Below are 64266 nucleotides of genomic sequence, written 5' to 3'. Positions count from 1 at the left end.
TGAGTGGCAGGAGCATGTACCTTCTACCAACTTGCCTGCAACAACTCATCAAGGCTCCTTCAACAGTGCCCTCCAAAATTCTGACCTCCACTGGACAGTCCCTGAGTTATATAAATATGTTCCATTCTTGAGTATGTTCAGAAGTGGTTTTGTACACAAGTTGGAATACAATACAATGCAGTACAATCCTTTATCTGAAATTCTTAAATCAGAAAAGCTCCAAAATTTGTTTGTGGAGTGTGGAGCGTCATCTTGGCGTGCAAACAGGTGACCCAACTCCACACCCACTCGAACCACATCACTCAGATGTGATGTGACGGTGTGGCCCAGCCCTGGCACGCATCAGTTGTGTCTCAGCGGTCGTACTATTCACACGTGAGTCTGCTCTTAGGTTTTTTTTTAAATTTCACTATGAAGATATAATTTATTCAGAAATCTGAAATGAATTTGAAAACAATTGGCCCCAAGGATTTCGGATAAAGGATTGCGTACCTGCACAATATAAAATAGCCACTCTTAAGGACAAGCAAATGTTTGCATGTTAGATTTTTAAAAATATGAATACAGGATCATGTTTATAAGTACAAGTACTCCTAAGTCAGATGCTGTAAATTGGGGATGGCCTACACTACCTGGAAGGTTAAAAGCAGCAAGTGTATGGGTAGAACTTTCCTTCCGAGTCACACACCATCTTGACTTGTAACCACAGTATTGTTCTTTCACTGTCGTTGGGTACTCTCACTGTCATCTTTGTACTCCCTTCATTCAAGAAGGCAGCTCACTATCACTGTTTCAAAGGCCATATGAATTGAACAAGAATTGCTGGCCTAACTGACGATGCACACTTCCCATGAATAACTATTTAAAAATTTCTGTTTTGCTCTAAATTTTGTTTCAAGGAGATTTATAAGGCAGCTTTTCTCAAAGCATTGGATTTGACTGGGAGCCTTTGAGGTAATATTGTGGACAGGAACCATTCCCAGGATCAACCAGAGTGAGTGAAGAAAGGATTTGAATAAACCATAACAGAATCACATTTTGTACTAAGTGAACCATTTATTATTTTACACAAATAAGTTTGAAAAATGGTGACACGGTGGCACAGTGGTCAGCACTGCTGCCTCACAGCACCAGAGACCCGGGTTCAATTCCAACCTCGGGCAACTGTCTGTGTGGAATCTCCCCGTGTCTGCGTGGTTTTCCTCCGGTTTCCTCCCACAGTCCAAAGCTGTGCAGGTTAAATGAATTGGCCATGCTAAATTGCCCGTAGTGTTAGGTGAAGGGGTAAATGTAGGGGAATGGGTCTGGGTGGATTGCTCTTCAGAGGGTCGGTGTGGACTTGTTGGGCTGAAGGGCCCGTTTCCACACTGTAAGAAATCTAATCTAAAAAAAACAATGATTGTAAATACAGTGAAATCAGGATCAGTCAAACTTGGATAACAGAAACTGCAGTTGAAGAATAGGAAATCCATTAGAAAGGTGCCTGTGATAAGCTGAGAGTTCTGGTGTGGAAACTCCGAACAATGGTGCTTTTGCACAGTTGTCATGTGACTACATCACCCAATCGGAGTAGACGTAGACCATTCCAGTGTGTGAAATCACAGGGAAGCTTGCAGCGGTGATGGCTGCAAAATAGTCTCAGTCACATTCTGAACAAGATGCATTGTTAATGCTGATGAAACCAGTGTATTTTGCCATCTTTTACCAGATCATTTGTCAATATTTAAAGATGAAACACATAATGGTGGAAGCAAAGTGAGAATGTGTCAGCACTAATCGCCTGTGCTGGCATGGACGGCTTTGAAAAGCTGCTGTTTCTTGTGGTAGGAGAATCCAAGGTGGCTCATTACTCTGCAAACATCAGAACCATACCCCTACAGTGGGAGGCTAACAAAGCCACCTGACAGACCTCCAACATTTTTGATCTGTGGATCAGGAAAGTAGATCATATCAATGGAAGATTGTCACTCTGAAGACTTTCAAGAGTCCAATGAATGCTGGCCCCCTTACCCGCCAGTTTCTTGAGTTGAGGCCACATAGAATGTACAGATCATTAATGCGAATTCACTATAACGCAATTGACAAATTGGGGACACTGTTTATAAAGTGCGAACTTTTCAAGCATGTATTGGTTACAACGCGATTCGAGCTCCGTTAGTTTAAATGGTGCTGCTATTATGCAATTTTCTAATAACACAGGATTGCATGAGAACGAACTACCACATTATAGCAGAACCAACTGTTCAGATTTTCTGGGACTTCACACATCATCACAGATAACATACAGTGATAACAGGTGGACATATCCAGAGACAACATGTGAAGCAGAAAAAAAGATTATAGAATTTTTCCCAGAGCCAACCCCCAATGTTTTCAATGTCTTTTACTGTGCAAGGTCAGGCCATTGTAAAGTGCGAATAAATTTAAAACTTTACACATTTTTCATATATTTACCTGTATCGCTGTTTCCACTTACTTTTGACATACAGCACTTTTGTAGGCAAATCAGATTACACCGGGGCTTCCTTGGCCACCTCAATGCTCAGCTTAGCAGGAATTTGTGGCCAGGCCCTTGGTGGTTTCACCTGTAGTGATTTTAATGCCTATTGTGTGATTTTGTTATATCTAGAGTCATACAGCATGGAAACAGACCCTGCGGTCCAATCAGTCCACGCCAACCATGTTCCCAAATAAAACTAGTCCCACCTGCCTGTACTTGGCCCATATCCCTGCAGAACTTATCCAAATGTCTTTTAAATGTGGTAACTGTACCTGCATCCACCATTACCTTGAGCAGTTTATTCCACACACAAACCACTCTGTGTAGAAAAAAGGTTGCTGATCATATTCTTTTTAAATCTTTTCCTCTCCCCTTACAAACATTCCCCCTGGCTTTGAGCTCCTCCATCTTAGGGAAAAGACCTTTGTCATTTACCGCATCTATGCCTCTCATGATTTTATAAACCTCAATAAGGTCACCCCTCAACCTCCTATGCTCCAGTGGAAAAACCTTGTCTTTCCAATCGATTTTTATATCTCAAACCCTCTATTCCTGGAAACATCCTGGTAAATCTTTTCCAAAATCTCCCCAGTTTAATAATATCCTTCCTATACAGTGCGACCAGAACTGCACACGCGGTATTCCAGAAGAGGCCTCACCAACGTCCTGTACAACCTTAACGTGACGTCCCAACCCCTATACTCCATGGTCTGAGCACAAAAGGCAAGTGTGCTATGTGCCTTCTTAACCACTCTGTCTCCCTGTGGCACAGATTCCAAGAGCTATGTACCTGAACCCCTAGATCTCACTGTTCTGCAACATTACCCAGGGCCCTACCATTAATTGTATGAGTTCGATCCTTGTTTGTATTAACAAAACGCAATACCTCACGTTTATCCAAACTAAACTCTATCTGCCACTGCTCAGCCCATTGACCCAATTGATCAAGATCTCTTTGTAATCTTGGATTACCTTCTTCACTGTCCCCGTTACCACCAATTTTGGAGTCATCTGCAAACTGCTGAACCGTACCTCCTATATTCTCATCTAAATCAATGTATATAAACAACAAAAAAAAAATGGATCTAGTACTGACCACTGGTCATTGGCCTTCAGTTGGAAAAACAACTCTCCACCACCACCCTCCGTCTCTCACCATAGAGACAATTTTGTATCCAGTTAACAAGCTCAACCTGAATCCCGTGTGATCTAACTTCACTAATTATTCTACCATGCAGAATCTTGTCAAAGGCTTTACTAAAGCCCAAGTCAACAATGTCTACTACTCTGCCCTTATCAATCTTTTTAGTTACTTCATTTAAAAAATTAAATCAAGACAATGCCAAAGTGATCATCCCTTTCTTATTTCAAATTTCAATCTACACATTTTTGCTAAATGATTCCTCAGAAATATCTTCTCTAATTACAGAATGATGTTTTCCTTAATCAAAAATGCCACTGCCCCCATCTCTCTTGCCTCTCTTTCTATTAGCAACTAAAGCCCAGATCATTGAGCTCCCAGTCCTGTCATTCCCTCAGCCAAGTTATTATAATAGCTATGACATCACAGTCCTACATTGCCATACACGCCCTGAGATCATCAACTTACCTGAAAGACTCTTGCATTGAAATTAATGCAGTTTAATTCTTCAGAGTTTGTTCTCTGACTTACTCTTGTCTATCTTTTCTAATTAACTTGCTCTTGTTTCAGAATGATCCTCACTTTTCTTTCTATTTTCACCGTTACTTAGGAAGACACCCAATAAAAGTTTACAGGTTCCCAAAACAGAACTAGCAAATCTCCCTGCCAAGATATTGATCCTTTTTCAGTTCAGGTTAAACCCATCCTTTTTGAACAGATCTTTTCTATCCCAGGAGGGATCCCAATGAACCAAGAAACTGAATCCCTACACACTGCACCACCTCTTCAGCCATTGGCCTATCTCCACTATTCTTTTATTCCATTCCTGATTACAACTTGGCACCAGACATAAACCAGAGACTACACTTTTGATGTTCTGTTTTTTAACCTTCTATCTAACTTATGTTCACTCCACAAAACTTTAATTAACCCTTTCCCCAACTATGAGATTCCTACCAATGGGTACAACTTTTGGTTTCTCACTCTCACGTTTAATAATATGCTTCAAACGTTTTGAGACACTCCTAACCCTGGCACCAAGAAAGCAAAACACTATCTTAGATTTACACTCACTGCTGCAGAATCTCGTGTCTGCGCCTGTTACAGGAGAGTCTCCTATTACAATTATTCTATTAAATCCTGACAAACTCGGTTTAACATAAGATTCATTCTTAGTGCCCAAGATCTGACAACAACTTCTATTTTCCTCAGAGAGATTATCTTTCAACGTGCACAAAAGGGAATATCTATTTGCGATAGGAATAGCCGCAGAAGCCTTCTAAGCTATCTTCCTATTTTTCTTGACACTCAAACATCTACCCAACTGATCCTTCTGTCTCTTGGAGACAGTAAGGACTACAGATGATTGAAGCAGAGTCAGTAAACATGGAGCTGGAGAAGCAGTGCAGGTAGGTCAGCATCTGAAAAGGAAGAAAGGCAACGTTTCGGGCTGAAACCCCTCAATAGCCCTGGCGAGGGGCTTTGGCCCGAAACACTGGCTTCCCTGCTCCTCGGGTGTTGTCTGACATGCTGTGCTTCTCCACATTTACTGACCCTTCTGTGTAACCACCTCTCTTTATTCATCACACCCAGTGTCTCTTGTAAGCCCTCAGTAACAATAAGCCTAAAAAGCTATCAATAGCAACTTATATGTAAAAATAAACTACCTTTCCTTACACACAGATTTAATATTAAGTTTGCAAAACACAGAAAAAAATTATAAATATTAAAAAGAAATCAAACACTTAGTTGAACTAATGAAAGAATGATTGCTCAAATAACCCAACATTCAGCTTTCAATCTCCGGATATAAAAACTCTCTACAGAGCTGTCCATGCGTAGGCCTTTCCACAAGCCCCATATATAAACAATCACTCCCCCTTTGCGTATGTTTTCACATACAAAATGTTTTCGTCCAAAAATTGCTTTGCAGATCAAAACACGACAAACACGAACACCATTGAAAAAATACACAGTTGAAAAATAAGTATCTCCTTCTTTCTGATTGTAAAACAAAATCTCTTTTATTCATTTATCATTTAATAAATCCATTTTACATTAAAAGGTCCCGATGAGCTCCTTTGTGGAATTATCCCACAGTTTTTGAAGATGAACGCAAATCTCACAAAGGTAAAAGATGGAATCGCTGATGGAAAACATAAGTTCATGCAAAGAATTTTACTGAGTCCTCATGGCGAATATAATAGCCTCAAAGAGGATGCAAGTATCTTCGTAAATGCTTGTATCCTATCTTACATGTCACAGTTTAAAAAGAGGACAGGGAATACAAAGCTAGCTTTTTTATTCAAATGATCTATGATTTATGAAAACAAACTCAAAAATCAGAAATGAAAGACACCTCGAATAAAATGGGCAAAATAAAGCTAAAATGGAATGGAGATATATGATGCCAAAAAAGCAGAGAAAGTTATGAAATAAAATGTACCAAACACGACTGAACCTGTAATTCTTCTCAAAGATCCAGAGGAACTACAAGTGTGGAATAAGTAAGCAACAAACCTTAAATAATTTAATTCCATTAAACAAGGTTTCAAATAAAGTGTGAAATGAATCAGTTTATTCCATCAAAATAAATTGGTATATATCCAAGTCAGACCCTATCCACAATCTAAATATGCAAATATACTGCAGGTACAAATCAGTTTAGCAAATGTTTTGTACAGTGTGAGTTGTAGCGGTTTAGAATGCAAGTTTCAGAACAAAAGGCACAAACAATTACAACTACATTAAAGAGGCAACAGAACCACACCTAAACAGCTTTGTGACTCTTTCGCAGGACAGTCCGGGGATGATTGATTCACTTGATTTAAGAAAAAGTTTTGTCTTTAGCTTCTGTCTGAATGGAACTGTATTAATAATTAGTTCTGTTTTTTTTTCCTTAAAGGATGCATAAATCATGCAAAATAGCCTCAAGTCATTGTTGCGGTTTGTGATGTGATGTAGAGGCTGATGATGTAAAGTCAAGGCTGGAATGGAGAGTGACGGTTTGGAAACAAAGTAGTCCAGGTGAAGCTTATGGAGAGAACAGAGGCATTCACAGCACTGGGCACATATGTTGCTTCTTTCGATATAAAGCAGGCTGCATTACCAACATTTACCAGCGTACTGGATTGGAGCAAGTATTTATAAGTCCTTAGTTTACATCAGGGATTGGAGCCATTTCACCTCGACCAGAATATAATTTTCTGTCAGAACAACCATCATTCCAGTAAGTTCAACAACACGTCCTAAATCATGAAGGTATTGTATCAATCTGTCCTTCTATCAGCAGTGTCTCTTCATCCCACTCACTGGAATGAAACTGTGACCATTTGGTTGATTTGGTAACACTCACATCGCACTTGTACGTGATTATCCTAATTCTCCAGTTCTGTACTGAGTTAGGCCAAGATTCTACCATTTAGATGAGATGTTCAATGAAGGAATTCCTAGCTGCCAGTGGTTTGTATATGAGTAAAAGATCTCACAACCCTAACCAAAGCTCCAGGTGTCCACATCAATGTTCCTCCTTCAATCAGCACCAGCAAAGCAGATCAACTGCCTCCATTTTACTTGTTCTTTGTGGGTCCTTGATGTGAGCGAATTGGCTGCTGCATTTGCCGATATTACAATAATCACTGCATTTCAAAATCAAGTAACTAGTTATAAAATGTTTTGGCATGTCCTCAGGAACTGATAAGTAAAAGCCTGTATACCCCTGAAATGACAACTTGCATCTATGTAACACCATCGTCTTACAAGGCCCTCACATGATCAATTGTCAAATAAAGTTTGGCATCGAGCCACAAGATATTTTAATTGTGGCTATGCCTTCAGCTGTGATGGGCCTGGATTCCCTTCCTAAATCTTTCCATCTCTCCTCATTTCTTTCCTCCCTTAAGACACTCTTCAAAATCTCTTGGAGCATCTGTACCAATATTGTCTCATGTGGCCCAAAGTTAAATTTTGCTTTAGGACATTCTTGTTCTGCAGTTTGGGATGTTTTATTACACTAATGGTGCTATTATAAATACAAGTTGTTGATCTTAAATGTAGATAAATACACATGTCTGGACGCATGGTGAAAAAAATTTAATTTTCAGTTGGCAACTAAGATGATGCAGTATGCCCCAATGTCAACACCGTGAAGAGGAATTAGGGAGAAACAAAATAGGCAATAACTTCAAGGTGGGGGGAATACATGAAAGAGATGTGGCAGAGAGTTGAATTCTAAATAAAAACCTAAAGAACTGCAGATACTGTAAATCAAAAACAAAAACAGAAATTGCTGGAAAATCTCAGCAGGTCCAGCAGCAGAACAGTTCTGAGGAAGGGTCACTTGACCCGAAACATTAACTGATTTCTCTCCACAGCTGCTGCCAGACCTGCTGCACTTTTCCAGTATTTTTTGTTTTTGTTTTTGTTTTGGAACAAAATAGGCAAGTTCAGGCGAGCATTGGATGTCACAGCTTTGATAAAATAGAAAGAGTGAAAGAGACAAAAAAGTTGATAATAGATGAAGGGTAGAAGTGTGGGGGAGCCAGATGACAAGATTTACAAATGTACCTTTTAGATTACATATTGTTACTGAAAATATAGATCTCTACCAAAATAAACATGAGGACCAGGTTCAGATCACACATTTCATACAGTATTGTTTGGATCTACATTCTTTATTGAGCAACTCTTTTACTTTTGTGATTGATGCACAATAAGAAAGCAAAGTAGCAGTGATATATATTCAAATGATTCGGTCTCCTTTCTGTTGTCATGTTTCCAAGTGGGGCAGAGCTGTGTCGCTTTCTTGCTCGATTTGTAGATGCCAGCCCTGCAAGGCTCAAATAAGGCTTACCTTTGAACAGAAAAGTTCCTACACTATTCAAGCAATTGGCAACATGTTCACAGGCATTTGTGTACAGTTCAAGAACATGTTTAAACTTTTAAATGTCTGCATCTGTCTGTTCTGGATTAAACAGGAGATTCAGGACATTTCCAAATTGGACTCTTTTGGTAGATTTAGTGTAGACCTGCGTCCACACTGCGTCTTAACACAATCTGATTAAACACCTTATTATTAGGGTTGATATATTCTTGAGGAGCTCCATCCTTTCCAGAATTCATGACCATAGCAGTTCTAGTTCTAAGTCTCAAACAGGCCTCATAAGTTTAAGGACGCAGTGGCAAAAGGTTGCATATTTTATGCCATCCAGCCGCAGTAAAAGTTCAGTCAACTGGTGATGTTGCTCACGCATCAAGGAGAACATGAAGGAACAGCACACCAGCCTGGACCTGGATATGCCCAGGACGGTAAAGAGAGACAGCCACTGTTTTCAGGAAAAGCGAAATATCAGTCAACACAGGGTGTATTTTCAATCTTCAGCTGTGTTTGGGGGTTCGGGGGTGGGGTGCAGAAAGGGTCAATCCTGATGCTTTAATCCATTGCTAAAATGGAGATGCTGCACAGCCATGCACAGGCAACTGGTTAGGGTATAACATGCTGCATCTGTAGCAGACACCAAACCAAAAGCATTGATTTGTCCAAGTGAATCGATATTATCATCCTGCGACTTCGTCCCTGCATCACCTATTGCCATGGGAACACCTTGGTGGACTGTATTTCAGGGTGGATATACCACTTCCTGTAGAGGTGAAATTAGAGTGAGCTACAAACAATCATAAACCTGGCAGGTGAGCACAGCTTGTTATCCCTGTTTTCTTTTATCCAAATTAATATGATCATCGCCTCTCCAAACGCCCTTTATTGTCCTTCCAATTGTAAAAAACCCTTTTGCATACTCTCTCTTCCCTGCCTTCACACCACATCAGAAATAAAATGCATTACACCTCTCCTTTATTGTATCTCATACTATTTAATTCCACATCCCCCTCCCATATCCACCGTTCCTCTGAAATCCCCAGGATTTAAAAACCCAACATGAGTGGTCAAACTAAATGTTTTATGATTTACTCGGATTCATATCCAACTGTTTATTCTCTGTTATTATGGTCATGTATGTGAGGCAACCACTTTTATTTAATAGTTTGCTGTCTCTAGCTGTCAAACAGCTCTATCCTCACTAACTAGGATAAGCCAAATATAGACTCACCGACAGATAAACATCCTGGTTATCTGCTAATGCCTGCTTCGCCAGATACCGTTCCCGTTTCATTTTCACTTCGAGGGATTCTGGAATATCCGGTACCATCCAGTCAATAATACGGAGAATAAAAAACACCACATGCTGCAGAACCAAAGAATAGCAGCTCAGTAGCATGAACTAAACCCATCTGTACTTGAAGCAATAGGGTATAGTGGGACTTTGGAGAGAGTAACTGAGAGGTGATAACAGAAGAATAGTATACTCTGGAGGAACACTCAAGCAGAAACTTCAAGCAAAGAGCATCAGAAGAGTATCCCACAGAGAAGGGCTGTAGCTAATGGAGGTTACCAGAATATGATCCATTCATGTGAGATTTTGTTTACACTAGACAATCATAAGTTTTTTTCAAGTTTGCTAGGAACACGCAGATCCATGTAAAGTTGTTGCATTTCAGAGAAGCAACTGATTTCTAATGAGATGCCTGTACCTTGACTATGACATGCATAAAAGGACCCAACATATCCACTGGGCAATAGGACAGGATTAAGATTACTAATCAAAAATAAATGATTCCTTTACAAAGATTCTTGCCACTGCTTTACCTCAAAGGCAATGATGAATCCAAGACGAACAGCCAGCAGCTTCCAGTAGAACAACGTGAGATTTCCATCTGGATCACGGAATGCTTTGTACCTGTCATGAGATAGAAACCATGAGGCACTGCAAGACAGAAACAAGCTGTCCCTTGTGTTTATGCTCTACATTGTCAGTCATCTTAATCCCACTGTTCTAAATCACATTCAATTCTTTGCCTTCATGAGCCCAAAAGACATAGGAACAAAGGAGTCTATTTGGCCTATCAAGTGTGCATCACCATTTAATGAGATTATGACCAATCTGATCATCTTCAAAAATCCGAGGAAGGGTCACCGGACCCAAAACACTACCTTTCATTTCTCTGCACAGATGCTGCCAGACCTGCTGAGCTTTTCCAGCAACTGCTGTTTTTGTTTCTGAAAATCTTCAACTCCACTTTCCTACCTTTTCTTCACAATCATTCATTGCCTTACTGATTAAAAAGGTCTCATATCTCAGCCTTGAATATACTTATTGACCCAGTCTCTCCAGTAAAGAACTGTACAGGTGCACTATCCTCTGGGAGATGAGAAATTTCTTCTCATCTGAGTCTTTAATGTGTACCCCTAATTCTCAGGTTGTGCCTTCAGGTCTCAACTCCCCTGAGTATCATATAGGTATTTTTAATCAACCTGTTCAGTGACGTTAAAACCACTTCTGGAGCAGATAGTTCTTGAACCAGTCCTAAGTCAGAGATAGGGGCACTACCACTGCACCTCACATGTCCTTCTAAGAATCTTATATCTATCAGTAAGGATAGTCACTTTTTGCACTTTTATTATGATCAGTTATTTCTTTTACAAATCACTTTTACAAATCGTATACTTGACAAGCCACCTTTAAGAAGAGAGAGAAGACAAAGACTAGATACCTAAACACAAACTGAAGGCCTTATTTTACTTTAAAGACTAGAAATATTCCTCAATCTTACTCACCAATCAGCTGCTTTCCCTGCCCTTGTATCATTGTGGTTCACACAATCACTCCGCTGCTCCCATTCCTTCAACCACCCAGCTAACTTATTCTTAACGTGGTCTAAGTAGCACATAGCTGATAGTGGAATGCACAATGTTAATAGGTTTCTCCTGCTCTGTCCTGCTAAAACACTGCATCTGAAGTCCATGTCCCAATGTTCCAGACCTTCAGTCATTGAAACCACCTGTTTGCATCTACTCTCTCTCACCCCTTCAAAGATCTTTATTTAATCTCCTTTGCTTGAAAGAAAAAGCTGATTGGAGGCAGATTTCACAGGTAAAGGGACGGTTGGAAAATGGGAAGCCTTCAGAAATATGGTAACAGAAAGTATATTCCTGTCAGGGTGAAAGGGAAGGCTGGTAGCTATAGGGAATGCTGGATGACTAAAGAAATTGAGGGTTTGGTTAAGAAAAAGAAGGAAGTATATGTCAGGCACAGACAGGATAGATCAAGCGAATTCTTCGAAGAACACAAAGGAAGTAGGAGTATACTTAAGAGGGAAATCAGGAGGGCAAAACGGGGACATGAGATAGCTTTGACAAATAGAATTAAGGAGAATCCAAAGGGATTTTACAAATATATTAAGGACAAAAGGGTAACTAGGGAGAGAATATGGCCCCTCAAAGATCAGCAACGTGGCCTTTGTGTGGAGCCACAGAAAATGGGGGGGATACTAAATGAATATTTTGTATCCGTATTTACTGTGGAAAAGGAAATGGAAGATATAGACTGTAGGGAAATAGATGGTGACATCTTGCAAAATGTCCAGATTACAGAGGAGGAAGTGCTGGATGTCTTGAAACGGTTGAAGGAGGATAAATCCCCAGGACCTGATCAGGTGAATCTGAGAACTCTGTGGGAAGCCAGATAAGTGATTGCTTGGTCTCTTGCTGAGATATTTGTATCATCGATAGTCACAGGTGAGGTGCCGGAAGACTGGAGGTTGGCAAACGTGGTGCCACTGTTTAAGAAGGGTGGTAAGGACAAGCCAGGGAACGATAGACCAGTGAGCCTGACCTCAGTGGTGGGCAAGTTGTCGGAGGGAATCCTGAGGGACAGGATGTACATGTATTTGGAAAGGCAAGGACTGATTAGGGATAGTCAACATGGCTTTGTGCGTGGGAAATCATGTCTCACAAACTTGATTGAGTTTTTTGAAGAAGTAACAAAGAAGATTAATGAGCGCAGAGCAGTAGGTGTGATCTATATGGACTTCAGTAAGGCGTTCGACAAGGCTCCCCATGGGAGACTGATTATCAAGGTTAGATCTCGTGGTATACAGGGAGAACTAGCCATTTGGATACAGAACTGGCTCAAGGGTAGGAGATAAAGGGTGGTGGTGGAGAGTGTTTTTCAGACTGGAGGCCTGTGACCAGTGGAGTGCCACAAGGATCGGTGCTGGGCCCTCTTCGTTTTGTCATTTATATAAATGATTTGGATGCGAGCATAAGAGGTACAGTTAGTAAGTTTGCAGATGACACCAAAATTGGAGGTGTAGTGGACAGCGAAGATTACAACAGGATCTAAGACCAGATGGGCCAATGGGCTCAGAAGTGGCAGATGGAGTTTAATTTAGATAAATGCGAGGTGCTGCATTTTGGGAAAGCAAATCTTAACAGGACTTATACACTTAATGGTAAGGTCCTAGGGAGTGTTGCTGAACAAAGAGACCTTGGAGTGCAAGTTCATAGCTCCTTGAAAGTGAAGTCACAGGTAGATAGGATAGTGAAAAGGGCGTTTGGTATGCTTTCCTTTATTGGTCAGAGTATTGAGTACAGGAGTTGGGAGGTCATGTTGCGGCTGTACAGGACATTGGTTAGGCCATTGTTGGAATATCGCGTGCAATTCTGGTCTCCTTCCTATCGGAAAGATGTTGTGAAACTTGAAAGGGTTCAGAAAAGATTTACAAGGATGTTGCCAGGGTTGGAGGATTTGAGCTATAGGGAGAGGTTGAACAGGCTGGGGCTGTTTTCCCTGGAGCGTCGGAGGCTGAGGGGTGACCTTATAGAGGTTTACAAAATTATGAGGGGCATGGCTAGGATAAATAGACAAAGTCTTTTCCCTGAGGTCAGGGAGTCCAGAACTAGAGGGCATAAGTTTAGGGTGAGAGGGGAAAGATAGAAGAGAGACCTAAGGGGGAGCTTTTTCACGCAGAGGATAGTACGGCTATGGAATGAGCTGCCAGATGATGTGGTGAAGGCTGATACAATTGCAACATTTAAGAGGCATTTGGATGGGTATATGAATAGGAAGGGTTTGGAGGGATATGGGCCGGATGCTGGCAGGTGGGACTAGATTGGGTTGGGATATCTGGTCGGCATGGACGGGTTGGACCAAAGGGTCTGTTTCCGTGCTGTACATCTCTTTGACTCTAATCCTTTTATATTACTTCATCCTGGGAAACATCCTAATGAAACTTTGCTATGCTCTCTAGTGCCTTCAATTTCCTTCCTGTTTATGCAGTCTGTAACTGCATACAGTAGTGTACTCCAATACAGGCATACCAAGAATCATCATAACATTTGACTTGTAATCTCAATATTCTCCTTTAATGTTCTTTTCAACTTGAGTTTTTGCTTTAGTAAACCAGAATTCCATTGACCAATCAAATGACAAAAGTCAATTAAACCAGTTTCTTACTGTAGTCTTTCCCCTGAGAACTGCCTCCATGACAGATTTGGATGTAAGGGCTGGTTGAGTACAGCCAGTACCCTGCCTTTTACAGACAACCAAAGGGATATGCTGTTTGATATGATCCACCAAAGTCTATGACGTATGCCGTAAAAGTCTGATATCACAAAACTACTGAAACTGTGTCCACTTGCCACCCTCTTCCCTGGCTTGATTCCAAAGTGCAGATTGCATCACTCCAGCCATGACATCCCCCAACACGTCACTTCCTATCCCCAGATTCCATCCTCGGAGCACTCCTGTTCCTCCCAGTACCACGAAATACAGGATTTACCTCTCATCCAGGAAAATAGTCTGGTGTCTTGGCAGGATTGGGGCATTGGGCAGAGGTCTCACTCTGACCATCTTGGTGTGGCTTCAGTGTAATTCAATCCCTAGTCCCAAAGACATAGGTCATTTAAAACTGTCAAAGCTCATATTATTGGAGTTTGAAAGAAGCCCACCATCGGTCTGATGGGGAACACTTAGGTACCCTACATTAGTCTTACCTGCATGTGGTATGATTACTTTGCACATAGCTATTGGGAGCATATGCTAATGTAAAGTTTATGTATCCATCCAAGTGAACATTGTGTTCATACTGATAGAGCAGGCGGGGCAAGAATTCAGATGTGAATGCAATCAGGAAGGCCTGGAGAGGAAAGCAGAATGGAACTTAGACAGGAATCAATGGAAGAGGAGGATTATGTCACATACACAAGACGGGTTCAAATACAACTACAAACATAAGCTGGGTATGCAGAGTACAGAAACAGTAAAAGATAGATTTTTTTTTCAAATACCTGAATTGCTCCTTCTTAAGTTGGCAATCTTAGAGATATTTTTATAAACAAGAGAGTGTGAATATTACAGCTCAAGACTGACAAATTCCACTAAACAATTTCCTACATTACTAAAATTACTGAAAAAAAAAGCATGCTATTGAAGCTGGTCTTGTACTCATCTGGACAATATTGCAACAATATCTAATTTCAAAACAAAATACAATTTATATTACTCCAGAGAGGCTGGTATCCTATTACCAAGTCATTCTTTATTTGCACTGATCTAATTCCCTCAGAGCCAGCTCTCAGAGTGAACAGGATGTCTGATACTCCTATTCTTATCTGTCAGCCAGGGCTCCCTGATTCAACCAGGCTAACAGCCCCACTCAGGGAACTCATATTCTATGCTGTCCACCTGGCTGGCCTTGTTACAATCACTATATTCCTAAATGCAAATCTCACAACACTGTGCCCAACATTACCCATGATGCTGTTGTTGGATAACACTTACTAAACAAACTCAATTGTGCTAAGAGGTATACTAACAAGATTAGGAAAAATGTAAAATATATTTGTTATAAATAAACTTAAGATCACGCTACAAACTTGTGTTAAGATTGCCAAGTATCAACAATGTCTACAGTTTCACTCATCATGTTCCTCACAGCTTACTTGTTTTGGCAGTGATCCTTGACCTGTGCTGAATTAACTGATCTCATCCAGGGCAATGGAAAAATTGTTACAATTGGTCTGAATGATCCAAGATCATGAAGGAGGCAGAAACTAACTCTGGTCCCTGTTCCTGATTACAATTCATTGGTGGCACTCCAAGTCAGATGATTGTATTTCAAGTTCCCCTTCAGAAACTGGAGCATAAAGTCTAGGCTGACATTCCACTGCAGTGGTAAAAACAATGACTGCAGATGCTGAAAACCAAATACTGGATTAGTGGTGCTGGAAGAGCACAGCAGTTCAGGCAGCATCCAACGAGCAGCGAAATCGACGTTTCGGGCAAAAGCCCTTCATCGATTCCTGATGAAGGGCTTTTGCCCAAAACGTCGATTTCGCTGCTCATTGGATGCTGCCTAAACTGCTGTGCTCTTCCAGCACCACTAATCCAGTATTCCACTGCAGTACTGAGAGAGCGCTGAACTGGCAGAATTGTAATCCTTTGGATGTTAAACTAAGATCCTGCTTGATCTGTCTGATAGACGGGGAAAGATTCCACAGCACTGTTGCATCCTGGCCAATATTTAGTCCATAACCAACATTACTGAAACTGAGTGTCTGATTAATATTTGTGGGAGCTTGCTATTTGCAAAATGGCTACTGCTCTCCTTACATTACAATATTAACTACATTGCAAAAACATTTAGTAGCTGTAAAATCCTATGGGATGCCTAGAGATCATGAAATGCACTGTAACAATGTAATCTTATGTGGGTACACTGTGGGTGGACAGGATTAGTGAAACCCTTGCTAAAACACTCCAAATTCATTTTAAAAATGTCCAACAGCTGGAGGTATTGGGGTCAGTAAACTGCACGCCAGCAACAATCCTTCCTTCAGAAGAGAACAGAAGAAAATTGACAGAGAAAGGATGCAGATAGGGAATCAATGATATACATTGGAATCCCTATATTGATATTAACTGATATAGTTCTTTATACTCACATTAATAATGACAGAGAGCTGAGCCAGTGCTTCAAGGATATTGAACCATACTCCGATGTCCTGAGCACGCTCAGCCACTGGCCTCCGGTATTCACACACAAACTTCTGAGCATCGAGACGAATCTCCACCCAGTTGTTAAGCAAAGCAAAAAGAGGAGCCAGTGGGAAGGCAGCCACAAAGATGGTGATGAAACCAAACTGTAGGACTGGCAAGAGAGGAGGGACAGTATCAGGAACCTCAGAATCCTATTTGTTAATGCAATCTCCGCTATACCTCCCTGATCTACTGTGCATATCATGGAGATGGTGCACTATGCTGATGTGAATACAAATTTTAACACCACCTTTTTATTTAACTATATGTCATTTATACAGCCAATCTGTCATTATCATTATGACAAAGATATTATTGCCTGTTTACAGTGTATCATACACAGTGACATAATATACTTCAGATCAAGATGATCATTCTCACACAAGATGATAATGTCATCTCTGCCCTGTGCATTACTATATACCACCTAATACCAGGAAAAGCCTGCTTAACATCATGTATTGTCACTGGTTATGATATCAATTGATTTGCTAGCATTCAGATTCATTCTGAAAGGGACATATTCATTCTCTTGGAATCTTTTCATGGGCTGTTGGAATATACAGGCAGCAAATTGCAACACGTGGTATAAATGATACAGAATGTGATTCTGGCAAATTGTTTATTGTATGAATTAACACAGAATATTTTATTAGCCCTATTATTGGATATCATTTGCTTTAATGGTCATCATTATTAGTCTGTCATTGAATGCGTTTGGTATTACTGAGCTAAACTAGTGACCATCAGATATGACTGGAAACCACTAACTATTATTGGTTATCATTGTGACTTTAATTACTGAATATCTTTAATACTAGGAGGAACTGAACATCACTATTGAGAGAGATTGCTGTAGCTTTCACAATTTATCAGCCCCACCTCTGGCTATCAATCCCATGTTGTTCTAAAGGTACTCCTCACTAAATTAAAATCATGGTTGTAATACACAAGGTGAATGAACCTGTGCAATTCTATTTCTATTTATTGCTGTATTTATGAATTTCATTACGATACACATGCTCAGAGGTTAAAAATGCTCCATTCACTCACCCATTTCTAGATACTCATCAAAGAGGCCTTCAGATGGAATGAGTTCATTGTCATCCTCCCATCGCTTGGGCTCTTGACAGATCTGAGAACCCCTGACAAAGGCCAGTTTTCGTTTCTGCCTCCAAGCCTTTAGCTTCCTGATAAATGCACCCAACAGCAAGCAGAAAAAGAACCAAATAATTTCAAAAAGAAATTGCGTGAGCACTTAAAGGAAATGAACTCGCAAAGGAATGGGACTGACTGGGGACTGTGGTATAAATTGCTCTATAAAACAAAATTCATCAACTGTGTTGCAGCTTTTAACTGCATGAAAGCTTTTCAGTGCATGATTGTGGGTTACTCAATGCTCCATCACCAACTGCTTTGGATTGGCTACAAAAGCCACTAAGTCAAGAGTGTGTTGCTGGAAAAGCACAGCAGGTCAGGCAGCATCCAAGGAGCAGGAGAATCGACGTTTCAGGCCAGAGGCCTTCATCAGGAATGAGGCTGGGAGCCTCAGGGGTGGAGAGATAAATGGGAGGGGGGTGGGGCTGGGGATAAGGTAGCTGAGAATGCAGTAGGTGGATGGAGGTGGGGTGAAGGTGATAGGTCGGAGAGGAGGGTGGGAAGGACAATTGACAGGTGGGACAGGTGAGCTGGAAGGTTGGAACTGGGGTAAGATCAGGGGAGGGGAAATGAGGAAACTGGTGAAATTCACATTGATGCGCTGGGGTTGAAGGGTCCCGAGGCGGAAGATGAGGTGTTCTTCCTCCAGGCATCAGATGGTGATGGGGTGGTGAGGGAGTGCCAATGGAGGCGGCCCAGGACCTGCATGTCCTCGGCAGAGTGGGAGGGGGAGTTGAGATGTTTTGCCATGGGCCAGTGGGGTTGATTGGTGCTGGTGTCCCGGAGATGTTCTCTAAAACGCTCTGCAAGAAGGCGTCCAGTCTCCCCAGTGTACAGGAGACCGCATCGAGAGCAACAGATACAATAAATGACATTGGTGGAGGTGCAGGTGAAACTTTGATGAATGTGGAAGGGTCCTTTTGAGGTCTTGGATGGAGGTGAGGGGGGAGGTGTGGGCACAAGTCTTGCAATTCCTGCGGTGCCAGGAGGGGAGGGTTGCTTGTTAGGGGGCATGGACCTGACCAGGTAGTCACTGAGGGAACAGTCTTTGCAGAAAGCGGATAGGGGTGGGGCTGGAAATATATCCCTGGTGGTGGGGTCCATTTGTAGGTGGCAGAAATGTCGGCAGATGATGCGATTTATATGAAGGTTGGTGGGGTGGAAGGGGAGGACCAGGGGGTTCTATGCTTGTTATGGTTGGAGGGGTGGGGTTCGAGGATGGAGGTGCGGGATGTGGATCAGATGCATTGGAGGGCATCTTCAACCACTTGGGAAGGGAAATTTTGCTTTTTAAAGAAGGAGCCATCTAGTGTGTTTTGTGGTGGAACTAGTTCTCCTGCGGTGGAGGTGGAGGAATTGGGAATACGGGATGGCATTTTTGCAGGAGGAAGGAGGGAGGAGGGAGGAGGTGTAATCTAGGTAGCTGTGGGAATCGAGGAGTTTGTAAAAAAAAGTCGGTGTTGAGTTGGTCATTGTGGATGGAGATGGAGAGTTCCAGGAAGTGGAGGGAGGTGTTAGAGATAGTCCAGGTGAATTTGAGGTCGGGCTGAAATGTGTTTGTGAAATTGATGAACCGTTTGATTGCCTTGTGGGAGCATGAAGTGGCGCTGATGCAGTCATCAATGTAGCGGAGGAAGAAGGTAGGGAGTGGTGCCAGTGTAACTCCGAGAGATGGACTGTTCGACATAACTGACAAAGAGACAGGCATAGCTGGGGCCCATGCAAGACCCAGCTATGCTTGTATTCCCAATTCCTCCGCCTCCGCCATATCTGCTCCCAGGAGGACCAGTTCCACCACAGAACACACCAGATGGCCTCCTTCTTTAAAGACTGAAATTTCCCTTCCCATGTGGCTGAAGATGCCCTCCAATGCATTTCAACCACATCCTGCACCTCCGCCCTCGAACCCTACCCCTCCAACCGCAACAACGACAGAATGCCCCTGGTCCTCACCTTCCATCCCACCAATCTCCTCATTAATCGTATCACCCTCCATCATTTCCGCTACCTACAAATGGACCCCACCACCAGGGATATATTTCCCTCCCCACCCCTATCCAATTTCTGCAAAGACCGTTCCCTCCGTGACTACCTGGTCAGGTCCAAGGCCCCTAACAACCCACCCTCCCATCCTGGCACCTTCCCCTGCCACCGCAGGAATTGCAAAACCTGTGTCCACACCTCCTCCCTCACCTCCAACCAAAGCCCCAAAGGAGCCTTCCACATCCAAAGTTTCACCTGCTCATCCACCAATGTCATTTATTGTATCCATTGCTCCCGATGCGGTCTCCTCTACGTTGAGGTGACTGGATGCCTTCTCGCAGAGCGCTTTATAGAACATCTCCAGGACACCCACACCAATCAACCCCACCGCCCCGTGGATGAACATTGTAATGCCCCCTCCCACTCACGCCTGGAGGAAGTACGCCTCATCTTCTGCCTCAGGACCCTTCAAACCCAGGGCATCAACGTGGACTTCACCAGTTTGCTCATTTCCCCTCCCCCCACCTTACCCCAGTTCCAAACTTCCAGCTCAGCACCGTCCTCATGACCTGTCCCACCTGTCAATCTTCCTTCCCACCTATCCGCTCCACCCTCCTCTCTGACCTATCACCTCCATCCACCTATTGCATTCTCAGCTACCTTCCCCCTCATCCTACACCCCTCCCATTTATCTCTCCACCCCCGAGGCTCCCAGCCTCATTCCTGATGAAGTGCTCTGGCCCAAAACGTCGATTCTCCTGCTTCTTGGATGCTGCCTAACCTGCTGTACTTTTCCAGCAACACTCTCTCGACTCTGATCTTTAGCATCTGCAGACCTCACTTTCTCCTACAAACAACCCTCAGACAATCATAGCCAGATACTGGCATCCTACTGCATCCAAGGCTAAGATATGTTATTGTAGTTTATCAGCAGTCTCTATGTGTAGGCTGGACAATATTTCTTCCTCAAGATTAAAAAATTCTTCAGAACATGTCCTGACTTGTCTTGATATTAGAAGTACTGTACAGTCTCAGTGCATGTACACTTGGTTGTATAACCCTCAGAGCAGATGCAATTGTTCCATTATTTCCGTTTTTCACATCACCCAAGGATTACCCAAAGATGAAGGCAAATATCCACACGGAATACAGTACTGGTCATTATGTACGTCAATCATGAGTATTTAAGATAAATTAAACATTCTTCAGTCCCCTGGTCCTTCTAAATTTCAGTTTTGTTTTAGCTGCATTTTAAGCCTTTCCTCATCTTTCCATCGACATTCTAATTTTACCTTTTTTCCATGACTAACACTACAGAGATAATTTGACTGCTTAAATGTAGGGTACAGAATCTTCCAATGCCCCTATCAAGTTAGCCCTGGTTTGACACTGGCTATGATAAGGAGCTGGAAAAGTCTACTCACGGGATGGCAAACTCCTCAATATTGCCAATTATCTGTTTCCCCACCATGATTATGAAAAGTTGCTGAGCAAGTTCAATCAGACACCCTCCTGAGCCACACTGAGAGAAACAAAAAGGACACGTCAATTCACAGATATCGCAGTCACCTTTATGATGCGGTATTATAATGGACAGATAGCAGTAAGAGCGAGAGGGGTAAACAGCAGAAGTATAAATAAATATCAAGATCAAAAAACATTTGCATCTGGAAGTTTTGCTACAATTATGCTAAAGAGAGGTTTCTGGGAAAGATACAAATCTCCCTCTCAATGTTCCAGTGAAATTGTCCCCCCTCCACCCCATCAATGTACATTACACTTTGTTTTCTTCAGAATCAGAGATGCACTCATAATCCATAATTACTCTCGACTGTTCTCATCATCAAGGAATCCAATGTGCAATTAGGAATTCAGGCCTATTCTAACCACCTTTACTCTTTCAAACTATTCTCATCCCTGAAATGGAGCAGGAAAAAGATTGAAAACATGGATAGAAAGCAGAAAATGCAGTAAACATAGAAAAGATATGTCTCTTTAATAAAGTCAAGATACCTAAATGTGTCAGGAATGACCACATATCAGGGAGTTAAAAAGAGAACAGTCTCTTCAGTCCAGTAATTCAGAGCATTGACATGGCCCGTCAACTTCATGGAATGAGAAACAGTCAAAAAAAAAGTGGGTTAAAAAAAATTGAGAGGTCCAACAGGGGGAATGTATCACTTTCTCTATAATAATAATCCACACAGTCACTATCTCACAAAAAGGAGAGGGGGGAGCTTGTCCAAAACAAATGGTCTTTTCCAGATGATCTGGTACTTACATCCTCATTTCTCATCCCAAACAGTTTTCCATAGTGTCCTGGGTAACCCACAAACCTGAGCAAAAACAAATGAGAAATTCTTAGAAACATTCCACATTTGACCTCAACTTGCAGTTAAATTTGACATTTGCCAGAGAAGTGATTAAAATCCTCATCCTTTTGTTTCTAGCCAGCATAATTTTTAGCAAGTCTAGTGAACAGAACTTTGCGAAATGTAGAATATAAACAGCAGAGTTTGAAATGAGCTGTAAGGAAGATGGAAGGTGGGAGACTGGTCTGGGGAATATTGAAATAATTGAAATAAAAAACAGACAATGGTGGCACGGCACGGTGGCACAGTGGTTAGCACTGCTGCCTCACAGCGCCAGAGACCCGGGTTCAATTCCCGCCTCAGGCGACTGACTGTGTGGAGTTTGCACGTTCTCCCAGTGTCTGCGTGGGTTTCCTCCGGGTACTCCGGTTTCCTCCCACAGTCCAAAGATGTGCAGGTCAGGTGAACTGGCCATGCTAAATTGCCCGTAGTGTTAGGTAAGGGGTAAATGTAGGGGTATGGGTGCGTTGCGCTTCGGCGGGTCGGTGTGGACTTGTTGGGCCGAAGGGCCTGTTTCCACACTGTAAGTAATCTAATCTAATCTAATCTAATATTTAGGTAAAGCAACATTAGACAGAGATAGCATTTCAGCCTTTCATCAGAAATCTGAAAAGCTAGAGCTGGAAGTCAAGCCAAGTGAAAGGGTGGAAGGCGGGAAGAGGAACCAAAAACAAAGTCGGTGATAGAAGACAGGAGAGATTAAATGATTAAATGAGCGCTAATTATGCAAAGTCAAAGGGATGGCAAATTGTAAAGCTGCTGTGCACCCCTCATTGGGGTGTGGAATCTCCAGCTCCAATGGTACCCAGTCAGCTGTAAGGAGGCCCATCTCTGTTGAAGTAGCAGATACTCCATGCAGTAGGGATCAATCAAGCTGCTGACAAGATGCCAGCAAACCCTTTAAGCACCCAAGGTCCTTAATTATTTAAATTGGCTGCTCACTTTGTGTCAGTCAAACCCACCCCTGGGAAACTTCTTCAGAAGTCAGAATGCATCAGGGAGCTATCTCAAAATAATACCCCTAATTTCCCATCAGCTTGCCTTCAAACCTGCCGTCCAATAGCTGGAAAATCTCTCCATGTCATCTTATACATCCAAAAGCATTATGTAATGTGACTTAAAATTAAAATGTTGAGAACTTAGGTGCTTTTTTTGAATTAGGAAACTAAGGTGAAAGATGACAGAAGTAGTGATTTGGTGAAAGCAAGTTTGGTTCCAAAACTACGTAGGTTATATGAGGAAGTGAGGACTGGGTGAGATAAGGAATTCCACCAATTTTCAGTAGTGGTTTATAGTGAATCAGTATGGAGTAAGACATTATGTGATTAATATTGATTTCAATGCAGTGAGAATGAAGCAAAGACATGTAAGACAGGGTGTATGGGGTGTAGGAGGATCAAAAATTTGATCAAAGCTTCCTTACATCCTAACGTTTTCAGACACTAACAAGTATATTCAAATCTTTATTAGGTATGTCTTTCAATTCTGGGGACATTCTCACTTTCAGTTTGAACATAGAAGCCCTGGAAAAGAGCCGGCAATTATCTTTAACAATCTATGCCATCTCATTTTAACCCTACAATAATTTGCATTTGTATCTCACCTTCCTTTGACAAATGCCACATAGAATGGGGAGGAGTAGAAGTTAACAAACTGGAACACGAACACTTTAAAAGTTAATGCATCTTCAAACTGTGTCTGTGTGCGGTGCATCTCTGCAGAAGACAGAAAAGCAAGTAACAATAAGTAGTCTAGCCACAAGAATAAACACATGTTTTGTAAAAAATGTGTTTGTGGGGTGAGGGCATCACTGGCAAGGCCAGTGTTTATTGCACACCTTTATTTGACCTGGAAAATGTCAAGCACCTTCCTTCTTGTTCTACTGCAGTTATGTGGTGAATGTACTTTGGAATGCCCAGGATTTTGTGACAATGAAGGAACAATGACATATCTCCAATTTAGAATAGTGTGTGACTTGAATGAGAACTTGGAGCTGTTGGTGGTCTATGATTCTGCAAGTGATAAGGTTTGCAAGTTTGAAAGCTGTTGTCAAAGAAGGCTTCACAAGTTGTTGTAGTGCAGACAGTGTTTACTGTACATTGGAGATGAATGGAGTGTAAATTAAGTGTTTTTTTGTTGTTTTGGATGGTGTTGCTGTTCTTAAATGTTGGAACTGCAGACATCCAGTTCAAGAGTATTTCATCATACTCTGGATGGGTGCCTTGTAAATGGTGGAAAAGGCTCTCAAAAGTCAGGAAGTATCTTTCTATCGAACACTCAACTTCTATCTATTCTTGTAGACACAAGTATTTATGTGCTGGTCCTCCTCAATGGGAAACCCCATTATTTAATGGTGGTTTTTCAGTGATCTACTACCATTGAACGTCAAAGGGAGGTGACTTTTTTCCCTCCTGTCAGAGATGGTCATTGTTTGTTACTTGTGTGGCACAAATGTTACTTGTCACTCACGAATCCAAGCCTGAATATTGTCTAGGCCTTGTTGCATATGGTTACAAATTCCAGAATTTATAAGATGGCTAAGTTTTAAAATATCTCTATTAATTAAAGATAAAACAGAATACCCTAAAATCATACTGAATTCTGCCCAGATGAGACCCATGTGAGTTGGTTAATAAGGCATAGAGACCCAGAACAGAAATCGAGGGCCAGTTCCACCCTTCGAGACAAAAGAGAAACAAACTCATGTTTTGAGATCAGTTTCTGCAGAGGAAGACTGTTGCTATTCAAAGGGAAAGACTGTTTTGAGGTAACCAGACAGAATAGTGATAATGGATTTCCTGTTCTTTGCTGCTGGAAGTTTGTTCAGTTGTGCTTCAGAGACTGAGTGATGGGAATTTTAAAAAGACAATGGAAGATTCAGTCTAGTATGGCAAGGAGAAAGGATCCAGTTCAAAAGCCAGAAGGCATTTGGAATTTTATCTACAAGGTAACATATCTGCTGAAAGTGTGGTAGAATGTAAAAATGCAGCCTAAGGTTTTGGCTTACATTAATTAGTTAATCAGGAAAATACTTTTTCCATAGTCTAGTATATTAGTTGTTGACAATGTAATGTGTAATTGGTAGTAATGTGTAATTGTAGTTTGTTTGTTATTGTAGAAGCCTTAAGATGTGAAATCCTATGGTGTGATAGTTTGGTCACTTGGAAATTCATATTGCTTCTTAACTGTTAACAATCCTTTGAAACAATTAAGGATGGTACATCCAAGATAATGCTCTCTGGGGCTCTTGGCAACAATGCCTTGGACCTGAAATGACTGGTCTCCAATGACCAGTACAATCCTCCTCTATGCTGGGTATGGCTCTCACCAGAAGATGGTCATTGGGAACTGGGGAACAGTTTGACTTCCCTAAGGTCTCCTTGATGTCCCACTTGCCTCAATGACCTGATGACAAATGCAGTCAATCTCAGCTACTTCTAGAATTCTGATCTTTTGGCCACATTTGAACCATAGAGTCATATAGCCTAGAAATAAACCCTTCAGTCCAACTCGTCTGCACTGGCCAGATATCCTAAACTGTTCTAGTTCCATTTGCCTGCATTTGGCCCATATCCTTCTAAACCTTTCACCATTCATATACACATCCATCTGTAATTGGACCGGCTTCACCACCTCATCTGGCAGCTTGTTCCATACAAACATCACTCTCCGTGTGAAAACGTTGCCGCTCAGGTCCTTTTCAAATCTTTCCCTTCTCACCTTAAACCTATACCATCTCGTTTTGGACTCTCCTAGCATGGGAAAAAGACTTTTGCTATTCATCCTATCCACACCCCTCATGATTTTATAAACCTCTATAAAGTCACCCCTCAGCCTCCAACACTCCAGAGAAAATGGCCCAACCTATACAACCTCTCCCTATAGCTTAAACTATCCAATCCTGGCAACATCCTTGTAAATCTTTTCTGAACCCTTTCAAGTTTAACATATATACCAGGGAGACCAGAATTGAACACACTACTCTAAAAGTGGCCTCACCAATGTCCTGAAAAGCTGCAACATGATGTCCCAACTTCTGTATCTCAGTGCACTGACCAATGAAGGCAAGCATGCCAAATGCCTTCTTCACCATCCTGTCTACCAGCATCTCCACTTTCAAGGTACTATGCATCTGCACCTCAAAATCACTTTTTCAGCAATACTCCCCAGGGCCCTACCATTAACCTACCCTGGTTTGCCTTACCAAGTGCAAGACCTCACATTTATCTAAATTAAATTCCATCTGCCCCTCCTCAGCCCCTCGGCTCATCTGATCAAGGAGCCGGTGTACTGAGATAACCTTCTTCACCATCCACGACACCACCAATGTTGTTGTCATCTGCAAACTTACTAATTATATCTCATATATTCAGATCCAAATCATTTATATAAATGACAAAAAGCAGTGGACCCAACACCAATCCTTGTGACACACAGCTTGTCACAGGTCTCCTGTCAGAAAAACAACCCTCTACCTTCAAGCCAATTTTGTATCCAATTGGCTAGTTTCTCTTGGACTCCACGTGATCTAACTTTGCTAACCAGTCTACCGTGTGGAACGTGTTGAACACCTTGAAGTCTATATGTCCAGCATCTACCACTCTGCCTTCATCAATCATTGTTGTCACATCTTCAAACACTCAATCAAGTTTGTGAGATACGATTTCCTACATACGAAGTCATGTTGACTATCCCTAATTATTTCTTGCCTTTCCAAATGCATGTAAATCCTATCCGTCAGAATTACCTCCAACAAACTTATCCATTATTGACATCAGGCTCACTGATCTAAAGTTCCCTGGCTTTTCCTTTCCACCTTTCTTAAATTGTGGCACCACATTAGCCACCCTCCAGCCTTCTGGCATCTCTCCTGTTGCTGTCAATGATATAAATACCTCAGCAAGGGGCCCAGATATCTCTTCCCTAGTTTCCCACAAAGTTCTGGGATACACCTGATCAAGTTTCAGTATTTATCTACCTTTACAAGGCTGTAATGAGGCCTGAAGCTAAGTTGTGCTGGCAGCGTATAAATCAAGCATCAGTGAGGTGGTTATTGGTCAGTAATTGCCTCTTGATAGCACTGTCAACGACAACTTCTCTATCATTTTGCTGATAGTCAAGAGGATACTGATGAGAAATTAACCAGTCAAAATGGACTTGTCCTGCTTTTTACTGCCAGAACATATAGGGGCACTTTCCCACTTTGACCAATGGATGCCAGTGTTCTAGTTGTTATGAAACAACTTGGCTTGATGTTAGCTCTGGAGGACAAAGCTTTCAGCATTACAGCCAAGGTACTGTGTGGCCAATAGTCTTTGCTTATTGTGCTCAGTCATTTTGTGGATTCATTTGTGACATCAGCTTCTGGGACAGCGGGGATCTGAGTAGGGGGCCTAAATAGACCATCCGCTCAGCATTCTTGGTTGAAACAGTTGCAAACTTACCTGTCCATTGCACTCACCATGCTGAGTGACCCCACCCGCGAGGACATGAAGCCTCCCCATCCATTAGTTAGTTAATTGCCGACCATTTATAACGAGATGTGGCAGGATTGCAGTCCATGCACGCTAAACAGCAAAAGCAATGTAACTATTTATACAGATCATCAAGCCTGCAAAATGGTGACACCCTGGCATTCAAGTGCTATAATATGAAGACAGTTTGTTAGTCTAATGTAGCAGGTTATCTGCCTATTAAAACAAAATCTCTAAGTCAGCAGCAGTGGCAGTGCATGGCTGTACTATTGAGATTAAGGACCAGCCACAATCATACTGAATGGCAGAGGGAACTCAATGGGCCAAATGCTTACTCCTACTTATTACAATTCTTTGTTTTCAAAGGGGTAGAGCTTTAACATGTTTACACTAAACAGGGACTGACTCTGAATTCACTGTGCTGATAGTTTCCTTACCCCATCTGGTGAGTTTTTCTGCTAGCGAAGTGTAGACTTGGCCCATGAGCAGGATGAGAATAAGGTTCACCAAGGAGCTGCTGATATTTGCTATGTTTCCAGCCTGTCAGAGATTAATTGCAACACACGGAGTACAATTAGAACATATGTAACATAAGAACCCCCATTGATGAGGAACAGACAGGTGAATGTAGACCCAGAGGGCTGCTGCCACCTGTGGAACTGTTCTCCAAACCTAGTTAGAAAATTCAGGAGGGGTGGGAAGAACATTGGATTTCCATGTTGTACATCAGGGGCTGTGCAGTGGATTAACCAGCACATATTTCAGCTGCAATATTTGAAGACACCCTCACCCTGCACCAAAGAAATAGTTCCCCAGTTGCCATTGATGGGAAAACGTCAAAAGTGATATTTATTATTAGAAAGGATGATTCAGATTGCAAACCATTTTATACACATCAGGGTAGTTATATATTTCAATTAAACTTAGGTGACCACTTAAAGAGATTAATCTTCAGCTAGTTCTCCACTGATCTGCATGTTTAATATTGGAGCCATGCAAAGGCAGGAGTATTCTTAGTCTCCACAGTTGCCGGCTTGTCCTTACAGCTTTCTCATTCAAGGTGGTTCATATCCTGTTATCCGAATCTTTCAATTTGTGAATCTCTTCATTGCCTACCCCTTACCCCATTTTTATCTCTGAAATCTCCTGTAATCCTGTTTCACTGTGGGCACTGTTCTTCTGACTTTGTGTGCATCGTCCCTCTCTTTGCCAAACCACAGGTGGTGGTGTTCTTCAGTTGCCCCATATCGTTTTCTCTTCTACTCCATATTTTAAAAAAAACTCAAAGTCCATTTTGTCAATCATCTTTCCAAATCCCTTATTTTCTACTAAGTTAGAATCATGAAAATAGTTGCTGAATGAGATATTGTTTATCTGAAATGCTGAGCACAAACTATTGCTGCCGTTAGTGCAGCACTTTTTATATTAAATTTCAGTGTCCCACTTGGCCATTTTCCGATTAGGTACACAAATTAGATACACAATTATGCTCTCTTTCTGATCTTCTATCAAAATGAAACTCCTCTTACGCTGTCCTACCGCACACTTGTAGCATCCTTAAATGCACAGTGGTTTAAACCAATTATGTGTCTTTGCCAGAGTGTGAAAAGATTAAAACAGAATATCTTTCAACACTCTCAATATTACCCAAGTGATTCAGTCAACCTTACAAAGATTTACAAAATTATGAGGGGCATGGATAGGGTAAATAGACAAAGTCTTGTCCCTGGGTCAGGGAGACCAGAACTAGAGGGCATAGGTTTAGGGTGAGAGGGGAAAGATATAAAAGAGACCTAAGGGGCAACTTTTTCACGCAGAGGGTGGTACGTGTATGGAATGAACTGCCAGAGGATGTGGAGGAGGCTAGTACAATTGCAACATTTAAGAGGCATTTGGATGGGGATATGAATAGAAAGGGTTTGGAGGGATATGGGCTGGGTGCTGGCAGATGGGACTAGATTGGGTTGGGATATTTGGTCGGCATGGACGGGTTGAACTGAAGGATCTGTTTCCGTGCTGTACATCTCTATGACTCTATGACTATAATTAGTGCTGTCAGGAGCCATGGTCACTAGGTCAAGGACAATGCAAGAAGGTAAATGATTACATCTACAGCAAAGCTTAGTGTGCATGGAAAGCTGAACATGCATACTGGCCCTGATAATGTTTGCATAGCACACAACAGTTAATGCACAGGGTTGGTTATCCTTTTCTCACCTGGGTCATTAGAATAGCGTTGCCTGTGTGGTACATCATCACACTGATAATCCCACGGTACATGATCACAGTCACCAGGAAAATCATCACTACAAACAGCTGGGCCAGGCAGGAAACATGCAAAATGGAAATAATGATCATCAAGGGCAGAATTGAGGAAGAAGAAAGAATGGCTTGGAGGAGAGGAGGTTACATAAAATAAAGAGAATAAGACACCACACAGAACAACAAAGGCAGGGAAGAAGTTAAGAAGAAGTATGCAAAAGTAAATGAGAAACAAAAGGGGAGGAGAAAATTGAAAAGCCAAAAAGGGAAGATTTAAACAGAGAACAAAAATAACTATTAGAATCTCAAAATTATTAAAGCAATAAATACCAGATCAATTTAAAAAGCAAATGTCAACAACACTTCCCATTAAACCAATAAGAATAAGTGACGTAACAGCAATCTCACTGGACTAGTCCAGAGATTTACGCTAATACTCTGGGGTCATGGGTCCAAATCACGCTATGAGAACTGGTGATATTTAAATTAAAATCAATAAATTCTTGAATAAAAAGCTAGTCTCAGTAATAGTGACCAGGAAGCCATTGTTGACTATTGTGAAAAATCATCTGGGTCACTGAAGGGAAACATATCTATCAGCCTCACCCAGTCTGGCTTACATGCATCTCCAGGCTCATGGTAATAAGGCTGCTTCTTAACTTCCCTCAGAAAGCTGGACAATTCAAGGGCAATTAGGCATGGGCAACATTGTCAATGATACTCACAACCCATGAAAGAATAACAAATTAAAAATCCTTTTAAATTGGCTCAGTACATCACTCAGTATCTCCAAAAAGGCAACCCATTACCCTTCACTTAAATCAAGAATGTTCTTTCCCAAAAGCAGAAACATAGTACGAAATCTGTCCTATGCTCAGTATAGTCTTCGACTTGACAAGTACTGAACAGGTCAGATTACTCATCTTTTGTGTAGGACCCTGTCCACTGGATATTAGAAACCATCACAATGCAACTGGCACAATGTGCAGCAAAATAGCGAATGTGGTGCTAAATAAAAAGATAACTAATTCAACTTTCAACTCAGTGCATATTTACATTTTCTCTAATTTCCATTTTCACATTCCAAGCACAGTATTGTTAGTATTTTGAGATGAAGTGTCATTTGAGGCATTTAATTCACATACTAATGCTTTGCCACTCCCAACTTTGAGTTAAGCGGTGTGGCTCTGCTGCCGTAGTTCAGGAAAATCCATCTCTGCTCAACCAACAATTGAAATATGTTTGGAATGACAATATGGACAGCCAGTTATTCTCTTTGCAAGTTGATTGCTTGCTCTCCTGTCCATGTTTCTGTGTAGACACACCCAGCAACTGAAGGAGGGCTGTGGTTTGAAAGGAAAGTCATAATTCCTGGCTTTTAAACAATTGGGAGAAAGTGAGGACTGCAGATGCTGGATACCAGAGTTGAAAAATGTGGTGCTGGAAAAACACAGCAGGCCAGGCAGCATCCGAGGAACAGGAGAATCGACGTTTTGGGCATAAGCCCTTCTTCAGGAATGAGGCCGGTATGCCAAGCGGGCTGAGATGAAGGGTAGGGGGGAGGTAATTTGGGAGACGGACGCTGGGAATACGATAGGTGGAAGGGGGTGAGGGTGATAGGCCGGAGAGGGGGTGGGGGCGGAGAGGTTGGGAAGAAGATTGCAGGTCAAGAAGGCGGTGCTGAATCTGGGGGTTGGGACTGAGATAAGTTGGGGGAAGGGGAAATGAGGAAGCTGGAGAAATCTACATTCATCCCGTGTGTTTGGAGGGCTCCTAGGCGGAAGATGAGGCGCTCTTCCTCCGGGCGTCGTGTGGTCAGGGTCTGGCGATGGAGGAGGCCAAGGACCTGCATGTCCTTGGCGGAGTGGGAGGGGGAGTTAAAATGTTCAGCCACGGGGCAGTTGGGTTGGTTGGTGCGGGTGTCCCAGAGGTGTTCCCTGAAAGTAGGCGGCCTGTCACCCCAATGTAGCGGAGACCACATCGGGTGCAACGATACAGTAAATGATGTGTGTGGAGGTGAAGGTGAATTTGCGACGGATGTGGAAGGACCCATTGGGGCCTTGAGGGGAGGTGTGGGCGCAAGTTTTGCACTTCTTGCGGTTGCAGGGGAAGGTGCCGGGAGTGGAGGTTGGGTTGGTGGGAGGTGTGGACCTGACAAGGGAGTCGCAGAGGGAGTGGTCTCTCCGGAACGCTGATAGGGGTGGGGAGGGAAGTATATCCCTGGTGGTGGGGTCTATTTGGAGGTGGCGGAAATGACGGAGGATGATACGATGTATACGGAGGATGGTGGGGTGGAGGGTGAAGACCAGTCTGTCCTGGTGGTAATAGGAGGGGCGGGGTTCAAGGGCGGAGGTGCGGGAAGTGGAGGAGATGCGGTGGAGAGCATCGGCGACCATGTCGGAGGGGAAATTGCGGTCTTTGAAGGAGGAGGCTATTTGGGTTGTTCGATCGTGGAATTGGTCCTCCTGGGAGCAGATGCGGTGAAGGCGAAGGAATTGGGAATACAGGATGGCGTTTTTATAGGGGGCAGGGTGGGAGGAGGTGTAATCTAGGTAGCTGTGGGAGTCGGTCGGTTTGTAGTAAATGTCTGTGTTGAGTCGGTCGCCCGAGATAGAAATGGAGAGGTCTAGGAAAGGGAGGGAGGAGTCCGAGACGGTCCAGGTAAATTTGAGATCAGGGTGGAAGGCGTTAGTAAAGTAGATGAACTGTTCAACCTCCTTGTGGGAGCACGAGGTAGCGCCAATACAATCATCGATATAGCGGAGGAAAAGGTGGGGGGTGGTGCCAGTGTAGCTGCGGAAGATGGACTGTTCCACATATCCGACGAAGAGGCAGACATAGCTGGGACCCATGTGGGTGCCCATGGCTACTCCTTTGGTTTGGAGGAAGTGGGAGGATTGGAAGGAGAAGTTGTTAAGAGTGAGGACCAGTTCAGTCAGTCGGAGGGTGTCAGTGGAAGGGTACTGGTTGGGTTGGCAGGAGAGGAAGAAGCGGAGGGCTTGGAGGTCTTCGTGATGGGGGATGGAAGTGTATAGGGACTGGATGTCCATCGTGAAGATAAGGCGTTGGGGGTCGGGGAAGTGAAAATCATGGAGGTGGTGGAGGGCATGGGTGGTGTCCCGAATGTAGGTGGGGAGTTCTTGAACTAAGGGGGACAGGACAGTGTCGAGGTATGCAGAGATGAGTTCGGTGGGGCAGGAGCAGGCTGAGACAATTTAAACAATTGCCCATGAATCTGAGTCTGGGCCCAGGTTCTAACAGTCAGGATCACTGAAAAATCCATTCTTTCTGATAATTTTTGTCCTCTCACCATAATTATAATAACCATCGATCCTGTGATGATTCGAGACAGACGGTCTTTCTCAGGGAAATATGGCTCTTTGATTCCAGTGACTGGATTCTGTTCCATCATTGGTGCCCTTGCAGCAAACTCAGGTCTGGGACGTTCCTACAGGAAAAGTAGTTACTGTTACAGAGTGCTGACCTAAACTCTGATGTCTGGTGTCAACATCTTCTCTCCACCACTATTAATACTTAAGTGTTATTACTGCATATAAACGTTAAAAAGAATAATTCAACGACTGGTATCGGGCATTAGCAAGTGTTACCAGTTGTCGAAATCTTGACAGTTGATTGCAGAACTTTTGTGAACAGAACGAAGCCAGATAGTAACTAATCAAAAGCATGCATCTGCTTTCCAATTGAGGAGGAATGTTTAACTGAAGGCCGTCAACCTTTGGAACTCTCTTCCCCAAACGGTACGAAGGCTAGGACATTGGGTATTTTTAGGCAAAGATCCGTAGATTTTTGACGAACGTCACAAATAAGTGAGTCAAAAGGTTATTACAGTTAGGCAAGAACCAGGTGATGTTGGGAGCATGATCACTGAAAGGTGGAGCAAGCTCAAAGCGCCAAACTTCCTATTCCTGTGCCATCGGTTTGTACAAATATATGGGAGAGATAGCTCCAGCACCCATCACTCCTTTTGTACATTGAAAACATTGGCATTTGAATCACTCAAACAACAGCCTCTCACTCAATATATCAGTACCATAGCTTCTGGACACAGTTGAGTAACTTCCTCTCCTTGCATGGCATATTACACATTGACAAATTTCATAAATCAGATCACTTTGTCCTCATTGTTTTCTTGGTATTATTGAGCAGTCTCTGCTTGGTTAGATTGGAAAGGCTCTGAGGATCTGGGGATCACGTTCATTACACTTGGAGGTTGGGTTAGCAGCTCCAGGATGCAATTCTCAGAGTCAATCTGAGTCAAAGGACAGGCCCAGAGGATGTTAGCTGTTTATAGATTTTGAAAAAATAAACTATTTCCTGAGTACTATATTGTCATCCACACCTTCTGGTTATTATAATTTTATATAACTTTTAAAATTTTATTTAAATTGCTTTTATTCAGAATGATCCAAATGCCTATCCACAAGTCATTGTGCACCATCCATCGACTGGAATGGTTTTAATGTCAGCTTCACATCACTCAACTCATCTTAGAACACATGAAAAGTTATCTGAGAATTTATCATCAGTGAAAATGTTGAAATTTCACATGATTTGTGTGTCAAGGGAAAACTAAGTTTTCAAGGATTTGATTAGATTACATTCCTTACAGTGTGAAACAGGCCCTTTGGCCCAACAAGTCCACACCAATCCTCTGAAGAGTAACCCACACAGACCAGTTTCCCTCTGACTGATGCACCTGTGGGGACTGGTGTGGTGGCATGGAGGAGTTTGCTCATTCTCCCCGTGTCTGCGTGGATTTCCTCGGCTGCTCTGGTTTCCTCCCACAATCCAAAGATGTGCAGGTTAGGTGAATTTGCCATGCTAAATTGCCCATAGTGTTAGGTGAAGGGGTAAATGTAGGGGAATGGGTCTGGGTGGGTTGCTCTTCAGAGGGTCAGTGTGGACTTGTTGCACCAAAGGGCCTGTTTCCACATTGTAAGTAATCTAATCTAACCTAACACTATGGGCAATTTATCATAGCCAATTCACCTGACCTGCACATCTTTGGATTGTGGGAGGAAACCAGAGCACCCGAGGAAACCCACGCAGATACGGGGAGAATGAGCAAACTCCACACAGACAGTCACCCAAGGCTGGAATTGAACCTGGGACCTTGGTACTGTGAGGCAGCAGTGCTAACCACTGAGCCAATGTGCTGCCCCTAAGGATCTTGACTTAAACCAGGTAGGACTGGACTGAACTTAAAGTTTGAATCAATTGGCACATTTTTCTTTACTTCCAGTCTCACCTCCTCTTCCTCAAAGTTTATGGAATCCCAGTGATGTGCCAGAGTGGCATTCTTCCGTTTCCAGTACTCCAAGAAGGTCACTGCCCAGAAAGACATGAAGATGCTGAAGAAGACTGTGCCAGGATGGTCAAAGAGGTAACCCAGCTGCAGAGAATAGCAGTAACGAGAAAACAAAATACAAATAAGAGACTATTTAAGAAATGTATCTTATTATGAATTATGTTCTATTAATATAGCAATTGTAACTATCAGGAATGATTGAACATGATGGGTCTCCTATCCCTATAAAAAGAAAAAAAAATGACAGATCAACTAATATCTTTGATATTACAGATGGGCTGGATAGGGTAGATATTTGAGGGAGTTAAGGGGGCACAAAGATCAGTCACTAATTTAATCCACAAGAAATGTAGGGAAATGCCTTTACTCAGAGAGTCATTAGAATATGGAACTCACCATGAGAAGCAGCAGCTGAGATAAATAACATACATACATTTAAGGGAGAGCCAGAGATGTACATGACATAGAAAGGAAGGGAGTGTGTGTTGGCAGGGTGGAATGAGGCTTATGTGAAGTATAAACACCAGTAAAGATAACCAGACTGAATGGACTGATTTTATACAGTAATTTCTCTGGAATAACTTGCAATGGATTCATAACCGGTATTGATGAAACAAGGGAGCTTTGAAGAGTGAATGACACACATCCTTCATTTTAACCTTTATTCTCTCTGGTATGCATGATGTGGAGGTGCCAATGTTGGTCTGGGGTGGACAAAGTGAAGGGACTGTGCTCTGAAAGTTTGAGATTTCAGATAAGCCTGTTGGACTACAACCCGATGATGTGTGACTTCTGACTTTGTCTCCCTGGTATGGAGAGAGAGAGAGAGAGAACTCCAATGTTAGGCAACAGCTGGCACATCCACCTAAATAGTCTTTGGACAGGGATCCAGAAATAGCTCCACAGAGGCTGGTACCCCGCCATCGAGTCATCCTTTATTTGCACGTGACAAGTTCTTGACACTGATACAGTTCCCTTAGAGCCAGCTCTCAGAGTGAACAGAACCTCTGACACTGCTGTTTGTATCTGTCAGCCAGGGCTCCCTGATGGGGCTGTTAATCTGGTCCAATCAGGGAATTCTATGAGATTCACCTGGCTGACCTCATTACAATCACTACAGCTCCTGAACTGTTATACAGATAGGAAGTTTGGTTACAGATCAACCATGATTAGACTGAATGGCAGAGCAAGTTCAGGGGCTATCTGGCCTATTGCTGATCCTACCTGGGCAACTAAGATGCAATTTATTCATCACCAGACTGTCTTTAAGGAACAACCTACCCTTTTCACACCTCTACAATGCAGATACTGAATGGAATGTTCTAGAACCTACAGTATATCAATAAAATAATAAAAGGTTTTTGGATTCAAAATCTATGTACAATTGGTTAAATGAGAGCACAAAAAGCACATAGTTACACAACAACAGGTACCAATATATAAAAGCAAATGAGACCCAAATAATAACTTCAGTTTTAAAAGACTTACTTTAGCCATGGAACAGATCTCTGAAATATTCCAGGTGTCACAAGTGTCACAGAGAGGGCACATGAGATATTGGTTGCTGCTATTACAGATCTCTTCTCTGCAGGATATAAAATATTTGATCAAAGTTCAGGTCTCTGGGCATTCTCTGTTTATCACACTGCATGCATCATGGCACAGGTTCTAATTAGCAGCAGTTGGTGAATGGGTTGAAAGCCTCATCTTCCCATTCTCCCACAAAGGTTTCTTCCAAACTTGCCTGGAGACAATAAATCAACATTGTGCATCCTTTCAAAGCAGCCACTTAGAGTAACCTCACTGAAATGACCAATTGATATGCACAAAATTAAAAAGGCAAAATAACTGCACAGAGGTCAGTATCCCATTACCAAGTCACCTTTTATTCACACTTGAACAGTCCTCGATTTTAATACCACCTCCCCTGAGTCAGTTACCAGAGTGTCAAAATCTCTGACACTCCTCTTTTATCTGTCAGCCTGGGTTCTCTGGTTGGACCAGGTTAACAGCCCCATCAGGGAACTCATATTCAATGATGTCCAGTTGGTTAACCCCATTATAATTACTACAAAAGGGACTGCGGGTTTCTTGACGATATGGACATTCAACCATATCCAAATCCACCCTCAGTTGACATCTATACGCATACACTTTCCAACTTGATCAGGAGCAGAACCAGGTTTAATATTCATTACCTAGGTCAATTGTAACATCCCTTTTTTCTGCTCTTAATGTAGCTGGTTAACTTAGAAACTGAGAATCAGACTTTAAGTTCTCTTGCTATGTTTGACAATTCCAAGCAACACATTTGTCCCCTTTATTGGCAGGCACAGCTTTCTTACATTCTTATTCTAATGACCCGATATCGTTTCAACATTTTCAATATCTAGTTCAGCACACCTGAATCCCTGATGATTTATACTGAGTTCAGCAATCTTTATGGTTGTATCGTGTTTATTCATTTTACATGTCAATATGCCTCACTTTTCAATGGGTAGAAAGTGAGGACTCTGATCTCCAGCATCTGCAGTCGAGTGTGTGGTGCTGGAAAAGCACAGCAGGTCAGGCAGTATCAGAGGAGCAGGAGAATCGATGTTTCGGGCATAAAGCCTTCATCAGGAATTCCAGCACCACACACGTGACCCCCTGCTTTCCAATGCCCAATAACAAATACTGATTGTGTTAATAGCTCATTTATTATTTTCAATTCATTAGTTAATTAATAACATTTCTTCTTTTTCTTCTCCAGGTAGCAACCTAAGTTACAAACTATGGCTAAGCCTGTGGATTTCTGCAGGGCACGGCGATGAGGCTTACCTCAGGCAGGGTAGGGCCAAATTTTGTGCTGTTAGCATTATTCTTAAACACATGTTAATCATCTAACCAACTGAGGTAACCAGCTCCCCTTTACCAAATCTAATATCCTTCTCAATCCCATGAGATTGCATCAAGCTTTGAGGAATTTTATCACAGGCTTTCTAAAAACATTCATGCACAAAATCCACCATTCTATCATCTTGCATCAATTCAAGCCACATATCTAGACTATAAGTAATCATATATGTCGGAACACATGTGACAACTGATTATACATTTTGAGGAGCACTACTCAACATAAAGTGAGGAGCAAGGCAAGGAGGCTGGCTCCCCCAATGAATACATTGTTATGAGGATAAACCCATGCTATTGGTATCATCCTTCATCTCATTCTAGTCAACTCAGTTAAAGTAAAAATACTAGAGATCTGAAAATAAAAAAAAACCACAAAATTCTGGAGAAACACAGCAAGCCTTGAAAGAAAAACAGAGTTGCAGTTCCAACGTGACTCTTCTTCAGAACAAGACACTAAATCTGTTTTTCAGATCACAGCTGCTGTCTGACCTGCTGAATTTCTCCAGAACTTTGTTTCCAAGCTAATTTAACAAATCAGCCCATCTGCTCCACGAGAATCAATCCTAATATTTATCCAATTAACAAGTAAATTACAGTACCTAGCTTTTGACCTTAGAATTTGCATGAGATTTGCTTTCTTCTGCCACTTTCATATTAAATCTCTGTCTACTCTATTTGTATTTCTCGACTATCTGGGATACACATTTCCATCAGTATCGTGACTGCTCTTTTGTCTGGGCTTTATCTGCTGTTTTTCAATAATAATCATTCTTATGAATTCACAGAGTTCACCAAAGACTCTGGATATTGGAATATGGAAAATGATCTTATGTCAGAAATATTGTGGAAAAACATCATTCGAAAAACCCTTCTCAACACTTGGACATTTAAAGATTTCCACATTTTCCTTCACATTTCATGTACAATGAACAAATTCAAAAATCCAGGGTCTTCTATCCAAATAGTGATACTTGTTTTAATTTAAGGCTCTTGTAGTCTATAGCCCTACCAAGTAATAATTTATATGTGCTTTTCCAATAAATGAGAGGCTGTTTTGACTGGTAACTACACAGAGTTTAATAGTTGTGTTGTTCTTGCAACTCATTAACTTACGCTGGTTTGCTTGTGTTCATTGACATTAGTCCAGAGATGAAAACTAATGTCCCAACTATAGCAGCAGGGAGAAGCCAAGTTGTGTAAAAACCTGCAAAGAAAGCAAAGCTTTGATGCGTATTTTAAAATTGAGTGAACTCACCAAGAACTTATTTAATCTCAAAGACATTGTAAGGTGATGATAGCCAAGGGAAATCCACCCATTTACTCTTGGTGCATCATCTTCTACATTATTTCACCATATGAAATTTGCCAATGCTTTCAGGAAAAGTCACAATGATTCCAGAGATTAAAATAGGCCATGTAATCTCTCGGATACAAAGAACACAAGGTAGATACATATGGGCAATCATATCCTTCAATCTCTTCTCACCAAATCTCTAAATTAATTTTCATCACATGCGTTAGTCCATTTTATCCAAACCTGTCTCTACTATTTCACGTCCATTTTAATGGCATTCCCCCTCAGTGAAGAAGTTCCACTTGACTTTCACTTCACTCTCACCTTAATTTGCAACTTTGCTGTCTATCCAAATGCAAATAATATTGAAATGCTGCTGCCAAGGACAGACAGAGATCTTTGAGAATGTACATAGGTGACAGATTTGGTGATGCTTAGTTTCATAAAGAATCAACACCAATTGTACTGAATGGTTACCTTGACTTTAACTGTCTTGCTTTACCCAAACAAAATGACACCTGTTGAACCAGGCCTGAATATACTTATCATTAAAATGTCATCCATCACAGGCGTGACTCTATTAAGATGACAGAGGAAAAGCATAATTGAGCCCGTTATTATAAATTCATAATTCTCAGCTTTCTTAATTATTCCTTACACAAGGAATCATTGAACAAGGAACTCACCCAGCCAAGCAAAGTAAATGGCAATCTTTTCTCCAAAGTACTCTCGGATGTGATCAAGTGGTTGATATCTATACCACTTGGACCAACGAGCCCAGTACTTATACAAACTTTGTCTTGGATTCAGATTTTCTGGAGGTACATCATAGTCTGGTAATTCATAGGAGCCCTACAGACAGCACAAGATACACCAGAAAATGTCAGTACATAGATATTACAAAGAGACAGTGAGGTATATAAGTATTACAGATAAAGGAAGAGAATCACTTGCTGGTGTCTACAAAATTTCATAGGTCTAATTTTTATACAATATGCATTTTCATTATCCCAGTGCCTGTTACCTCATGGAGTGGGAAAGCAGAAACAAAGACGTTTTCATTTAGTAAGCGGTCAATTCCAATTTGTGTTCTTTTCCTTTTCCCATACACTGTTGTGGCTAGAATTTCATAAACCTGAAAAACAGCAAGATACAGAAACTCACAAAGCCTACATTCACATCACACCCCAGAACAATACCCACACGCACCCCCCACCCCCAGACTTCTCAATGTAACCCTCTCAAACACTCCTGCCAAAATGTCCACAGACACATTGCCTACCTTCTTAACTCTCTATTTAATCCTAAACTAATCTACCCTATCTGATAACCCATTCAACAACTCCAGAAAGCATCCCACCCAAGAATACCATCTAGCATCTATCCCAAAACAGTCATCCTACACTATTACTCAGGTAAAATATCCCCAACACCAAACACCTGCAGCCAGTACTCACATTTCCAACTGTTCAGAACCTGACCATTCCCTTTATCATTATCTCAATGTTTTATTTATGCATCCAATCATTCTTATGTGCACATTAAATCCCTCTATCCTCTCCTTTACCCCAGCTCAGTAATGCATTGTCACATTCCACTCATTGTTCAGCCTCTATTATCAGCCTTATCTTTTGTCATTCTAGCTCAAGCTGAAATGAATTTCACACCAAAATACAATAATTTATGCACTTGTGCATGTCTTATATATGATATGGAGGTACTGGCGTTGGACTGGGGTGGGCAAAGTTAAAAACCACACAACACCAGGTTATAGTGCAACAGGATTATTTGGAAGTGCTAGCTTTTGGAGCACTGCTCCTTCATCAGGTAGCTGAGGAGCAGGATCATAAGACACAGGATTTATAGCAAAAGATTACAGTGTCATGCAACTGAAATGTTATATTGAACAATTGCTCAATTGCAAATCATGAGGGCATGGATAGGGTCTTTTCCCTGGGCTGAGGGAGTCTAGAACTAGAGGGCATAGGTTTAGGATGAGAGAGGAAAGGTTTAAAAGGGACCTAAGGGGCAACTTTTTCACGCAAAGGGTGATGCGTGTATGGAATGAGCTGCCAGAGGAAAGGGTGAAGGCTGGTACAATTACATTTAAAAGGCATCTGGATGGGTGTATGAATAGGAAGGGTTTAGAGGGATATGGGCCAAGTGCTGTCAAATGGGACTAGATTAATTTAGGATATTTGGTCAGCATGGGCAAGTTAGATCAAAGGGTCCATTTCCATGCTGTACATTTCTATGACTCTATAACTGATGTGATAGAAAAGGATAGCAGAATGTGGTGAAAAGATAGCACCCATCTGTTAGATTATTGGGGCTAGTGAGCTGTACATTTTCCTAAAAATGTCTTTGCTCGCACCTTTCACATACGTACTTTGTAAATCTATGTTCACACAGTTCAAAATGAGACTTACAATTCGGTGCCTCTGTGTGTTAGTAAAGTATGTCTCATGATTTTTGCTTCCCAAAAACCTATAGCAACAAAAAAGAAAAGGTAAGTTTGTCTTGAAGTGCTAACTGTTACCAAAGTCTGAAAACAGAACACTGAAACCAATACATGAGGAAAGCACTAATTCAAATTGGCTTTCATGACATTCTCTGCTTCATAGGTACAGAAATGGGTGTGTGTGTGTGTCTGTGTCTGTGTGTGTCCATGTCCATGTGTGGTGGTGGGTGGCAGGTGGGGAGAGGTTTGGGGAAAGGGGTGAGGGTGGGAGTGGGTTGCAGAATTGACCTGCAGCCTATTGGCTGAGAGCTGGTGTCTGGATGCAATACTTCCCTAAAACTCAAATGGAACATGGTCATTAACATCAACAGCATCCAAAGTGACCAGAACTGTTTTCTCAGCTCTTGTGGCCTTCAAATGTGCAGAATCATCTGATAGTATCAATCAGGTTCCCTTTTTATCCTCTCACTTGGGGCCAACTCTGCTACATCTTCCTGACTCTCTCTGGGGAAGAGAATTTATGCCATACAGTGCATAAATAGTACTCTAATGTGGCAGTGAAATAACAGCACAATGTGCACGTTCCTCAGCCCAGGAGCCCAGAGCTTGTCTACTACTTTTTCTTTCTTTCTATGCTATTTTTTAATGTTTCCATTTATTATCATACCTAACCTACTTTTGACAACTTTGGAAGAAGGTGCTTCCTTCCAGCCCAAGCCCAATGACTAGGTGGCTACCAGCAGCCCAGTGCCTGGTGGGCTGGTCTCCCGGTGTGGAGGTCTAGTCCAGGAGGGGCAGTCTCAGTCTGGTGGTCTTTTCCCAGCATGCAGGTATTTAGATTAGATTAGATTACTTAGATTAGATTACTTACAGTGTGGAAACAGGCCCTTCGGCCCAACAAGTCCACACCGCCCCGCCGAAGCGTAACCCACCCATACCCCTACATCTACATCTACATCTACCCCTTACCTAACACTATGGGCAATTTAGCATGGCCAATTCACCTGACCTGCACATCTTTGGACTGTGGGAGGAAACCGGAGCACCCGGAGGAAACCCACGCAGACACGGGGAGAACGTGCAAACTCCACACAGTCAGTCGCCTGAGTCGGGAATTGAACCCGGATCTCTGGCGCTGTGAGGCAGCAGTGCTAACCACTATGCCACCGTGCCGCCCAGCGGCTTCTGGGTATTCCACAGCCCGGCATGAAAATCGAGGTCTGGGGTGGAGGTCTCATCTTGGTTTTGAAGGCAGCTACCAGGTCTTCCAATGGCCCAGCATGGAGGTCTCATCTTGGTGTGGTGGGGCAGTTTCAGCCCTCTTTTCCAGTGTATGCCAAATCCAGGAGCTGTCAATTGAACTGTGATGAACTTTTACCTTTTTTTCCTTCTTATTTATGACTTCTGTCTTTAATTTAAGCACTGTGGTATGGTCAATTATAAAACTTTTCACAGTTTTTTGTAAAAATACATGTAACAATAAATTGCTGTTCTATAGATGTCAGAGAGCACACTTTTCAAAACTACCAAGGACATTCTCTTTGTCAAAATGTAATATAAAAACGGACCTAAACAGTAAAAGGCTGAAAGTCAATCTCTATGTTTTTGACCTTATTAAGGCCTCACTTCCACTGAGGTGAATGAAAGGTACGTAGAAAGTGTAAAAAAGCAGGAACAATTTTCTTTTGCAGGGCGAATATAATCAGGTGATTGGATTTCAGGAAATTGTTAGAGAGTTGAGGAGATAGTTTTTGTTAGCTCAGGAGGACTGGAATTCACTGAGGCAGAGACACATGACGCATTTAAAGAATACTTGAACACACATTTGAGACGTGTAACCAACAGGGCTGTAAACCAAAAGCTGGAAACTGGGATTAAGCTGGATGGATCTCATTCAGCATACACAGACACGATGAGTTGAAGGGCCTCTGTTGTGCATAAATGACGCTAATTCCATTGCTAAAACTTTTCCCAAGCTGCTCCAGAGCCAGTCACTGATATATCAAAGAGTGTACTTGGATGGGCTCTATCTCTAGGAGAAAAGTGGCAACACTCCACTTGGCTTCTTTCCACAATAGCATGTCTGAGATTAGCAGCTCATTCCAAGTTTCAAATCCAGGTGATAATTCTATAGCCATCTACGACCCTATGGGAGTCACAGGTACATTACAAAGAGAAATATAGTAGCATTACAGAGTGGACACCTAGCAAAGTAATAACCTCAAGAATACTCTCCTTTGACACTGGAAGTGGAGCTATACTGATAAATCTTTGACTGATAAGACTTTAGAAACCTTATTTGCTGCTGCAATCAATAAATGAATTCCACCTCTCACCTCCAGTTTCCCTCTTCACCTCAGGCTACACAACGTACACAGACATCAACACATAGTAATTCCCCCAAACACACAGCATCCCTCTGCCTTGCTGATGACTTACTTGTCCAGTTTGGATTTACGAAAGGGACAGGTGTAGTAATCCACTGGTCTGTTGGGAACATACTCGGTCATCATGTTGGGGATACTGAGCTTTCCCAGAATTGCCTCAGACATATTCATGCAGGGGTTGGGCTGTGCCTGTGAATATAATAAAAAAGGTTGAGCTGGTGACTCAGCCAAGATGCACACAGAAAGCAAACAAAATGCAGCAGCTGGACAATGGAAACAAGCCAAACAGAAGAGTGAGTGCCAAACAAAAGCCAGAGGTAGCTGGCACAGAGTGATGGAAATGAAAGGGGTTCTCGAGGCGAGAGACTTGGAGAGTATACAGCTTGGGAACTATAACCAATGCATTTGACACAGTTGGATGGGAATAGATAAATTTTTAAAAAATAGATTTAAAAACTCCATCTGCTATTTTTAGCAGGCATATTAATTGATTTTCATAAATGACTTTCTTTTGCAAGATCAACAAACTCAACTTCATCTATGGTTAAATTTGGCAATTTTCTGGTCTGTATGATTCATTTCTAGATCCCACTGTGTTCTTATAAAACGCCTCTGTGAATGTTGCCGATTAAGAGTACTTTTGGGATATAAACGTCACCGTACACACCTGCAGGGGAGCCCTCAGTGACAACTCTTCAGCGTAATACACCAGCACATCCCAGGGGGCACTCAGTTTCAGGTAATGAATACTCTTCTTCTCACTGACAGTTGTATCCTGGGAAAAAATTACATTGAGATACCAATAATGTACTAACCACATGGATAGGAGCTCAGGTATGCAAAACACCACGCATCATGTTCCCTTAGATATTTACATAGCACACACAGATACCCCATCATAGAACATTCACAACTGTTTCCACATGGGTGGCACACATCAAACCCTGTCACAGTAACACACCTTGGGCCAGGCATGTGGATAATATAAGGGTAAAGTTGACAATTTACATTTCAATGGAAGTTATGCTCAGAATTATTGAACTGAATATTAGGCTTGGACAGCACAGGAGGCAGCCATTTGGCACCATATATCTCTGTTGGATCTTTGAAAGAGCTATCCAATTTAGTTCCATAACTCAGCTTTTCTCTTTTTTTTGTAAATTAGTTCTCTTCATGAACATATCTATTTGCCTTTTGAAAATTACTATGGAGTCTGATTCAACCACATTTTCAATTCGTTGTGCTTCCAACTGTGTGAGAAAGTATTTTTCATTTTCCCTCTAGTTCTTTACCATTTACTTTAAACCTCTGACCTGTGCTTACTGATCACTTCAGGAGTGTGTGGGATGGAGAATTGGATTTTCTCCAGCCCATCTTTTTTAAGCACTTCAGCCCATCTGGATGTGAGATGATTTAGTTCATCCAATAATTTGCGAGTAGGTTACTGAAGAAAGTATCAAGGACTTGCTTGAGTGTCTCACTTAAACTCCCACCAGATGACTGCACTTTTTATTAAATGGTCCATATAATCTATTTAGAAATAAAAACCCAAAGTACAACAAATCCTAAGCATTAAGTTTTATTTAGCACAAGTTATTGCAAATTAAGTCTCTATAGATATCTTTTGAACTAGATTCGCAACCTTAATTAAGGGCAATCTGGTTGGTCACAGAATGAGATTGCATGCATCTTCAACTCTTGGCAATGCTGCATTTCCTGTCCCGAATTTTGGGGACACAGTCATAAGTTTACTTTATTCATCACTGAGAGATCAGATCGTTCTGCTGTTGGGATTCTTCTGAGAAAAGGTTTTTATAAATTCGAAGGTATCAAGGTATTAGACACTCAATATATTCAAAGTATTAGATTCTGAGGTGTCTTGATAGCAATGACTTGGAAAGAATGTCTTTCCTTGTGGGAGAATCAAGGACAAGGGGTCACTAGTTAAAAATAAAGGATCACCCCTTTAACTTCAAGATGCGTTTTTGTTGTCACTTGGGATCATGAATCTTTGGCACTTGCTTGCTCAAAAGATGGTGGAAACCAACTTTCTGAACATTTTGAAGGGCAGAGGTGGATAGATTCCCGATAGGCAAGGAGGTCAAATGCTATTGGGGGTCGGCAGGAATATGCAGTAATCAAATCAACCATGGCCGAATCAAATAACAGAGCAGGCTCAAGGGACTGAATGGCCTCCTTCCACTCTAATGTGGTTGCTTGTACTCCTTCAGCAGTTTGAAATCAGGAAGTAATTCAGATTGGCCCCTTGGGCTGAACAACCCAGAATTAGAGTATTGCTGTTAATCTTCTGACAGAATACAATTTACTTTTGTGGGAACAGAATTTTGCTTGCAGGTAGGAATTCCCTCACCTTCTCCATCAAGAGCCCTGCATTCTGTAAATTCTTCACAAATTTGTTTCTCCATTTTTCATGTTTGTTGAACAAGTTTATTTTTGCCGTATCTTTCTCTTCTCTTTCCATTTCCTGATAAGTGGACCTCACTTTCTGCCTTTTTGACTTTTTCTTTTTCACTTCCCAAACAAGCACAAAATCTGCAATGAAGAAAGTCATAGTGAGATACATATTAACGTGTGCTCCTTATCAGCTGATTAATGTAAGTTAGGCACTAGGCACATGGCCACACTGACTGCTAAGAAATACCTGGCCAGTACTTTTCAGAATCCAGCCATCAGTCTCAGGTGACAATGCTCCAACAGTATTACCATGGTTTTCTTGATGATTTATTAACATCCCATGGGATTTATAAATCATATCTTTGGAACTTAACGGAGTTAAGACGTGTAGTTATTTGGCACTTCCATGCTTGGAGAAAGTGAGGACTGCAGGTCAGAGTCGAAGATTCCTGATGAAGAGCTGATGCTCGAAACATCGGCTCTCCTGCTCCTCAGAGGCTATCTGACCGGCTGCACCTTTCCAGTACTACACTCTTTGAGTTGCATGCTTGGGCCCCACATCCACACCATCACAAGATCTTCGACTTTCACACTTCCCCATCTAATCCCCAAAGTACTTCATCCCTCACTCGAGCCTATGTCCTCAATAGAGTCAACTCTTCCATAATCCTTTTTGCCAACCTCCTCGGCTCTATCCTCCATTAACTCTCTTTGATCCAGAGCTTCACTTCCACAAAGTCCTGCATTCCACCAACTCTATACTGGCTAACCTCCTTTGGCTCCACATGCCCTGATCATACTGACTTCAAAGTCCTCAACTTCAAAGTTCCTTGCAGGTTTATCCCATCTTCTCCCCTATTACAACTTTCTCAACTGCTATACTCTTCCTGTACCCTCCAATATTCTATCTCTAGCTTACTGTGCAGTTACTGCTCTCTCAGCTACCTTAGTGGTATCACATTTAGCCATCTTTTCCCTATATATTGGAAGTGTCTCTAAAACTCAGTCTCTTATATAATATCTCACAGCACCTTCAAGCTCATTTTAACTGATCTATTTCAATGCATCTTTCATTGGCATCCAGATTTAAATTTCAGATTTTATAGACAATAGATGCAGGAGTAGGCCATTCTGCCCTTCAAGCCAGCACCACCATTCATTATGATCATGGCTGATCATCCTTAATCAGTATCCTGTTCCTGCCTTATCTCCATAACCCTTGATTCCACTATCCTTAAGAGCTCTATCCAACCCTTTCTTGAAAGTATCCAGAGACTTGGCCTCCACAGCCTTCTGGGGCAGAGCATTCCACACACTCACCACTCTCTGGGTGAAAAGGTTTCTCCTCAAATTTTATTGTCACATGTACTCAAGTACGGACATACAGGAGCACAGTGAAAAGTCTATAAATGTCATCACACATGGTGCCATCTTGGATACCAAGGTACCTCGGTACAAAACAACTTGGGTACAAAGCAGGGCCTGCCACAAGCCACCAGGAGACCAGTCTGGTACCCACTGAGCTGATGAGAGAACGGCCATGACCCACCACGAAATGCTGAGACAGCAGGCTGGGACCCAACCCAATAACTGCTGAGACCCACCACGAGCCACTGAGACAGCAGGCTGGGACCCAACCCAATAACCGCTGAGACCCACCACGAGCCGCTGAGAGACCAGTCTGGGACCCACCCCACAGACTGCAGATAGACCAGGTCAGGACCCACGATTAGCTACTGAGAGACCAGGCCACGATCCACCATGAGCTGCTGAGACACCAGACCAGGCCAGGACCTACCATGAACTGTTGAGAGACCAGGCCAAGACCTGCCATGAGCTGCTGAGAGACCAGGCTGGGACCTACCAGGAGCTGCTGAGAGACCAGGCCAGTCTCCACAATGAGCTGCTGAGACACCAGGCCAGGACCCACCACGAGCAGTTGAGACACCAGCTGGGACCCACCATGAGCTGCTGAGACCCCAGGCCGGGACCCACCATGAGTTGCTGAGAGACCAGGCCGGGACCCACCATGAGCTGCTGAGAGACCAGGCCGGGACCCACCATGAGCTGCTGAGAGACCAGGCCAGGACCCGCCATGAGCTGCTGAGAGACCAGGCCGGGACCCACCATGAGCTGCTGAGACCCCAGGCCGGGACCCACCATGAGCTGCTGAGAGACCAGGCCGGGACCCACCACGAACTGCTGAGAGACCAGGCCGGGACCCACCACGAGCTGAGAGACCAGGCCAGGACCAACCACGAGCTGCTGAGACACCAGGTCGGGACCCACCACGAACTGCTGAGACACCGGGCCGGGACCCACCATGAGCTGCTGAGACCCCAGGCCGGGACCCACCACGAGCTGCTGTATCACCAGGCCAGGACCCACCACTAACTGCTGAGACACCAGGCCGGGACCTACTGAGACCAGGCAGAGACCTGTCACGGTGGAGACAAGCACCAAGAAGGGGAAAGCACTAAAAATGGGAAAAAGAAAGAGAAAAAGGGGACAAAAGAGTAGGAAATGGGAAATAAACAGAAAGGATGGAGAAGGTCTGGTTGAAGGGTCCTACTCCACCACCATCTCAAACCACCCGAGTTCTGTTAGTCCCCACTTGAACTCACTTGGGCTGATCAGCCTGAACTTGGGAGCATTGAGAGATGTTTTTTAAGCCATGAAAATATAAGATGTTGTTGTTAGGTTTGTAACAAGGATGGGCAAAAGCTCCAGTTTGACCAAACAAGAAAACATCCAGAAAACATCAAATGTGAATCCCATAAAATTGGACTATACTCTGAGCCAATGATGTATTCTCCCTCATGTGTATCAGATCAGTCAGAAATACCTCAAGCAGCTTCAGATACACTGATTTACTTGTGTTGTTCAAATAAAATTGGCAGTCATTTTGCACGTGAAAAGATCCCATAATAGCAATAATTTGAATCACTATTATGGTGTTAAAGGGAGGAATGTTAGTCAGGACACTAGGAGAACTCCCTGCTCTCCTTTGAATAGTACTAAAGAATGTTTAACATCCATCTGAAACTGTCTAATCTAAAGATGGTCATGACTGAAAATGCAGCACCCCCTCAGTGCAACATCAGTGTCAGTTAGACTTCACTCAGATCCCACAGTGAGACTTAAAGCATACCCTTCAGAATTAAAAACATTTACTGGGTAAAGATGGCAATGAAATATAGACAAGGCCACTCAAACACATTGCTTTATGCTGCTCTATTCGAAATTTTGCTTCTTGCTCAGCGAATAAGATCTCTCCATCTCTGTTGGTGAAAATCCCTCTAAATTGAGTATGATATCTATCAGGTTAGACTAATGGTCAGATGACCAAGCATCCCATCTTTGAATCATTTGTTATTCTGCAGTGGGGCATGCCGCTGTTTGGGGAAGTAGATGTCACAGCTCAGGGTGATTTCTTCTCCTTCCTTCGCCATTCCACCTTGGAGTCAACTCAGTGAGCCTCAATTGAAGAGGCTTGAACCATGATGGATCAGGAGGTGCCAGACCAAATAGTCAGCATCTTTCTGGTTAGATGAGATGAGATTCTCTACAGTGTGGAAACAGGCCCTTCAGCCCAACAAGTCCACACCGACCCCCCAAAGAGTAACCAACCCAGACCCATTTCCCTCTGACTAATGCACCTAACACTATGGGCAATTTACTATGGCCAATACACCCTGACCTGCATATCTTTGGACTGTGGGAGGAAACCGGAGCACCCGGAGGAACCCATGCAGACATGGGGAGAATGTGCAAACTCCACACAGTTGCCCGAGGCTGCAATTGAACCTGTGACCCTGGTGCTGTGAGGCAGCATAGAGTCATAGAGATGTACAGCATGGAAACAGATCCTTCGGTCCAACCAGTCCATGCCAACTAGATATCCCAACCCAATCTAGTCCCACCTACCAGCACCTGGCCCATATCCCTCCAAACCCTTCCTATTCATATACCCATCCAAATGCCTCTTAAATGTTGCAATTGTACCAGCCTCCACCACTTCCTCTGGCAGCTCATTCCATACACGTACCACCCTCTGCATGAAAACGTTGCCCCTTAGGTCTCTTTTATATCTTTCCCTTCTCACCCTAAACCTATGCCCTCTAGTTCTGGACTCCCCAACACCAGAGAACAGACTTTGTCTATTTATCCTATCCTTTATAAGGTCACCCCTCAGCCTCTGACACTCCAGGGAAAACAGCCTCAGCCTGTTCAGCCTCTGCCTATAGCTCAGATCTTCCAACCCTGGCAACATCCTTGTAAATCTTTTCTGAACCCTTTCAAGTTTCACAACATCTTTCTGATAGGAAGGAGACCAGAATTACATGCAATATTCCAACAGTGGCCTAACCAATGTCCTGTACAGCTGCAACATGACCTCCCAACTCCTGTACTCAATACTCTGACCAATAAAGGAAAGCATACCAAACGCCTTCTTCACTATCCTATCTACCTACGATTCCACTTTCAAGGAGCTATGAACCTGCATTTCAAAGTCTCTTTGTTCACCAACACTCCCTAGGACCTTACCATTAAGTGTAGAAGTCATGCTAAGATTTGCTTTCCCAATATACAGCACCTCGCAATTATCTGAATTAAACTGCTACTTCTCAGCCATTGGCCCATCTGGTCCAGAGCCTGTTATAATCTGAGGTAACCCTCTTCGCTGTCCACTACACCTCCAATTTTGGGGTCATCTGCAAACTTACTAACTGTACCTCTTATGCTCACATCCAAATCATTTATGTAAATGACAAAATGTAGAGGACCCAGCATTGATCCATGTGGCACTCCATCGGTCACAGGCCTCCAGTCTGAAAAACAACTCTCCACCACCACCCTCTGTCTTCTATCTTTGAGCTAGTTCTGTATCCAAATGGCTAGTTGTCCCTGTATTCCATGAGATCTAATCTTGCAGTGCCAACCCCTGAGCCACCGTGCTGCTGTATCAGGGGCGACAGTGCTTCTGTGCTTTAAAGCGACCTTGAATGTACCCTTTACCTTTTCCTTTAGCCACTCGTTTGGTATTGCCAGGCGAGAGCAGGGAAAACAGAACCTACTGTGAGAGGTAGGTTTGGACACAGTGGCCCGTCCATCAGAGTTAGTTCTTCAGGAGCAGGGCTTCAAGGCTGGTAGACTCGGCTTCATGGAGCATACTCATGTTGGTCTGCAACTCCTTTGTATGTAAAACATTTTGAGATGTGATGACAAGTCCAAAATTGTTTTTTAAATGTGTGGTGAACTTCTGCAGGCGTTACCCTGCTTACCCTCTATTTTCCCAGACTTACCACAGCTCTCTCCCATGTTGCAGTGGGACTGGCAATAGAATTTGTGAATATTAATTTGCTTGACATAACTAACTCTATATTAGCACACCCTGCTGGTCACAGAGAGCTTCTTTTTATAGGAATTCCTATTTTCCAGAAAAAGGCGACAGAGGCTGCCTGGAATGGAAGCTTCTGTTATAAATCATGATTTGCTTCAAGCATGCACACCGACTAGGGTATACGAAAAAGCTGCACCTTTCTGTCCAAGATACAAAAATGCACAGATTTAACCACCTTTTTATTGCTTTCATGATAATAATGTAAAGAATTAAAAAGCATAGAGACTAAAGAAAAAAAATCATGAGGGGTGAAAGTGAAACATATGAATCAAGACACAGTAACAAGCAGGAGACAAATAAGGTTCTCACCGATTTTTGTTATCCCATCATTGAAATAATTCCCTCTGCAGTCAGGGCTGTAACCACTGTTGGAATTAATACACAAGTCCTCATCATCCTCATCCCCCTACAACATAACAGCAGAGCTGGAGTTATTCACTTAACACAGCAACCAACACAGACATGAACTCAAAAACATATCAGTGAAAATAGAGACCTTGCATTAACTAGTAAATGTTGGCCATTAACCAGTGAACACAGGCATAAGTAAAGTATGAGGATTAACAAGTGAGAATGTCATTGCCCAGTGACCATTGACGATATAAGCAAGCATCATTTAAATGGTAAGCAACAGTATTAATTAGCGAACCAGTACACTAAGCAGTGAATGCAGTTATTACCATTGAGCATGGGCAAGCAGAGGCATTAGTCACTGAACACAGATATCAATCATTACAATCACAAAAAGCAATATACATCTGCACCTAAAATGCTAATTTTACAAATGCACCACAAACCCACCATTACCACATTCCCACTACAACATGGTTATTGTGGTCACTGATCTAGTGGCACTGGGCAATTACAGAGGTTTTCATACACAGACAACCAAGATTTGGCTTCGATATGCAGACAGGTTAAGTGCCGAGGATCTGGTTACATACAAATATATAAACAATTGATGGACAAGAAAAGAGCAGCTGGCACACTAATATGACCCATACAGTTATAATGCCTTGGATATCATAATTCACAACATCCTCCAGCACACCAATAGCCTGGCAGATTTTTTAAAAAGTGGAAGTTGAGGAGAAACAATATGGAAAATCATTCTCCAAAATACTTAAGCAATTAAACTAGCTCAGGAAACAATATTTGTAATTTACATTACTTCGAAACCCACCTGTCTTTTGAATGCCATAGTCTGCCACAAACTGATCTAGGTTAGGGACAAAAGAACTGCAGATGTTGGAATCCAAGGTAGATAGACAGGAGGATGGAAGAACACAACAAGCCAGGCAGCATCAGGAGGGGGAGAAGTCAATGTTTTGGGTGTGACCTTTCAAGACAGGGGCAGGGGGAGTGGGTGTGAGGGGAGCTGCAGATAAGGGAGAATTGGGAGGGGCAGGGTGGTGAGGTGGAGATAGATGAACACAGACCTGGTTGGCCAATGGGAGGAATGAATCCAGTTGGTGGCTAGAAGGAAGGTTTGATAAGAGGAATGGTAGGGAGAAAGAGGAGCTGGGAAGGGAGTCAGATGATGGGATGGGAGGTTATTTAAAATTGAAGAACTCAATGTTGAGTCCTCCAGGCTGTAGGCTGCCCAGGCAAAAGATGAGGCATTGTTTTTTCTAATTCGCAGTCTGATTTGCTATGGTAATGGAGGCGGCCAAGGATGGTCATGTCGGAAAGGGGAATTAAAATGGGCGGGGACTGGGAGGTCAGGTCAGCCCGAGGTCCCAGCTAAGATGCTTGGCAAAACATTCCATTAGTTTACACTTGGCCTCCCCAATGTAGAGAAGACCACATTGAGAGCACCAGATACAGTAAACTAGGTTGGAGGACATGATGTGGAGATGCCTGTGTTTGATTGGGGTGGACAAAGTTAAAAATCACACAACACCAGGTTGTAGTCCAACAGGATTATTTGGAATTACAAGCTTTCAGAGCGCTGCTCCTTTGTCAGCTACCTGGTGTTGTGAGACTTTTAACTAGGTTGGAGGAGACTAGGTCCCCTTCTAACATATTGTATTTGGTTATAGTCCTTCCCTATTCTCAAAGCAATGGATTCAGATTTTGCAACAAAATTTACCGCAGACTCCATAAAAATCTGTGTTGTTACCTATAAACCAGGGTGGTTATGGACAACATACTATTAGCCTCTTTGTCCAGTGGTTACGGGCAAGTGGTGAGCAAAACAAGTCAGGGTTCCTGGTGTTGATTGCTAATCAATGCCACGTTGTTGCAAACTATATGTTAAAGCCATGTTAAAATGAGACTGGACACGGTTGTAAAATTCTCCAGCTAGGTACTCTTATTGAAACACATATCCACCTCCTCAACTGGGATATAAGGGAAGGGAATAGTTAGTTTATTATATCCAAAAGGTACCTTGGGATACATATATACCTTTCTTAATCGCAGTAAATCCCAAAGCACATTGCAGGCAATGAAATAGATTAGCAGCATTGTCAATGTGCTTAGGTAGGGAGCAATAGCAGCAATTTTTACATAGCAAGTCCCATAAACCGAGGAATAATAACATCTCAATAATTTGTTTTTAGTGATGGTGATTGGGGCATAGAAACTGGCCAGGATATCAGAGAGATCTCCCCTACCCAGCTTCAATAGTGAGATATTTAGTGCTCATCAAAAAGAACAAACAAGACCTCAGTTCAACATCAGAGTTGAAAGACAGCATTTTGAAAATCGTGCAGCAGCCTTTCGATACGACACAGGAATGTCAATCTAGAATCCACGTTCAACTGTCTAGAGTTGGTGTTGAATCTAGCAGCTTCTAAGCAAGAGGCCTACTACTAATCCATATGCCTAGAGGGCCCTCACATTCTTGTGACAGAGGGTCAAGTTAAAAAGATCTCTCCAGCATTTGAGTTGATATTAGACAAGATGGACTGCTACCTTGCCTCAGCCAGAAATATTGCCATTGTTTGAAAAGGAAGAGGCAGATTTTACATGCAACAATGGAAAATTGCTGACTATGTAGCACACGTAGCTGATTAATTTAATTACAGGGAGTCGGGGAAGGGGGAGTGAGAGTCTCCTCATAATTAACTGCAATTTTTAAAAAAGCTGTTTTTTTAAACCATAAATGTGAAACATTAAAACAATATCGTGTAGCATAAACACAGCTGTAAAATGTAATTAATTTTTTTCTGAACCATACTGAATACATTACTGCAACAGCAGCACTGGAGGGAATCTGTTATGTTTCCTCTCAAACAATCAAATTTGTTGCATTGAAATAAATTTACTAAACTACAGCTGATTTTATACAGAAGGTAAACTCAACCTTTTTCAATTCAAAAGTTGTGTCTGCACGAGGTCTATTTCAAAGGCTGAGAAACAGGACAGTTAGCATCATTATAATTAGTACCAGAATAAACAAGGCAACTTACATAGATAGTAGAGCGGTAGCCCCCATTCTGAACACTTCCATATGTATCCATCACAACCCCAGATGCAGCCTTTTCTAAATACGTTAGCACATTACGATTCTTCTGAGTTTCATAGCTCTCACTCTGCAGCATCTTCCAATCTCACAGCACATCAAACATGGCCATGGGAGAAAATCACTGTAGCACGCAGACCTTATCTAATGCGTCCAGTCAGTGAGGAGAACTTTAGCTCTTTTATTGAAAAAAGACATCAGCATTTTACAGCCACATATCTGGCTCTGACAATCAATGCAACAGTGGATTCATTTGCTGCTCATACAGATGTGCAGTGCACAGGCGCAATGAACTGCATTAAGTCTTCAGCATTCCCGTTTACATTGTTTATTTAAAAAAAACAGCTTCTGGGGCTCTCAACACCTTTAGATTTTAATGCAGTTCTGTCTCTAAAATCTAGCAATTGTAATGCTGCTTTCTCTCCTCAATCAACTTAAAATAAAAAATATTCTAGGGTAGCTGCTTCCTGGGCACTAATTAAATATTAATAACATAATGTAAATATGCAGCATACAGTGGGGGAGGAGACACAATAGAGCTAAAGAAAGACTGCCTTCTGCAAAGAATCAACATGAGGCAGATGCAATATTGTATTTCACTTTATTAAATGAGACTGACATCCCTAACGTTGCATTACCTATCAGCCATTTCATCAGTAAAAGACCTATTCAGATTTCACTTCTTTTGTTGTCACACATGAGTATCTTGACAGATACACTTCTGCAGACACAAAAAGCAGTCACATAAAAATACATACTTCAGTACCCAATACTTCATGTATAACTTACCAGCATGGTTCATTATTCTGAGTAACTCATGCATATGTGCCCATCATTCTCTGTGGAACTCATTCTCTAGTGTTTAACACTGTTCAAATTACCCCTCCTGTGTAAATGTACGTTTTGCTGCGTAATCCACTCTATTATTTACAACCTTGAAGGACAAGGGCAGCAGATACATGAGAACACAGGAACCCAAAACTTTCCCTCCAAGCCACACACCATCCTAAATTGGAACTATATTGTTGTTCATTTACCATCCCTGGGCCAAAGTCCTGGAATTCCATTTCTAACAGCATTGTGGGAATGCTGACAGCTGATTAAGAAAGTGGTTCACCACCATCTTCTTCAGGGTAATCAGGGAATGATAATAAATGCAGGCCTAACCAGTCATGCCCACCTTCCATGAAAGAATTTAGAAAATGAATAAATTACACCCAGATGTCCATTATTCTCTGTGTAATTTATTCCTGGATATCCATTCATACAAATACAGCTTACCCTTGGATATCTATTTCCTACTGTGTAATTTACCTATATTATTTCCGATATGACAATTCATCTATGTATTCTGGTGAATCGTATAACTAATATGGATAGACAAGGCTCTAAACTAAACAGTGTGGGGGATGGTTTAGTTGCATGGAAAATTAGAAAATCAAAGGTATAGGAGAAGTTAAGACTGCAGGTTATTGAGGGGGCTGATTGTTACCATGAAATAAAGGAAAGGACAGAATGTGTAAACAACATATTGAACCAAGGAACCATAAAAGTGTAGGGAAATGCGATAACAGAACAAACTTAAAAGCTTTGTATCTTAATGCAGGAAACATTTGGAATAAGGTAGACAAACTGATGCTTAAATTTAGGTAAATTATTATGATCTCATAGCCATTACAGAAACGTGGTTACATGGGGATCAACACTGGAAACTTAACATTCAGGGATACTTGAGCTTTTGGAGGAATGGAAAAGGTGGTAAGGTAGCACTGTTAATAAGCAATGAAATGAGAACAATTTTGAGAGATGATCTAGGCTTGGATGATTTACAGTCCATTTGGATGGAGGTAGAAAACAGCAAGAGGACATTGGTAGTAATGTACAGACTCCAAAGAGTAGCCATGCAAAAAATTATAAAGCAACAAATAATAGAAGCGTATAAAAAGAATAGAGCAAAATTATGGGTGACTTTAATCTTCATATTGATTAGGTTAGTCAAATTGGAAAAGGTAGCTATGACAATGAATTCATAGAATGCATTAGGGACAGTTTCCTACAGCAATATGTTTTGATGCTAACCAGGGAGCAGGTTTTTTTGGATCTGGTAATGGGTAATGAGGCAGGTTTAATAAATTACTTCTCAGTAAAAGATCTCTGAGGAAATGGTGATAGAAACATGATAGAAATTAATATTCAATTCAAGAGTGAGAAACTTGAGTTGGGAAACTGTGTTTAATTTAAATAAAGGGAATTACAATGAAATGAGAATAGATTTAGCTAAAATGAACTGTGTGGATAGATTAGCAGGAATGACAGTAAGTAAGCAGTGGCAGCCATTTAGAGAGGTTATTCCAGACTCTCAGCAAAAATATATCCCAGTAAGGAGGAAAGATTTTAAGAGAGGGATAAACCCATTATGGTTAACCAAGGAAGTTCAAGAGAGTATTAAGTTGGAAGAAAAAGCATTTAAAGCAGGCCAAAGACTGGGATAAATTCAGAACCCAACAAAGGAGGACTAAACAAAATAAAGACAGAGAAAATAAACTATAATGGCAAATTAGTGAGGAATATAAAAACTGACAAAAAGAGCTTATTTAAAATATATAAGTAAGAGAATGTCAAAGTGAACAAATGCCGTTTTAGAGAAATGGCTTTGGGGAACAAAGAAATAACAGGACTGAAACAAATATTCTGCATCACTCTTTATGGTGGAAGACACTTCAATTATTCCATTAACATGAAAGAATTTGAGGTAGGAATTAAATACCATCACCACCACTATCACTAAAGTAGCAGCATTAGACAAACTCATGGGTCTAAAAGCAGATAAGGGGCAGATAAGTCTCCTGGTCCTGATGGCTTGTATCCTAAGATCCTAAAAGAGGTAGCTACAGAGAGAGTGGATGCATTGCTTGTAATTTTCCAAAAATCAATGGATTCTGGAGACGTACAAGAGAACTGGAAAACTGCTAATGTAACTCCCCTATTCAAAAGAGGGGCAAAAGGTAAGTAACTATAGGTGATCAGCCGAACATCTATTGTTTGAAAAGTATTAGAATTAATTATTAAGGAAGTAATAGAAAAACATTTAGAAAGTCATAATCTAGTCAAGCAGAGTCAGCATATCTTTGTGAAAGGGGAATCGTGTCTAAGCTTTTAAAACAAAAGTCTTTTGAGGAAGTCTCAACCAGAGTGGATAGAGGAGAACCAATAGATGTGTTGCATTTGGACTATTGGAAGGTGTTCAACAAAATACCTCACAAAAGATTAAGTCATAAGATCCAACGATATTGGCGGTAGTATATTGGCATAGATAGAAAATTGGCTCAGGAGCAGAAATAGCAAGTAGGGATAAGCAGTTCTTTTTCAGATGAGTGATCCACAACCAGTGGGGTTCCATAGGGATCAGTACTGGGATTGCAAATGTTTACAATATATATTACTGACTCAGAGGAAGGGAATGATTAAATTTGTAGACGGCACTAAAATAGGTAGAAAGGCAGATAGTTTAAGGGATACAGTCAGTTTACATAGAGATATTGGCAGGTTACATAAGTAGACAAAAAGTTGGCAAATTGAGTATAATGTGGGAAAATGGGCAGTTGTTCAATTTGGAAGGGAAAAAAAAACAGAACATTCTGTGAATGGAGAGAAACTACAGAAAGCTGCAACCCAAAGGGATTTGGGGATACCTCTACACAAAACACAGAAAGCTAGCACTCAGGTGCAGCACATAATCAGGAAGACTAATGGTATGTTGGCCCTTATTTCAAGGTGGTTGGAGTATAAGAGTAGGGAAGTTTTACTGCAACTGTACAAGGCGCTAGTGAGACTACATCTGATGTACTGTGAGCAGTTTTGATCCCATTATTTAAGGAGAAATATAATTGCATTGGAAGCAGTTTAGAGAAGGTTCACCAACATGATCCCTGGTATGGAAGGAGTGTCTTATGAGCAAAGATTAAACAGGTTAGGACCATGCTTACTGAAGTTTAGAACGATGAAGGGTGATCTCATTGGAACATAATCAATTCTTAAGGGGCTTGAAAGGGGAAATGCTGAGATGATGATTCCCCCTCATAGAAGATTCTAAGAGCAGAGAGCATCAGAATAAAGGAGCACCAATACAAGGCTGAGATGAGGAGGATTTTTTTCTCTCACAGGGTTGAGAGCTTTTGGAAAGCCTTGCCACAGAGCTGTTGGGGCAGAGTCCTTGGGTATGTTTAAGGCTGAAATAGATAGATTTTTGATCAGTAAGGAATCAACGGTTATGGTGAAAGGGCAGGAATGTGGGTGAGAGGAATGTCGAATCAGCCATGATTTTATTGAATGGTGGAGCAGGCTCAAGGAACTGATGGCCTCCTCCTGTTCATACTTTCTATGGTCTTATGGTTTATATTTTTGTAAAATTACATCAATTATTATATTTATTTGAGCAGTTTGCATTTATAGAAAATTATACAAAATAGAAACAAATGCAGGCTTGAATTAGTGCTTTGACAAGGAGACAATAAAGTTGGGGCTAAACATTATTGTGTTGTAATGGTTTCTACAGAGGTGATGCAGCCTGTTACATTCTAATGTAGACAAAGCAGGAGGGTGGAAGAACACAGCAAGCCAGGCTGCATCAGGAGGTGGAGAAGTCAATGCTTTAGGTATAACCCTCTTTCAGTAATGAAGGTGGGAGTAAGTGAAGCTGCAGATGAGGGGTGGGGGGACAGTGGCAAAAGGGTTATGGGTGGGGAAAGGGGTGGCGTGATGAGGTAGTGATAGGTGAATACAGGTGGTGGGTATGAGCTGGTTGGTCGATAAGAGGAATGAATCTCATGGGTAGCCGGAGGGAAGGGTCAGTTAGAGGAATGGAAGGGAGGAGACAGGCCCGGAAAGGGAGTCAGGGGATGGGTGGGAAGGTTATTTGAAAATTGGAGAACTTAATGTTGAGTCCTCCGGGCTGTAGGCTGCCCAGACGGAAGATGCGGTGTTCCTCCAACTTGTGGTCTGATTTATAAGATAGATCATAGAATCCCTACAGTATAGAAACAGGTTATTTGGCCCAACAAGTTCATATTGACCCTCCAAAGAGTATCCCACCTAGACCCATTCCTTTACCCTATTATTATACATTTCCTCTGATTAATGCACCTAACCTACACATTCCTGTACACTAAGGGACAATTTAGCTTGACAAATTCACCTAACCTGTGCATGTTTGGACTGTGGGAGGAAACCAGAGCACCTGGAGAAACCCACGCAGACACAGGGAGAATGTGCTAACTCAACACAGACAGTCACTTGAGGCTGGAATCGAACCTGGGTCCCTGGCACTGTGAGGCAGCAGTGCTAACCACTGAGCCACAGTGTGGCAATTGTGGCAATGGAGGAGACCGAGGATAGACATGTTGGAGAGGGAGTGGGAAGGGAAATTGAAATGGGTGGTGACCAGGAGGTCAGGCTGGCCCTTACAGATTTAGCTGAGATGTATGGCAAATCATGCCCTTAGTTTACATTTGGTCTCAGTGATGTTGAGAAGAGCACATTAGGAGCACCAGATAGAGTAAACTAGGTTGAGCATTGTTTGGGGCCCTGGATGGAGGTGAGGGAGGTGGTGTGCCACCTTTTCCACGTTTTGCATCTTTTGTGGTTGCAGGGGAAGGTACCAGGGGCTTTGGTAGTTGTGGTGTTGATTGAGGCGGGGGGGGGGGGGGGGGGGGGCTGGGTAAGACCATAAGACCATAAGACATAGGAGTGGAAGTAAGACCATTCGGCCCATCGAGTCCACTCCGCCATTCAATCATGGCTGCTGGGCACTTCAACTCCACTTACCCGCATTCTCCCCGTAGCCCTTAATTCCCCGAGACAACAAGAATCTATCAATCTCTGCCTTGAAGACATTTAGCGTCCCGGCCTCCACTGCACTCTGCGGCAATGAATTCCACAGGCCCACCACTCTCTGGCTGAAGAAATGTCTCCGCATTTCTGTTCTGAATTTACCCCCTCTAATTCTAAGGCTGTGTCCACGGGTCCTAGTCTCCTCACTTAACGGAAACAATTTCCTAGCATCCACCCTTTCCAAGCCATGTATTATCTTGTACGTCTCTATTAAGTCTCCCCTTAATCTTCTAAACTCCAATGAATACAATCCCAGGATCCTCAGCCGTTCCTCATATGTTAGACCTACCATTCCAGGGATCATCTGTGTGAATCTCCGCTGGACACGTTCCAGTGCCAGTATGTCCTTCCTGAGGTGTGGGGACCAAAACTGTGGTGAGTGTAGCATGAACCAAGGAGTGGTGAAAGGAATGGTTCTTGTGGAAGGCAGAGAATCATGGGGAGGGAAAGATGCTGCTGGTGGTTGGGTCTAGTTAGAGTTGGCAAAAGTGTTTAAGGATGATATGTTGGATCCGCAGATTAGTGGGGTGGAAAGTGAGGACAAGGGGGACCCTGTCTTTATTACGTTTGGAGGGAGGAAGGTTTAGAGCATTGGAGCGGGAAATGGAGGTGGTGCTGTCTGGATGATGGGGGTGGGGGAAGATGCACATTGTTTAAATTAGATGGACATCTGGGATGCTTTAGAGTGGAACGTCACCTTGTCAAAGCAGATGCAACGAACACAGAGGAATTGGGAAAATGGGATGGAGTTTTTTGCAGGATACAGGGTGGGAGGAGGTGGAATTCAAATAGTTATGGGAGTCTGTGATTTGTAGTAACTGCCAGTCTGTAAACTGTCACTGGAGACTGAAATGGAGAGGTCAAGGAAGGGAGGGAGGTATCCAAGATAGACCAAGTGAATTTGAGGACAGGGTGAAAGTTGTTGGCAGGTCGGTGAACTGCTCCAGTTCAGCCTGGGTGCAGGATGCAGCACCGATGCAGTCTTTGATGTAATGGCAAGTGAGTCAGGGAACAGTACCTATGTATGTACTGAAGAGGAACTGTTCAACGTGGCCGACAAAGAGGCAGTCTCTATATTAAATTATGTATGTTAGCGTGTCAATATTGCAATATGCATAATTAAAAGAAAAAAAACAATGTAAATAGAATATATTATAATGCATCAAATAAACTTGGAGTAGAGACAACTGTACAATATAGTTTCACCTTAGGAGCAACTTTCCTACATTGCTGCTTGGAAATAAAGTTTGTGTCATTGCTTGTTGAATGGTAAAGATGCTAAAGGACTTTGAGTATGAACAAAGTTGGAACTGGGCTTAGCTTTCATGAGGCACGGCTGAAGAATGCTGCTACACATCTCAAACTTACCTGGTATGGGAGATATCATGGTCATGTCATGGTTTTTTCCAGAATGAGTCTGAGCTGAGAAACTTCACCTTGAGATCTTCATTGGATCATGACAAAGGAAAGAATTTGGAGGATTGTCAGTTGAGCCGAGTCGCAGTTGACGGATTTTTCTTTTAATGTTGGCTTCGGCCTAATGCCAATTCAGTGACCAGCCAACTAGAACTATGGCTTCTGCTAGTGTCTGCACCCCAGGCCAGGGGGTCTGCAATACAGTCAGGGTGACTGTGAAAAGGGTGGAGGAAGGATCACTGGTCAACTGGACCTTCTTTGTGAGGAGAGTACTCTTGGACTGATGTGGCTTCCAAGCAGTAGATATTTTGTGCTGACCTGCTCTTGGTGGATCTTCATGCTGGCTTCGGCCTAACGCCAATTCAGGGACCAGCCAACCTCAGAGCTATGGCCTCAACAGCTGCCCACAGCCCTGGGCAGGGGATCAAAACACAGTCAGGGTGACTGTGAAGAAGATTGAGGATCGTACACCCCTCAACCGCACCTTGTTTATTAAGAAGGTACTGTTGGGATGCTGTGGGTTCGCTGCAGTGGACATGTACTGCCTGCAGGATTTCCCTGGGGCAGGCTACTTTGATGTGACCTTCAGAAGCGTGAAGCAGTGCGAACAGCTCCTGAAGGTCTTCAAGGAGAAGGAAGGGGAGCCGCTGTTTTCCATCTTGTCGGCGACCCCATTGTGTGTGCTTCCTGCACAGAGGAATCGGGTTGTTACAATCCATATGTACAACCCCTATGTTCCAGCGGCTGATGTCCTGACCTTCCTGGGAAGGTACGTCCAAGTTGAGGGAGAAGCCACTGATGTGATCGACCCCTTTGGGATCTGGACCAGTAAGCGGCAGGTCAGGGTAACTCTGAGGGCCGATGATAGTGGGAACATCCTCCACCCGCCCTCGAGCTTCGCAATTGGAGGGAGCAGAGGCTACCTGACATATACAGGGCAGCCGAAAGTATGCCGAACTTGCGGGAAGTTGGGACACGTGGCGGCGAATTGCAAAGTGACCATCTGCAGGAACTGCAAACAGGAGGGTCACTTGACTAAGGACTGTCAGGAAGAAAAGAGCTGCAACCTGTGCGGAGAGGCGGGCCATATGTATAAGACCTGCCCAAGACGTTGGGGGGCCCCACTTATGCACAGATGGCGGGATGTGGCAATGTGACCCGTGGACCCCCAAAGACCAGTAAGGTCCACCCGGACAGCAGGGAAACGGAGAAGAACAGGCTGGAGTGGAGGAGGCGGCAGCCAGTGGAGAGACACAGCAACTGATCCTAGCTCTAGCCGGGCAGATGGAAGAAATGGAGGAGGAAGTAATCAAGCAGGCGGAGGAGTGGATACCTGTTAAAAACAGGAAGAGGAAATCTTGCCAGGCCCCCAAAGCCTCCCAGCAAAAGGGGGAAAAGACAACTGCACGAGGGAGGGACGCCCAGCTCTTCGGAGGGGGAAGATGGACGCAAAGAAGGCCATCACCACCAGAGGAGGAGACA

The 64266-nt window shown here is 42.5% G+C and overlaps 1 protein-coding gene across 2 annotated transcripts; it reads right to left on the bottom strand.

Moving 5' to 3' along the window:
* Window positions 1-5666: 5666 nt before the first annotated feature.
* ano11 (anoctamin 11) lies at window positions 5667-56317 on the bottom strand. Of its 2 annotated transcripts, none has more exons than XM_072586549.1 (23): window positions 56269-56317; window positions 52320-52416; window positions 46563-46744; window positions 44859-44966; window positions 44244-44380; window positions 41773-41830; window positions 40368-40478; window positions 40030-40195; window positions 39163-39253; window positions 36643-36739; window positions 35095-35238; window positions 33136-33273; window positions 29781-29879; window positions 28001-28103; window positions 23693-23804; window positions 21999-22053; window positions 21142-21239; window positions 17630-17766; window positions 16483-16688; window positions 14533-14675; window positions 10345-10435; window positions 9749-9883; window positions 5667-9280 (listed from the first exon to the last, which is right to left on the bottom strand). In XM_072586549.1, the coding sequence occupies exons 1-23, from the start codon at window positions 56272-56274 to the stop codon at window positions 9260-9262; spliced, it is 2535 nt and encodes an 844-aa protein (XP_072442650.1). In that variant the 5' UTR covers window positions 56275-56317; the 3' UTR covers window positions 5667-9259. The 2 variants fall into 2 exon arrangements, with proteins under 2 accessions (XP_072442650.1, XP_072442649.1); XM_072586548.1 differs by lacking the exon at window positions 56269-56317 and adding an exon at window positions 55427-55799.
* Between the last annotated feature and the right edge of the window lie 7949 nt (window positions 56318-64266).

This window comes from Chiloscyllium punctatum, chromosome 16, assembly GCF_047496795.1.
Source record: "Chiloscyllium punctatum isolate Juve2018m chromosome 16, sChiPun1.3, whole genome shotgun sequence".
NCBI lineage: Eukaryota > Metazoa > Chordata > Chondrichthyes > Orectolobiformes > Hemiscylliidae > Chiloscyllium > Chiloscyllium punctatum.
Note: the sequence above shows the minus strand (reverse complement) of the source record. Positions and strands in the feature narration are given on the sequence as shown.

What these genes read in the sequence shown, in the direction of transcription:
- ano11 (XM_072586548.1), bottom strand. Translation starts at nt 55,558, where the DNA reads ATGCTGCAGAGTGAGAGCTATGAAACTCAGAAGAATCGTAATGTGCTA. An exon ending in TGATGGGATAACAAAAATCG is followed by an intron (nt 46,745 to 52,319) that starts GTGAGAACCTTA and finishes TCTTCATTGCAG; the next exon opens with ATTTTGTGCTTGTTTGGGAA. An exon ending in GATTCATCATTGCCTTTGAG is followed by an intron (nt 9,884 to 10,344) that starts GTAAAGCAGTGG and finishes TTGGTTCTGCAG; the next exon opens with CATGTGGTGTTTTTTATTCT.